Genomic DNA, 60,948 nt, shown 5'->3' with positions numbered 1-60,948 from the left:
GCCCCGTAAGCGTGGACTCATCTTTCCTGCAGCTATGGAAGATTAGATCCAGCAGAATGAAAGGTACTTTTATAACTATGTTCCTTAAAAATAGGAGACAGGGACTAGTGGTGTCTGCTAACCAGAACATGGCCAAGTGTTGTAGCCTATTGTTTTAAGCAAAGCAGCTTGATTTTGGTCTTGCTCAGTGTCTACTTCAAACTCTGAATTCGGTTGTGATTCCATTGGATCTCTCTGTGGATGAAACATGCACACCAACAACAGCATGTGTGTTGTTTGTTTCTTCTGTTTAAGTACATAAGGGACAAGTAGTTTAAAGTCTAAGATTTGGCTTCAGAAGAAAGGAGGGCATGGTCAGGCTTTGAAAAAGATTGCTTTTACCCAAACTATATACAGAACAGCTTTTGCTGTTGAATGTAGAACTGCTTTTCAGCATTCAATACAACAGTTCTAAATAATTAAGAACTACCATTTTGAAGGGGGAGAATCATTCAGGAAGAGCAGGTCTTAACAGATCTGTTGCTAATAATTCTCTTGCCTCAGATGCAGGGCTTGGACCAGTGACCTCTAGAGAGCCTTTCTAATTTAAATTCTGTAAAATAAATAAGCTTAAGACTTATGCAACAAATAGGTCAGCTGAAAGTCAGATCACCACATCACATTCAAAGATGACAGAAACTAATGGAGCATGCACAAACAATTTCCAGTCTTGAGGAAAAAATCCTTCATAAATCCAGAACTTGCAAATGTAAAACATTTAATACGCAAATGTAGTCCTTTAAAACTGCAGTGAACACTTTTAAGATAACCTTGAATTATGTTACAGAAGTTACAAACTGCAACATTGGCCCCTATTGACACATGCTCTTTTTCTTCCTTTTTAAAAGTGCCAGTAAGTTAGTGTAGCTTCTCTGCACTCCATGCTGAGGAAGAAAGCATCCTCCATTTAGGAATAAAGCTCTGCTATCAGTAACTGAGTACCTGGGATTGCAGGTACTCAGCAGGCACGGGCTGTGTGTGTCTTTACATAATCTAAAGCAACAGTGTTTTGCATTCTCCAAGTGATGGCATAAAGGCAACAGGCTGAAGCAGAGGCAACAATAAATCTGTGTGATCCTTGTTTCCCTTGAGAAAACGGCAGGGATTTAGTGAACAGCTAAGGATCTCTGCTCATAACCTCAGTCATGAAGAGGGGAAGTGAACCCAGCTGTGAAGGACCTACATTCCTCTCCTATTAAGTCAGTGACACTCATTCCTGAGAGATTTTTACAAGATAGTTAGATTAAATCCCATGGAAAAAAATGAACCCAAACTGCAACAGAACGGAGTTCTACATTGTCCTTAAAATAGGCAAAGGTGATGCTTATCTGGGAATAATGCTTATGACATCTAATCTCTAAGACTGGTAGAGTAACAAATGAGACAAGATCCTCTACATACCTTTAAGAAAAAAATATTTATTTATAAAAATACAATGGGATCAGTTTCAGAAGTGTGGCAATAAATACAGTTCAAGGAAGAAAAAAGCATTTCTACATGGATATATTATGGCACAATAAAAGGCAAATGCACCATCAATCATGGAACTTCTGTTGGCTCAAGACTTTGTACAAGCTCCCTTTTTAGTAAGACAACTATTTCTAAGTTTGGTCAGTGTTGATAATGGAATGAATACACAATCACGAATGCACACTTATGTCTAAATGCAGGACTTAACATTAGCAAACAATACCTTAAAACATAGCAATGATATTAAATCACTAATGAGATATCTTAAATTTAATTGGCAAAGACCACATGTAACTTGAAGCATGAGATTCTTTTATCTCCTCCGGAGAAAAGCTGTAAATATGTAAAATGAAGGCTTAATTTGGTATGTAAAAACCGACTTAGTAGAGATTGTGAGAATGCATAGCTCCTTACGAAACAACCTGGCTGTATCAGAGCACTCCCCCTTTCACAGTATTCCTTTTACTTCATATGCAGTTATTGTTTATGCTGTAGACTACAACTGTTACAGCACTAAAGGCAACTAGACAGGGAAAGGGCAGAGAAAGGAGAAAGGAATGTATGTAAGGCAGTATTTCTTTAGGTACATTAAGCGTAGTGTGTAGGAAAGACAGGTAACAATTCCACAAGGCTAGTTTCGTTCTTACTGAATAAAATAATCAACTAATACTGAACTTTTGATGCAAAGCTAGTAATCAATGCCCTGGTCACTGTACTGGCCATGGTAATCTCTCTGATAGTCATCTTGGTACTCCCCGTGGTAGTCATCCGGGTACTCTGCCTGGTAATCGCTGTCGCTGATTTCCGACCCGTTCGTCCCTGTCCCTTGGCTGCCGTTGTGGATGACAGGTTCTGTGGGTGCAGCACAGTACTTGGGGTCGTACACTTGCCGTCCAAGCCCATACACACTCATTCCCTTCTGTGAAGCCACTTTGTTGGTACCCATTTGTAACGAAATAGTTGAGTTATCCACAGGCTGTAATATGTGCTTCTGATCATAGATGTCTCTCCTGGTACCTGGGGCCAGCATACCAGCCTAATAAAACAGGATTGTAGAGGATCAGTAAGAAGGTCAAGAGCTGGGATTACTAGATTCATGATTTCAACTAGTATGCCTCATTGAAAGTGCTGAAAAGTAGGAATTAAAATACAACAAAACACAGCGCAGTAACACCTGTTCACTAGTAGGTGAGTCACAGAAGCAAGTCCTTGCAGAAAGGTCCAGTTTATGTTCCTCCTTGGAAAGAATATACTAAGCATTTTGATTAAGGTACTGCCAGTAAGCAATTTCTTTTTTGCCTCTGTCTAGTTAATACTTATAATGAAGTTACTGTTTTCTCCTGGTGTAACACTGCCAGCAGGAAATTCTAGAAGCAGTGGGATGTTTTTATCCCTTAAGACACTCAGCACAGAACACACTGGTTAAGATAAGAGATTCAAGTCCCTCAATTACTGCATAAGAGCACAGCTGAACTGTACCCACGCACTGCTGCCTGTTAAACTCTGCCATTGGGCAGCACTCCAGGCTGTCCCATCCCACTGGGCTGAGAGCTGTGTCCCTCCCTGTGTCCCTCCTGCACATCACACACAGGCCTGCTTACCTGACTGGCTCCTTTGTTAGTGCCCATCTGTAGGCTAATCGTTGTCTGGTCAAATGGCTTATCAGTTTGCATTTTTGGATCATAGAGGTGTCTTCTAGTTCCATAAGCAGTCATGCCTGCCTGACTGGCACACTTGTTGGTGCCCATCTTTATTGGGGGAGGGAAGAAGTGGACAGAAGAAATTATTTTTATTTGTACATTAAGCATAGTCTAAGGAAAAGAATATGGTTGGTAACTGTGATGGCTGACAAAAAAAGTCATTTCAGTGCTTGCTTTCCTCATGTAGTTTGATCACTACCTGTAATATATTACCCTTTCTCCTTTCAAAAGTTTCAAAGGGAAAAATAAAGGCAACTGTCATCCTAAGGCCCAACTGCATTGCAATTGGAATGGATGTATGCCTCAAAATGTAAAAAGTACCTTTTATCTTGGACAGTAATGATTCATTTACACTACCACAATTTTTCTACCACAGGAATTTTAAGATTTTTACTTTGGCTTTTATGATTACTAAGAAAAGAGGAAAGAAAAAACAAGTTTCATACAAAGAACTTTAACTATCCAAAGACTCCTACTTCAAAACCACCTTAAAAGACAGAGATGATGCTGCTAATATTAGCTGTTCCTTTCCTCCTTATCACTCTCACAGCAGATTTAAAACAAACAAACCAACCTTCCAGGCAGTGACTTGATCTTATAGAGCCAATCAACTGCTTACAAGAATTAAAACCTCATTCCTCCTTCCATGATAAGAATATATTGTTATTCTGTACCTGGTTTTGCATAAACAATGTCCCAGTTAATCAAAGCAAGAAAGTTGTTCTCAAATGTAACAAATTACTGCAAACTTGAATTTCATACTTACCTGCAGGCCAATTACACTTTGACCAGCTTTTAGTTTTCCTGCATCAAAACTTCGTGCTTGTTTCTCTGCATATTTGACACCAATATCAATTGTAGTATGAAAACCTTTAGTTTTTGCCTATTTTGGGAGAGGGAAAATAGAATATTCAGTGTTTGAAATGTATGTTCTGTCTCCAGTCTCTAAGCCTGGGCTCCACAAGCAGGTCTGTCTCCATGAGACTGTGTCAGGGCTCAGAGAAGGTACCAGTTCCCCACACCATTTGAAGGTGGCACTCCAAAGCTACCTGAGTCAAAAGGACATTCTGCAGGGATTAGTGCTCTCCTGTGAGCCTGCCCTGTTCTGTGTATGCACATGGAAGCAGTCAGGAACCCCCACTCTGACCTCTAAGCCCTCCCTGGGGCATGTGGGAGCACACAGCTCTCTGAAGTGCACCCTCTGCACTTCAGACTCTCAGCACTGTCTGTCCTCTCCTGACAGGCTGGATGCTGCTTTCTGTATTTACATGGGTTGTAGGTGCATCTGAACTGGCATGTGGATTTGGGCCAGCTCCAGAGGCATAAATACTTACCAGACCTGCCAGTGCCACTAGAGTAGTCTGTACTTGAGTCATATTTCCGTTCTCAAAAAGATCATTTGCTTCAAAAATGTCATGTGGCTTCATACCATAGACTTGGATGGCCTTGATAAAATTCCCAATGTTCTCCAGCTAAATAGAAACAAAAAAGCCAGTTTTCTACAGTGTTTCAGATCAGAAATTAAGTCATTTTAAAGCCTTCTGGCATTGGTTGGTAGGTTTGTTTGCTTGTTTTACTCAAGTTCTTTGCCTTGTGCAAACTGAACGAAACAGTTGGCATGGTTAAGAGTGACTGGTGAGAAGTTTTTGTTAGTTTTAATACTGATTTCAGAAATCAGACTGAGGTCATCCAGCCTGGCATACTTCCATCAGTGAGTACCATATACTTTGTTAGAGTGGGCTTTGATAAGACTTGTCTCAACTGTCCCTTCCAAGAGAAATTCTAATCTAAAACCTGCTTCAAAATTAGAAAATCTGACACAGTATCCATGCTATTTGACTTCAGCAACTGATAATTTTGAATAAAATAAAACTGTAACTATGTGGATGAGATCCTTGTATGGACTGAAGGCATTATCTTGCTCACCTCCTGGGACAAACAAGCCTTGGGACTTATTAGCACTTTTTAGCACTATGTGCTGTAGAAATTGGAAAGCAATGTAGAACACAAAGAGTAAGGACTGAATCTCTTCTTCCCTTCTGAAGTCTTAAGAGGTATTAAAACTTTAAAAACAAAAATCCTCACCCATATTTAGAAGTGTTCAATGCCAAGAAAACAAGGAGGCTGATGTAACAGTATTAGGCTAGACCCATTAACAGCAAAGGCAGCAACTCTAGGGAGCAATGCTTGTTCCAGACACCTTTTCAGGAGGATGCTTCATACAGAGATGTATAGGTACAGGCAGGCTGTTGACCTAATACCTTGCAGCACTGCCTGGATGGAAAACACAGTTGTGATTCAATAAAAAGATTTTTTTTTTTTTTTTTACTGGGCAAAGGCTTTGCTATAGGGCTCTAGATTGTTCTTCCATCTGACACTTCCTGAACAGCTAAAGCACTGCTATTAAATACAGGTGCTCAACTGGCATTGATGAACCACCTCAGCTGTAGCTGCCTTCTGTTAAACACTGTTCATGTCTGCAGCATCCTCAGCTCTTGGATATGTAGCATATCTAACTTGGTGCTACTAGGATTTAAGATGTACAACTTTCACAGCAAATTTGTTAATACAGACAAAAGTACTGTTTGGGGTTCAGGGGGTTAAAGGTGTAGTTCTGAGGTTGTTTTGTTTGTTTTACCTGGTGCCAATTTAGTTTTGATTGATTAATTTTCTTCACTGATCCTGGCTGCAGCTTATTTATAAGCCTGGGGAGGTGAAAAAGAGGGAAATGCTTAAACAATAAATCTCATCCTTATACCATCCGTGCAGGCATTATATAATACTTTCACTCATTCTTTATTAGTTGCATTAGTTTCATCAAAATGGTTAATTTCTTGGTTCATACAGTGGACTAGCTCAGTTCTCAGCTCTCACAACTCTAACAGACTGTAAGAGTTTTTGTGTGCCATTTGATTACTATAGAAATGAGCTACACCATTAAATTTAGAAATACTTAGAAATCTTAGCTGAAATATAAAGGAGATTTAAGTGTTCATTTTTCCAACAGTTTCCAAGAAGTTGTCTCCCACCCTACAGTCAGCTATCTTTGACTGTAATTGTTGACATATTTTCAAGGGGAATCTTCAGAAAGTCCCTTCTAAGTTCCTTTAAAGTAGACAACTCCTAAAAATAAGGTTACTTAATAAATGCTTACTCGCATAAGATAATGCCATCTTTTAATCCCAGTTGGAAGTTTGCACCAATACTCAGCCCTGTCACCTCTTCTATCCAGTTACGCAGATCTTCTTCTATCTGGGGGTCATATTTCAGGGCAATCTGTAACACAAGCAGTCATAAAGTTACTTCAGGAGAGAAATCTCCAACTCTTCCCCACCCCAACTCCATTTCACAGTATGCTGTAGCTGTCATCCAGTAATTTTATTGCTGGATTTTTAATCTGTATTTTATAAATCAGAGTACAGATGTAAGTACTTTATCCCTTTAACTATAATTTTCATGGCTTTACTAAAGGTCTGTTTGGAAAAAGCACTTTTAAGCATGTTGCAGTTTTTCTTTGAGTAAGAATTCCTGGAGCTCCTAGAAAAGTCTTTTGACAGCTACAGAGGAATGATTTTTGAAAAAATACAGGAGTCAAGTTATACTTTGGCAGGAAGTAAGGAAGGGAAATGGTATATTCTGAATTGCCATGCCACCAGTACTACTGCTCACGTGTAAATTTCTACATGAGAAATCTTAATATAATAGATTTGAAGTTATTCAGCTGAAGATGATAGTGGGTTTGCTTTTATAGCTAGTTTATGATTAATAGAGATGACCTAGTAAGTTTTTTCCTTGTTGCTACAACATTAAGTTATCTCGCTGGGGATTCTGGGGGCTGGTCTGTGTCTGGTTTATCGTTAACCTTTAGTATCCCTGCAATTTCTCTTCTCTTTGACCTTCCTGGAAGACCCTTCTGGAATAAATTGTGATCTCATATTTTAATTGCAAAGGAAGAAAACCTGCAAAAATCTTTGAAGTTTAAGGCATCAAGAAGAGGCCTAGAGTTGTTAGAAAGATTACTTAAAAATTCATTTTCCAGATGTTCAGACTTCCCTACTCTGCGTGTAAGTTTATGGTTCGGTCACTAGAAATCAATCCATGTGAAAGGAATGCTTCAAGCAGTGAACTTCAACACCACCAGCTGCCAACAGCATCCGTGTTCTTTCACTCTGCCCTTTGTTCCCCTCCCCTGAAAGCACCACAAAGCAGCTCCCACTTCCTTCAGGCTAAACCTGTCACCCTTGCAATCCTTTTCAATATTGGCAAGTTAGACAAAATGGATTCTATCCCTGAAATCATCCCTACGTTTTCTGCAAACAAAGTTATCTGAGCACCAGATTGTGTGAGATAAATAACCTGCAGTGGTGCAGAGGCTGGCAGTACTTCCAGCTTCATTAGCTGTCCTGCATGGGTCAGTGAGCAGGGTGGGAAGGGAGGGAGCCACTGTGAGAAACCTGACAGACAAGCACACAGTGTACCTGCACTATTTCTAACGTGCAGAAAGGCAGCTCAGCTACACCAGTTGCTTACAAACAAGAAACTCATGGACAGCCATTCACATTAGAGCAAAATGTACATCTGAGATTTTTTACATATAGTTTTAAGACTTCAGCCAAGAAAGGCCAGCTATTAGCAGCTATATATATACTGAAGATTATAATTCCAACGTATCTGAATGACTTGGATAGAGGCAATTGCTACATTTTGGCTAGCATTAATAATCCCTGGCTCCAAACTGACCAAACTACAATTTACAGTACTCTGTTCCCTATTTTTCTTCTAAGGGGAATGGAAAATTCTTGTATCTCTGGCTTTACTTCAAACCCTTGTCTGAGTAATACTTATTTTCCTTAGACTATTTGTTAGAGTAGTGCAATGGTGTCTTAGTTACAGATCAGGATAATGGACTAACCCATTCCTACATTCAGATCTTGACTGAGGTAAGAAATTCTGTGCAGCATTCTGTACAAGACGACAAGGAAAATGTCATTACTTTATTTTTTAATCACACCTTTTGGATATTAGCTAAGATGAGATGCAGACTAGAAAAGCTAACTGAGGATCACAGCTTGAAAGGACATGGCTGTGGTCTCGTCTCGAGGGTGGCAGGCAGTCCCCCTTCAATCCCTTTAGTTTAGCACAGCAGCAGCACAACCACGTTTATTTCCAGTGATGGTCATAACAGCAAGGGTTGGGAAACATCTTGAGAATGGTGCATATGAAGAAGTCAACTGTCATCTTTCTCCTTCCTAACCTGGTGATTAGCTTACAAATGACTTTTCAGGATATTTTTATTTCCCATGGAAGCAAAGCTTATGTGATCACAGCCTTAATTTTTCTCCCCACTAACATCTGGCAGAACCCAAATAGCTCACTCAACATGATAGAAAAGAAGCAGTCTTGGACAGAATTGAGCGAGTTACATGTTGTGTGAAAATAAATATATGTGCAAGGGAGAAGGATACCAAAACTTCTTCCCCAAAAGGCTGAATTGTAGCATCGGACTCTTCTTGCACATTAGAGAACCTGTTAAAATCTTGCAGAAGTCACCTCACCCACAAAACCTTAAGTTATGTGTACAGGCAAGACAGTGTATAATTTATTTCTGTACCCCAATTCAAGTGAAAAAACAGGGTTTATAGAAAGGCCAGAACTTTCTATTCTGATGCTCCAGTTGGAAGACAGCAGATAATTTGGGCTGGTCATTCATATGCTGACAGCTCATACTGTGATAAAATCACCATTCCAGCATGTGGGTACAAAGTGGGGCGTGAGCTAATGTCCCCCACAATTCTTTAGTTACAGACATAATGAACATTGTGCTTTCCGAAAATTTAGGCAGTTTCAGTGTAGCTTAAAGACAGTGTTAGCAATCCTGCAGTTGAAATCATCTGGAATAGAAATGGACTTGTGTTTCTACCACTTTTTGTGATCACACCACCAAGAGACACAGTTTAATCTTTTCCCTCCCAATAGTAAAAAAAAAAAGTAAATATGGAAGCCAGTAAGAGTGAGAACCCTAAAGACTTCTGCAAGTGTGACTATCTTAATCTTTCTTGGCAGGCAAAGAAGAAAAAGTCAGAAATTTTCCTCATTTAATAATAAGTGCATTCCATATGTGAGATTACAACTGAAGTGAATATTAAATTGCTGACCCCACTGCTTGGGGACCTTAGAAGTAATCAGGTGGAATTTTATCACTTCTGAAGGATATTTACTTTATGTTGGAGTATTTTACCATGTTTCAAATCTTGAGCTTTTCAAGAGGTTTTAAATTGCCTTGGGGTATCACTACAGTGGTTATCTAGAGACAGGAAGTAAAAAACACTTATACACATGAGGAGAGTTCTTAATGCCACTAAAAGCTTTATTTTTGTTCTGATTTTTGAGCTGGTGGGAAACTAAGTTACAAAAAGTAAAAATTGGTGCTAATTTCTCTGCAAATAATATTCAATCTACCTGAAAACCTAGAGATGTGGAATCTTTCAAATCAGGCTTTAAACATGTGAGAAAGGATTAAACAGGGAGAATGACAGGTCAGATACTACCAGAAATAAGGCATTATGCTTATTCTGAATTCTCAGCTCTTCTATTCCCAATGGCACAACCAGAGGTTATGTAATGCTCTTACTGAATATTTCATATTTTCCACATGTGGATATCAGAGATGTTCCAGTTTTCCTTTGATTGCTATCTATGAGGTGAAGCCAGAGGCTTTGATACGAATGTAAAAAAATTGTCTTTTTCCATTACAACTAATCAAAAATATGCCAACATTTGATCCTTTATAAATACTGAACCTTCATGGAAGATATTTAAGTCATACAAGTCTACAGCAAAAGAAAATACTGCCTACTGAAGATGAAAGCAGTAGCTAAGCAGCTTCATTCACAGTATCGTCAGTGCCACAAAAAAACCCTACAGTTCCAGAATACTGTAAAAATGATTCAATTGTAGCAATGGATATAAGATTTTGCAGAAGTTTAATACAAGATAGCAGGAAGCCAACTGTTCATTTCTTTCTTCTGACAAATGTCAAAAGATACATAAAGTTGTTGATGTTGCGTTTTCTATTAATGCTTCAGAGATACAGGTTTAACAGAAACATCTTTGGAAGGAAACTAATGTTTATAGAAGTGGTCAAAATTATGGGTGACCCAAGGTTGTGGCAGGAAAAGCCTGGGTGTTCCCTGCCTATGACAAACTGATACACATGTGTTTGTGCCAGTGTATGCTTCAGGCTGGAATCCTTGTGTTCAATTTGATTCCTCTGGCAACTTCACACCTGATCCTCACACCTACTTCTGTTCAGGTAGGACTTTTCTCCTTGGGAGATCTTAGAGTGTAAAAACCCTCCCTCCATGTGCAGGACAGAGACAGTAACAATCATCACTGTTTTTATCAAGCTCATGAATTCCTGGAAGCTAGCAAACTTCTGCTGGCCAACTTGAGCGATCTGTCTGTGTCCCTTGAAGTTACTCAGTGTGCCTGCAGCATGTTTAGTTTGAGTGATGATGTTAACCAGTACTTCACACCATAACTGATATCATATGGACTTTGAGCTGTCCTTTTATGCTAATCTTTTCCAAATTACACAGTACACACTGTACACTAAGGGCTCCGTGTATGCCAGATCTCCAGTTTGAGTTCAGCTGGCTGCATTGCTGCTACTCTGGAAAATTACTGTAACTGCATCTCAAGGAAGAGTTTAAGCACACTGCACTACTTTTTACACTGGGACTAGCAAACACAAATCTTACTAAGCTAAAAAGCAGGTATAAAAGATAAAACTTGAAGTTAAACATCATGTCATAACAGCTTGCACTTCTTAGTTCTGATGAAATTTCTGATTAAAGCTGCAGGCTTCCTGCCCTTCTGAGCAGGAGTCAAAGGTTTCATGTGCAGCACACTAAATTTAAAGTACTAGTAAGCATTTCAAAAAACTCCTCTCTAGTCATAAGTTTCAACCAAAAAAGCATGTGCTTGTCAAAGTACATCAACAACTCTATTATAGGAACTGTGTTTGTCAACAAAACTTTAAATGTATATACATATAAAACTGCAGCGAAGTCAGTTGAACATTTTGGATTTCCAAGGTAAATAAAGTACAGGGCCATGTACAGCAAGAGAAATAACCAGGACTTCACTCCAAGATAAGGTGGCATAGGAAGAGGTTACATAAATGCTTTTCACTAAATTGGACCGAAAAATAGATAGAGGCATAAGATTTGGATTTTAATGTTCTTCATAGGGAGAAATTTGATATGGCCCATATTCTTGCTTAGAGTAACACAAAGTTACTAACTTTTCAATTAAAAAACAAGATTGAGCAGGGAAAGCTTACTGAATTTTTAGTAAGTATAGGAGCATATTCATCTTGTACAGAATTTAATCCATGTTTAGCCAGGTGTTTTAATACTAATTTTACTTTTACACATTTAGATAATAAACTACTGAAAGCAAATATAAACAACAAATTAGAAACTCCAGGTTTTAAGACCTAAGCCTGTACAGTTTCAACTTTAAGTAGCAATTTGTTCCTGTATCAACTTTTCAATCTTTATTAATTCAGAACTGTCTGAGTGAAATTGAATTGCTGTGGTTTCAGTGTTGCCTTTGCAAACATCCTTTGCATTGAAATAAGCACTACCTTCAGCAGTGATTTGTCCTGCTGAGGCCAAAAATACCAATGCTCATACCTCTTTTTCATTTGCTTGGTACTAGTTTGTGATGAAGTATTTTTCCTCCCCCTTTTAAGCGTTTATGATGGCATGGGGAAAGATGAAAGCAAATTCTCTCCTGGTATCAAGGCAGAGGAGGCTCTTGACAGCCCTTACTGCTCAGAAGTGGGAGTCAGGCAGACCACAGCCAGTCCCAAATTGTCATCCAGAATTCCTGTTCATCACCTGCTGTTCTAGAACATGCTTCTGAATCGCCTGTCTAAAATTTACACAGGCAAATACCTGGGAGAAGAAAAGTGTTAAGAGCTTAGTGGCTATGTGAATAACCAAGAAAAAGGCACAAAGAGTAAATTCTTCCCATTAGAGGGACAAGGATTTTTAAAAAAATTTTAATGATACAAGCAAGCTAGAACTTTCTGGTTAAAATTCTATGGTGCAAACAGATTACATATCTAATCTTCAGCTTCAGAGGTGACACAGTGGCAAGGACAATCACTGATTATTTAGTCATAGTGTAAATAAAGAGCAGCACATTCTGTAAGTTGGGACAGGGAACCCATGACTGGAAAAATATAAAGTTTTGGTTTTTACTGAAAGTGGGTAAGAAGATGAAGTGACAGGGTACCAAGGCGATTGTCAAGGAAAGCTTGCCATTTGAAGTACCAACCCAATGAGCACTCATCATAACGACAAATTTAAATTTCCTGTTAATTTCACACATGTGGACCTGGATTGTGTGCAAAAGCAAAATGTGATAGGAGGCACATTTGTGCCCAAGAACCCCAAATGTAACAGGAATGTGACAATGCAGACGAAAGCCAAAGATGAAAGTACTTTAAAAACTCAAAGCCAGCACTCACTATGCCCTGGTATTTGAAGATGCATTTTTTTCTGTCATTATGGACTGTTGTACAGAAAGGCAGAGAACACTGCATTACCAATGGAAGATCTCACTACATCCCAAAATGCTACTTAGGATAAAAATTTTACAGCTGTATCCATTTTGCTTAATATTCAACCTTTTTTTTTTTTTTTATGTGTAGTGTAACTGATACCCTGCCAACATCTCACTGTTTTCTCTGTAAATCAAAATTTAGACTACAATCTTAAAAGAAGAGATGGATGAGCATTAATCCAAAATTCCTGGCACTATTCCCATAGACACCAGTTTAAACTCTGTGAAGTGAGAACAAACCATGCCTCAAAGTTTCCAAGTCATCTTACAAGTACAGATACCTGCAGTCATGCATGGTGCTTGCTGCCAGATCAGCTGGCTGGAAGAACTGAGTGTTCTATTCCCTGGCTGTCCAGCAGGATTTTATGACATTTTGCAATTTTTTTTTTTTTTTTGCATTTTTGCAGTGCTACCATCTCTTCCCCCAAAGTGCACCAACAACTCAGACACAGGCCTGCTCTTGGACTGAATGCTGCTTCCCTCTTGTACCCAGCAGGTCCTGCTACACCCTCACTTCCTCTAACATGTTCTCAGTTTTTCTTGCAATTTTGCTCTCATCATGTTTTGCCAAAATCAAATTTTCTGGCTTGTAACTCCAATTCTCCTTAGCCATCAGCTTCCACTGTCAACTGTAACACCTTCAGGTCATGCCACCATACTTTATACTCCTTGGTATGGAGTTCCTTTTCTCTGTTTATTTAGTCTGTATATTGCTGAACTATTTATATTCCTCCAGAGAACATGGTTCCAGTAGTATCCACTATCTATTATTTTAAACCACTGCTGATTTTTCCTTCAAAAATCCACAAGGATATGAAATTTGTTCTCAGCTAAGACACGGCTGATCCAACCCAATGGACAAAAGTCTGTTGGTCCCTGGTGGGAAGGGAATTCTCCTTGCTTGGAAACCCAGCCCCAGCATGACTGGTATGACACAGCAAATCTGGACAGGCTCTGACATCACGAGCAGTAATGTCTCCTGAGACAACACACTGAGTGCTGCATGGAAAATCCTGGTAACCTGACAGACCTCAGTGATGCCTAGTTTATGTTCTTTTGTGGGGGAAAGGAAAAAATCATAGAGAACAATCTGGTGCATAAACAGAAAAAAAATTCCAAAGCATCAGTAACCCAGGAAGCATCTCTTGGGACTGTTACTGTATTTCTGGTGGAGTTCTCAAACTACTACTACTCTGAGTAGTTCTCAAAGCCTAGAAGGAGCCTGCAAACATAAACAGTAACATCAGTGATCATTCAATCTTTTTCAGAACACTTTTCTAATCTATTGCTACTACAGAAGCCCAGGAAATTAGACATTCTTTTAAGTTGATTCCCTTTTCTCCCCAACAGAATGGCTTTCAAATATGTAATTTTACAAGCAAACTGTATTGTGACTCGGTAGCCCTTCCCCAAGGCCCAACTTTGTTGACAGGTCTTTCAAATTTTCCTCCCAAACAGGACTGCAGAGTCTGATTATTTCACCAAATTTTCCTCCCAAACAGGACTGCAGAGTCTGATTATTTCATTCTCTCTCCACACCTTTTTTCTTCTCTGCAAATCCTCTTCACTTACCCAAATCAGAGTAATTATGTTCTACAGCAGCAAGCAGGTAACTGGTAACTCAAACATACCTCCCACAAAACTTGGCTAAAGAAAGCTAAGTCTGTCACTTCAAGTGTTGCTTTAAAAGTTACTCAAAATGCACATTCCTTCTGCCTCTCCAGCGAAGAGGCAGTCCATGCTGCATTTTCTCAGTACTTTTTCCAAAGGCAAACCTCAAGACTCTCCTCTCACCACCCAGTAAGCTCAGGTACTCGATTCCTTGCTGCTGGCACAGCTGTGACAGGGACGTGCACAGATGACAGGGCAGCTGCTGAGGTACCAGCATTTCCAGTGAACTGGGCTCAGGGCTTTCACTCGGCTGCCTGTGAACCTGCACTGATTTAACTCCTTTAACTCACATTAGCTGAACAGGCTCACTGCGGTGTCTGTGATAGGTATTCATAAAGAAAACACTGATTCCTCTCATTCTTACCATCCTTGTACACAATAATTCAATCTGGCTTTTATTTTTGTAATTTAGGTGGAAGACATGATTTCTTGAGAACTTCTTTAGCTGCTTCAGCTACTAAGAGCTGCCTAGATTTATCTTTCATAAAGGTAATAGATCAAAGTCTTTCAATTAATGCATAGCATGTTTTTCTGGTTGAGGTAATTCTCCCCATTGGTAGTCTTCTTAGCAGAAGCACAAATAATGCAGATTTCACACCCTAAGCTTTAGAAGACCTTGTCTATCAACAGCTTCATACTCTTGTTTTGCTTTACTGCCAGCAAAAATATTACAAGAATGAACTTAGCAAAAAGAATGAAAGACAATGATAATCTGCTGCTCTGGCCCTTTACCTCACCTCCTCTCCTGGGTATATCTCTGACCAATTAAAGTTCAGTAGGTGATGCACAAGGTTGATTATAATCCAGGAAACATTTAAAAATATTTTGGATTTGGCCACCCAGACAAGTTGTGCTTTAACCACACAAAAAGTGTTATAACTATATATTTTTTTAAAGGTTAATGACCATAACACATTAGAAAATGTTTCTTTAATTTTCTAATAATATACATCTTAAGAAGAATTTCTAAGAAAAGTAAAAGTGAAAAAAATTACGATTACATGAACGTGTAGCTCAACCTTTTATGTAATGTAGTTTTAGTAATGTACAAATCAAGCCATACGCCTGTTATGCTGGAGTTTATGAGTAAAGAAGTACAAGAGAGAAAGCAGAAAAGACAGTCAAACTCCAAAGTAACAGACTGATTCAATACCCTGTAGAAACTTTTAAAACACTATTTTACAGCAATTCAACACAAGCAGAAAGAGCAGCTGGCACTGCTGGGGGTGGGTAGGAGATGCACCTACACACTGCATCCCAAACTCAGGATGCCAAGTTGTGGTGTCACTGTGCTGCACTCCTGAATTGAGAGTAGGTTTGAAATATCCACCCAGAAGAATGTGTGGGCAAGGCTGAGCTGCAAATGACTGTGAGAGGTCTCAATCCTCAATGATTTAAGGTTCCATTATTGTTCTGCAGAACAAAATGCTCAGGTGCACTGACTGAACTTTAACTTTGTTAGTTATATTTTGTTCCAATTCTGTTCCATCCATTCAAAGACCAGTGCTTTATTGCTCATGTTTAATCTCACAATTGTTGTTTACTTTTTTATTAAAACCAGCTAGGTTCTTTCAAATAGAAGTAGCTTTCCATATCAAAGACATTTTCATACCATCATTTATTAATGATAAAGGCTGTCATCAAGACAGACCATAGTAAAAAGGCATTAGTCTTAATTTTCTTCAAAAATTACTTGTACTTTTTATTTGTATAGGACATGATTAATACAACAGCATCAGCAAGGTAAGGGAACAGCTTCTTGCAAAATTAAGCAAAGAGCATTTAGTCTTAGCACACCAGATACATGCCTGAACTACACATGCTTCACTGACCTAACACAGTGTTGACTTGCACTTATGATATATAATGGAACTTCTAATTGATCCCCCACAGTGTTATGAAGTGAACCAAGGCAGTGGCAGCTCAGGCTGGTCACACAGTAGGAATCTCAAGAGCAGCTGCAGTACAGGTCCTGCTCCAGCACATCCTTCTGCTCAGTATGTACTGGCCTGAGCTCTGACTTGTGTTCTGCCCATGCTCAACACAGAAGGGAAATACTCTGCTGGGGTCCATGTCAGCAGCAAGGCAGGAGCTGCTTCTCACCATGAACATTTAACTATAACCAAATCCCTTCCAAAATGCATGTGGATTTGATGCCTTACCTTTTCCTGTGAAGGCTTCTAGTATATAGCCAACTGATTAGGGACAACAGAAAAATACTTTTAAATTAAATTATTCTTATTCAAGCAAAACCAGGGATACTAAGGTAATGCTGTCTATAAATAAGAGACTGTAGCAGTGGAAATATCTGCAGGAAAGCAATATAATGGCAGAGCTTTCTTAGCAGGAAAGCAAAGTACAGCTTTTGCAATAGTAATGTCCTGTTTTATCCTTGGGAAGAGCCATGGTAAAAACATGCAAACAGGGCAAGATTTGCTGAGAATCCATCTATAATTCAGACAGCTATGATTTTCAGTAGATCAGATTCCATCTTCATGCAAGCATTTCGGAATAGCAAGAAAGTGCAGAAATATTTAAGCAAATAATTGGTGTTCAGGTCCTGTGTGTATGCACAAGCCATATACTGATTCACTTCTCTGTACCCTTAAGGATTACTCAGTTACCAAAAGGTTGTCTAATGAAAGGTCTGCCTAAATAACATCCTCAAGAAAAATCCTGTGTTGACCCCAGAATACAGGGTTGAGTCTTGGAAGGGAAGCAGCACAGGCACTGAATGGTTGCAGCCCGGTTTCCTTGAGTATCAGTGACCAGGGTAAGCTCAGGCTCCCAAGGCTGACAGCCTGCTTGGCCCAGCTGCTGGGACAGTTGGGGACAGTCCAAGCAGGGCACTGGACCGTGGCTGTGACAGCAGCACTTCATCCTCGCTCCTGGCCTTCCTCTGCTGCCAGCTCCTCCAGGGGCACCGGCGCCTGCCAGCCTTTGCCAGTCACACATCCAGAACGGCACCACTTTGGGTAAGAGACACTTCTGTACAACTCTACAACAGCAAGTTTCATTATGTTTCCCCTCTAAGTATCTGCTAAAATCTGCACTGGTTTGAGGAGGGGAGGAAAAAAAAAGGGAGGAGGGGGGTGAGTGTGGGTGGGAGGAGGGAAGGGTTATTGCAGTTTGAAAAAAACAAGTCACGAACACAGAACCACCCGCCTGAAGAAAAGTCAAAACTGTTTTTGAGAAAATCACTGTCATTCAACCCCACTAAATAGAAACAATGACATAAGTTACTATGAGGCATTACTGCAGAACCAAATGTATTTACTCAAAAGAAAGTATTTGCTGCTGAACACAGCTTTACAAGCTAACAGTTGTTTAGAATCAGATACTTACAAAAAGCATTTTTAAGCAAGAGTCCCTCTTAAAGAAAAAAAGAAGGATTTTCACATGATCTCACTTACAAAAAATCTGTTTCAAATTGCTCTACGTGTCCTGGCCTGGAGCCCATTTTTACTGAAGGCCTTTCCTGTACAGTTCCATAGGGGATGGGAATCTCTACAAAGTTTGCCTTAAAAGGACGTGTCAGATGCCCAGTTATACCGTGCTAGGCAGCTACAGGAGCTGACAATTCTGGGTACAAAGAAGTTTCTATCCTTTATTCTCTGAGACAAATTATAAACTATTTGCAGGCAAGAAAAAGCATCCAAATTAATGTTCTGTCAAAAAAAGACAAGGTGAGACAAAAATCAGTGATGTGCTGCTGTCCCACAAGAATGTGTGCATCCATCCATCTATCTTTTATGGGTATTGACTCACCAACAGGACTATAAGTATTTTTCTCCAAATTTTAAAGTAAGTATAACTCTGAAACCACACAAAGAGCACATTCATTTGTAAATTTTAAACAAGCAAGCACTGCTGTAATGCAAATCATACTTTTTATTTTCTGAGGCTGCTAATCCCATTTAATTGTCATGACTGTCAAGCTCTATTTGCTTTCTTCAGAAGTGTTCTAGTACACTGTGAGCTTGCATTCAAAGGATACAAAATACTTATCTCATATCCTTAAAAATTACCCTTATCAAGTTTTATGATTTTCTAACACCAGTGTAAGATTTACTGAAAGTTTATTAATTCACCATAAACAAGGTCACTGTAATACATCCTATACATGGACAGAAAATGCTTTAAATCTGCAAGTGCAGACCCAGGGTGCTCACTAAGGTTAAACATACCAGGAGTTTCAGCAAACACCCTCACTGTTCATTTACTGGTGCCCATGCTGGTGCAGCACTGGCAGTTCTGTCTGTGCTGTCCCCACGCAGGAGCAGACCCCTGTGGGGACAGTAGCTAATCCTGGCTATGCTGTGCCATTCATCACCCTCCTCCAAGAGAGAAGGGTGCAGGTTGAGAGGCAGAGCTGGAACTCGCCCCCCTGAGCCAGGGCTGAGCAGGGGCAGTGACACCAGCCTGCAGTTCAGCACAGCCCGTGCTGCTCCACAGCTCAGGTGTGAGGAGCCCCAAAGACAAGAGTCAGCTCGGCAATCAAGAGTCAGAGTTTACTGGGACTGAAACCACGAGGCAGAGGCAGCAAACTCCTGTGCCAGTGGTTCACAGCAGCCACTGCCAGATGTCCCTGGGGCAGCTCCTTCCACACATCTGTCTGATCCACCCAGGGGCTCCCGAGCTGTGGCACCGGGGACAGGGCACATCTACCAGGTGGGGCTGTGCAAGGGCTCCTGAAGGCGAGTCCCGCTGTGTGTGGGCTCAGGCAAGTGTCCAGAGCAGGAATGGCTGCTAACATCCAAGCTGACGGCAAGAGAAGTGTTTCCATGGCAAATCACTTGCTTCTGCTCCTGGTAAGAGAGGTATCCTTGCTATGAATTCTCAACCCAATGCTACCAAGGTTGCACCACCATCAGTCTGTACCTCTCAGTAGGGTTACTTCTTACTGCTGTAATGTTAATACTTCTCCTGAAGTAGCCACAGAACTGGAAACTCATACTTGATCAGGGCAGAACAGACTTGTCCTGAGACTGTAACAGTGGAAGTGGTAAGTGGATTAGACACATCAAGGTAAACACACTGAGATAGACAGTAAAGGATGAAGCTTAGTGGAAACACTGTAGTTAAGATTCTCCACTGCTGGATTACCTTCTTCATTTAACAACGACAAAAAAAATCTAATTAATCTGTGTTAATACCAATTCTCAGCGAGTATGAGAACTCTTCACACACAGGACCTAACACTAGGAGAATACAAATTAATAGGTTACTACAGCTTAATAAAGCCAGTGATTCACTGGGTTCCCTTAAAAAAAATCCTTTGCAAAATTCCCAGCAGGAGGCTACAGTCACATTTCAGCACTGAGGTAACAGACTGATTGGCAAACACGTTCCCAAAAGCACAGGAGCACCTGCCCAGTAAAAAAATCAATTCCAGTGATTTGGAAGTGCAGAGCAGCAGGGCCACCTTCAAGCAAGTGCCGTCAGACACAATTAACTGACATTTAATCCTATCAGTCAAAGTGAAACTAAGCATCAGAAACAAGGAACCAGCAGAGAAACTGTAAACTAATTGGAGAATTCTCATAAATTGGTTGCGATGCATTAAAAAAATGCATCTTAAAACTAACTGACAAAAATAGATGGTTTCCTTTTTTGTATCACTAATGTGTTTTTAGTGGTGCATGTTTAATGTGCCAAACATCAACTGACTGCAAGTATAGCTATGGAATTATTCCATGGTCATATTTATGTTTCATAGACAGTTTTGCTATGGACTTAATTATCAAAACTGTACCATTAAATACAAAGTCAAGAAGTTCACTTGAACTGCAGATCTGTTACCAATGTCTGGATCCAGCTCGAAGAAATTCATAGTTCTTTGAAAAAAATACAAAATTTGGACACGAAGAGAAAAGTTTTAGTGTTTTCCACAGCGAAACTGATATTTAGCTAGGAAATGTAAACTTCAAGAGCCATGATCAACTATGAGAAACCATGAATTAACTGGAGCAAACTAAAGTTTAATGCTTGCTCCTATAAATTCTTCTGCTATTTCCTCTAAAATTCCCTTTTCAGTATATATTTCTATGACAATATTTCTAAGAGCACCAAAATATTAGATTTTTTATTTATTCCCCATGCAACAAAATGAAGATTTGTGTAATGCAAATAGTTACACAGGCTGATTTTATTTGAAACTAAACATCTGAATTTAATTCAAAGCTTGTAAATGAAAGATATTATTCCTTTAAAAGTTACACAGATGTCTACATATAAAAGAATAAGAATGCAGAGATCTTACACTGTCATTTATGATGACAGAAATCATTCTCCTCTGTTTTCAAAGCCTAAGTTTTCACTGCCTTTATCCAGTACAGTCTCAATTTTTATTGTATAATTTCAGACAACATTGATAGAAATGCACTTTTATCAGTGGCAAACATTCTTACCTAGGGTTCACAAAATTCAGTGAGCAAACCTAAAGGTCTGTTAAAGGAAAATAGTCTAGAGGAAACATAGAATGGTAAAGTAAATATATGGTAGGAAGAATTGTATTTTAAGAACGGAAAAGGGTATTATTTCTGTTTTGAAAGGAGGGCCTAACAGTTCAACCACAGTCAGCCAAAACTTATCTCACTATTAAATCACTAATTTAAAAATCTGAAATAATTATTTTAATCTGGTTCCCAGATAAAAATACTTATTTTAAAAAGAGTAATTTCTGGACTAAGCAATTAAATCTGTTTATTTGGCCTGTAGCAGGTAAAATAGATGACAAGAATTTTCTCCTCAGCAATTTCAAGAGGAACACAATAATCATACCTAGGACTGGTTTGCATTATTCACCACAGACTTCAATTCTTTTCCATTAATCTGTATTTGCCCTCAAGAAGGAAAGCAGGAAACACTATTGCCCTCCTGCACACTTGCAAAACAGGGAGATATTTTGTTTACAGGCTTCATTTGTCTAACAGCCTTCACTTTATAAAGTTTGTTTCCCTTCCTGTTCCATTTCGCTAGGGCTTGACCTTTCAGGGTGGCAGCTGCAGGGCGGGGATAACACCGCAGTCACTCTGCTGCCTCTAAAAGTTTGGAAAATGGAACTGCCCAGTGAAAGCTTCCTGCCACAGGGATGGCTCAGAGGGAAAGTCAGGGACGTGCAACAGCCAAACACTATGCAAATTTTAACTCCCCACACAAACCACACTCCTGCACACCCCCACTTTCTTATGAAGATGAAACTGGCACTGTATCAAAGGTAAGAGGAGGGGGAAGATAAATGCCTGCCTAATACAAATAACACTTCCATGGGAAGGGTGGAGGCACTAGGAAGCAGCTGAATGGACTGGAACCTCTCCTCCTGCTGCCCAATATTCCTGTTTGCTCCACACCTTCTGCAGCAAGACAATGGAGCATAAATCAGAGACAAACACAAAATCGAGTTTGCAGCTCTATCTAATTGCATCACCATCTCGTGCTATGTCAACCTCACGTACTGCACAAACTCCCCATTGCTCAAGAAGAAAATTATTTCTTGCCTGCAGAAGAAACCTTTCATTTCCATCAGTTTAAAGGGCTCCCCACTGAATATTTGTTTTGGATCAATTATCTTCTGTGATCTCAAGTAAACAGGGAATCGGCTTCAAAGGGATGACACTAGTTTGACTACTACACATTTCTCATGCAGACAAGTTTCCTTACAGCTGGGAACTAGTACACAAACTCCATGCTTTCTCTGCAGGAATGAGGAAAAGAGATCCCTAACAGACACCAAACACCATATTAGTGTGAACTAAGGTAAGGAGCAAAACAAGAGAAGGGTGGAGCCTCAAAGCAAAAAAAAAAAAAAAACCAAAACCAAAAAACCCCTAAAACAAAGGAAAAAACCAAAAACAACCTCGCCCCAAACTAGACAAAAATTTTAAGCTTAGAGACTGAATCCTGACCCCAATTAAATCCTTAAAAAGCATCAGGACACGTTGTATTCATCTATTCAAGTACCATAGCAAACAAAAGGTCTCTCTGATCACTAATACAATGTCAAATGAGCAAATAAAGAATAAAAACCAAAACCAAGGGATTTTTTTATCCAGCACAGCTGGACCCTCAGGCAGCATAGCCACGAAGCTGTCCATTTACAGAAAAACACTGCTTGGAGATCAGCACTGAAAATTTCAAACAAGGATATTTAACAGTAACTATCATTCAAGCAGGGAGGTTCTACAGCTACTTACAAACGTTACCCCAACAGCACATTAAAAAACCCGTAACACATAGTCTGCACAAAGGCCAGTATTTTAGAAAGTCTGATTATAACTGGCAGCAAAAACCAGCTCCAAGACTTGGAATTCTTCAAATTCTATTTCTTCATATCTTCATGAGACAGAAAAATCTGGGAAAAGGAATTTTTGCTCTTTACAGAGACATTATCTGCTGGTCCTCTGGGAATTATACAGATGAACAGACACACATCTAACCCACAAACCCATGCAAGATACTAGATTGGAGGTACACGATATACCTGTATATAACACAACTGCTTTGAAATTTGATCTCTTCCAATGAGAACAACATTCTAAAAGCTCAAAGCTACACCTCTTCTGGCGATTTTGTTGTTGATTGGAGGCTCTTTTTGTTTGCTTGGGTTTTTTGAAAGGAGATGTGTTAATTTGCCTTTGGTGCACTTGAATTGTTTTCTATGGCACTGCTGCACTGACATTTTCAAAGAACACAACAGAAACCTACAAACAAGTAAACTGGAGCTGCCCCAAAACATCCACCCCTCTGCAATACTTGCATTGAAGGCACAGAATGAGAACAAAACAAAACTCAGCAAGATGAAGTAGAAGGCCCTTTGCATAAAGGTGTGAATTACACCAGTTTCAAACCCTCTGCTGATGCACAGGCTTGGAAGAGTTCCTCAGGAGGCCCTAAGGAAGCCGATGGCAATGAGAAACTGAAAGAAAGAACAAAGAACTACTTCCCATCTTGTTCCCATTAAGGGATCACAGTTTAACCTACATCACTTTGTCAATAATCTTCAAAGTAGTAGAGTATCTACTTCCTTCCTAATTCACATGCAGTAATACACAACACGTTTTAGTCTTTTTTTAGGTTTGGGTTATTTGTTGGGGTTTTTTTTCCAGTGTGTAATGGTGTAGATAAATCACTAAGTTTAGATGCTGGAAGCAACCACTCTGGAAGACATTCGGTTACATGATGTCATCAAACTTTGCAGCAGAACCCACAACCATCCTGAGAAAGCCAATAAAGAAAAAAACCAAAGCAAAATGTTGTTTTGTAAAGCATAAATTACAACGTTTAAAGTAACGTCTTTCCTCCCTGCTCTCCTTTTCACTCAGCTACAAGTCAAACAGGATCTGGGGATCTGCTGAAGCCTGAAACCAGACATGAGTGTGAAACAACCGGTTATTAAAGACCACGTTTAGGTTTTAAGCCTGTGAATAAAGACACTGAGCACCAACTTATCCCCGCTTGTATAGCGGTGTAATTTTTATTGCAAAGCTTTTCCTTCTTATTAGGCAATTGTTCGCTGCAAGGCAGCAGCCAGTCTAACAGGACAACGCAAGAAACCTTTTGTTCCCAAGAGAAAAACCTCAGCAAAGCCGCGCACAACCGGCTCCGGCCGCGGGGCCCGGCTGCAGTCAGCGCTGCCGTTTGGGCCGCTCTCTAGCGGAGCCCCGGTGCCGCGGCGCGGCTGCTCCCGCTGGCGGAGCTCCCCAGGGGCGCGGGTCCCGCCCGCAGCCGCGGCCGCGCCGCCTTTGTGCGCCCCCGCGGGCGGGGCGGGGCGGGCCGGGCCGGGGCGGGGCGGGCGGACAATGCGCGTCTGTGCGGGCCCCGCGCCGATTGGCCGCGCGCCGCCCGTGCCCATGATGTCATGCGGATGGAATGCGCCGCGCGGGGGGCCGCGACCCGCGCAGCGCCCGCTCGGCGGCCCCGCCCGCGCCGTGCCCGGCTCTGCCCGCCGGGGCTCCCCTGCCCGCCGCTCCGCCGGCTCTGGGACGGCTGCGGGCCCCAGCGCCGCGCCCCGCCCGATCCCGGCGGGCGGAGAAGGCGCGAGCGGGATGTCCCGTGCCAAGGGCTGCCGGTACGGGCAGGTGCAGCCCGGGCCACGCTGCGAATCGCGGCTCCGCGCACGGGCCCGCCCTGCGCTGACAGCTCCTCGGCGCCCGCAAGTTTTCCGAGCGGTGCCGCGAAGGGCAGCGCTGTCCCGGGCCGGCGGTGGGCGCATCCTTGCGCGCCTCCACCGCGCGGGGCGGGCGGAATCCGCCGGCAGCCGGACGCAGCGGAGCCCCGCGTCCTGCAGCGCCTCGTCCCGTCCCGCCCCGCCGTCCCGGTGTAGACAAAGCCTGGCGAGCCCCGCGCCGCCCGTACCTTGTTCTTGACCTCGGCGGAGAGCCCGTAGGAGGGCCCCTTGTTGAAGTGGGTCATGTCGACGGGCTCCCGCGGTCTGGGGGCGCTGATCGCAGGCGCTGGCGGCTCCGGGCTGAGACGAGAGTCCGCCCGCGGCCGCGGAAAGTTCTAGTCCCTCCCCTCCGGCCGGAGCCACGAAGCGCCAATCGGGGCGCGGGCCGGGGCAGCCCCCCCGGCGGGCCGGGGAGGGGGCGCGGGGCCGCGGGGAGGAGCGCCCGCCCCGCCCGGGCCCGCCCCGCCACCGCCGCCGGGCGCCGCCCGGGGGTCCGGCCGGGGCGGGGAGCGCGGCGGAGCGGGGGGACGTCAGCGGGAAGGAATCCGCCGGCACCGAGGGCTGCCGCCGCGGAATGCGCCGCGCGGATTACTACGGCCCGCGGTGGCCCCGGGGAAGGGGAGGGGGATCTCGGCGAGCGACCGGCGGCCGCGGTCCGGCGCTGCCGGGCTGCTCACGGGGGCCTCCCGCCCCGCAGCGAAGTGCCGCACGCGGTGGGCAGCCCCCGCCGCACCGGGATGGCGGCACTGAGCACCGGGAAGGCGGGAGCACGGCGGTGGCTCTGCCTGCCTTCGGGGCGATGCTTCCCGCGGGCCTTTCCCGGGCGGAGCGGGACCGGCCGCCGGAGAGGAGGGCTCGGGAGCCCGGGCGTAGTGGGACCGGCCGCGGGCAGGGCTGGATGCTGGGGAAACCCTCGGCCGCTCATGCAAGCCGCTCTCGCGCTGTGCAGGGCTGAGCTACTTGTGGAATTCCTTTAAAAGTTAGAGTATGCGAAACTTGGAACAACTGTGGGAGACGGAGTAAGAGGGAGGAAAGAGGCGCGCAATTGTCGCAGTGAGATGTAGCAGGACGACGGGCTCATGCTCGTCTCGATCTCTGCTCCTCTGCATCTCCATGTGCACCTGGGCGCGGATCCCGCGGGAGGCAGCATCTCCGGAGTTTGTTCGGGTCCCCCCCTTCCTTCCTTCCCGCGGCGTTCAGGCACTGAAGGACGGGCTGCGCTGTGTTAGTGGCTGCCGGGAGCCGTGGGAGTCCTGTCCCTCTGTGGAAAGCACAGGGCACACGCGAGGTTTGCGTGCTGGGCATACCAGCGGGATTACACCGGATCCAGCCCGTTCCTGGGAGCCAGCGGTGCACCGCGGCTGGCATCGGCGCTGAAGCCACTCTGGAAAGCGAGTACACAGTGAACACATGGTCCGTTGAGTGAAGTCCTGACCCGAAAATACAGCACTGTTTCCTTCAGTGTTAGAGTAACCCTAGGCACGCAAACTAACCCTTCAAATACCGTTAAATTTTAACATATTTGAAAATAAAAATCATAAGACGATCCATTGGTAGGACTGGTTGTATAAGGCACAGCAGGCTATAAGGCTGGAGCTGTGGCCCACTTAGCCCCGCACTTGGTATCCCACGGAGAGAACAGGTCTGTGCCTCCATGTCATAGCAAAATATCCGGACTAAACAGTCTTATCTTTGGCTGAAGCCAACGGGGCTCTTTGAAAAGTCTTGTGGTGGGGCTGTAACAGTGCTGAGGGGCGGGCAGGGCAGCCCGCAGGTTGTTTTGTACTGCGGTGCTGTGCATCAGCTCAGCTCAAACCGCTTCTCCACTGCGCTGCCTCTAAGGAAAACAGCCAGGGCTGTTCCTAATTAAAGGAAGCAGAACTGCCTAAAGAACCCACTGGGAAAAGGAAACTGTGCAAGAGAAGCAGGAAACTGAAGAATGGGGTGAGGGAATGGCAGTTCACATAAACATAATGAAAGTTCATTAGTTTTTAGACATTCATGTTGGGATAAACCCATCTTTCATAGCCTCAGAGAACATGTGATTTTGGGCTAGATTCAACATCCTCCAAAGTCCTTGGAAATGTTTCCATTGACTTAAATTATGTTGGATCAGGACATACTTTGTTAATGCTCTCAATCATTTTTGCTGCAATACACAGTGGCTTGGGAAGTTTGAGACATTTACAGTTGGTATGATTTCCTCAGCTCCATAAATTATATGTTTCATCAATTTTGGAATAAAATGGTCCTGATTAGTAGCAGACAAAAATATGGCTTACCGTTTCCTTGCTGTACAATTAGGTTTAAGTTATCCTCAAACAAATCCTGTAGTTTGTGGGGGTTTTACCTCATCTGAGCAGGGCACAAATACAACTTGTTGGTTTTTCTGTTGATACTGAATATCTGATTAGAAAATAACCAGTGTTTTGGGGTGATGGCTGCCGTTTATTCTGTGACCAGGAATATGCTCACACCCTGAGGGAAGAGGCTGTACAAGAAATATTTGAGTGTAGTTAAAATCACATTCTGTTTTGCATCACTCTGACAACACAAAGCAAATTTAAGCCTGTCAATGCACTACAAAGCAGCTGGAGCATACTGGGCAAGCTGGCTCATTACGGGTAAATCTCTTATCTTTGTCCTATTTTTCCACATTTCTTATTACTAAGGCTGTTTGTATGGAAAGAGGATTTGTAGAAGAATTATTCCCCACCTGAAATCATGATCCTCTTTGTGACATTGTAATAACTTCTTCAGCCACCACACGTAATGCCATAAACATGCACTGATGACTTAGTTGGAAACTAGAGAAAAAGAGCTCTGAAGAGACTAAGTCTGTTTTCTTGGAAACATGGACCATAATCTTAGAAATATTCTTGCACATGAATTATTATAAGCATATGTGTAGTCCTGTTAAACTCCCTGAGTTTAAATTATCGTGTGTGTAATTCCACCATAATCTATGGAATTAATGTGGCTCAATCAAACTTCTAAAACACATTTGATTTCTGTGTTCTGCTCAATGACTGAAGATGTGCAAGGGGGTGACTAGTGAGTCCTAGCGGTGGGGGTGAGCCCAGCCATCTCTGAGGTGGAGCATTGTCTCCTTCCTACCCATCTGATCCTTATAAAGGGCCTTGGTTTAATCAGCTGGCTCAGCTGAGGAGTGGGATGATTTCCCTAAAGGATAAAGGAGATGGTTTGGGAGAGCTAAGCTGTATACAGGAAGATAATTTGCCAGAGTGAGCTCTGAAGGGTGATCCATAAGGGAAGGAGGAATGTGCTGCTGGGTGCTGTGGCTGGTGTGAGGGAGAGGAATGGGGTTCTGAACTGGGGAGAATGGTGGTGCCAGCCACGGGGCTGGGTGGAAGCTGATGAGGAAATATACCACCATGGGTGTGATTTTTGCCTGGAGCACAGGAGTAGGTTCCTGGGTGGGAGCCACAGAGCTTGGAAGCACAGGAGTGCAGGGAGAAGGAAAGCAGGAGTGGCACGGCCCCGGCAGGGCAGGAGGTGGCTGAGGGGAGCAGGGGCTCGGCGGGGCAGGAGGTGCCTGAGGGCGGGAGAGGCTCGGTAGGGCAGGAGGTGCCCGAGGGGAGCAGCAGGGGCTTGGCGAGGCAGGAGGCGGCTGAGGGGAGCAGGGGCTTGGCGAGGCAGGAGGCGGCTGAGGGGAGCAGGGCCCACTGTGCTCTGCCGCCGTCCATGGAGCTCGCTGGCCTGCAGGTAACGGGAGGCTGGCTAAAGATGGGGCTGGCCACCAGCCTGGGCCTTGAGGAAGGGGAAAGATACTCTGGAATTTCTGAGTTACAACTGTGCTGTCTCGTAAGGATTAAGGAAAAAAATACCAGTGAGCGAGCTGACCTGGTGAGGCCAAAGCAAGGCTGGGCTGCGGTCCTCCCCTCTGATGTGCCTCAGCTGAGACAAGGAGCTAACCAAGGCCTTTTGCAATTCTCTTGTGTTTGGGGGGTTTTTCTCAGGCTGCCATGTCAGTGTGCTGACTACTCCCAGTGTTGTGAAATAGCCCATCCCAGGTAGGCAGGGACACTGACACTCAGAAATGTTTTAGCCTAATTAACTTACGTGACTAAAGTTATTAAAATTGCTGTAGGATAAATACAACTTGTGACTCCAGTAAGACTTGAATCTTACTGATGGTCAAGGCCAAACATTGGCAGTAGCAATGAAACTGCAAAGAGAGAACTCTACAGAACAGCCTTAGTACTACACAAAACTGTTCCTAATCTTTCATTTATTAGGATTCCTTTTCAAAACAATGCATGTCCTAGGTAAGCTGTTTATTCATATGTTACCTCAAATATCTCCTTTAAAACCTTGCTGTGCTCATACTGCTACTTACTCTGGAACATTCTGGGGATATGCAGCACTGCCTTTGGTACTTTGGTTAGATGTGGTGTGCTGTATTGCCTCTCAACTACTTTACCAGACCATTCTCATCCCATGAGAGATCCTCTTGCCTTGTAGAACAATTGCAGACAGTAAGAGGTGTTCATAGCCCACTCCTCTTTCCTCTGTACCAGACTACAGAAGACAGCATTTTCTCAACAGTCATTAATTCTACCTAAAAGTATTTTGCAAGTGTCTTAAAATCAACATCTGGAAAAACTAAGCACAGAGACTTATTTCAAATACCACAAACTGAATCATGGGGCCAAATTCAGCCTTGATGGAATTATTATCTGATATCTGTGTCCTGTGTTTTCCCTACGTTGCTTGAGTAAATTCCCTTATATGGAGATGTTTTCTGAGATGCACATGATGCCAAAATGCTCAGAGAATCGCATAGGACGAAGCCTAAAATACTGAAGTAGAAAAAAAAAATTCAAACACAGACTTTTCTTGAAAGTGTGTTGTTCAAATCCCTCTTTTGAGAAGGGAACTTAAGTATCAGTTCTGGCAGTATAATACTGGAGCCCAGGTCTTAACTTTGGGAAGACTGCCCTTTGGGATTAATTCTTAAGGACATAAATGTTACTCATGATAAAATAACTTGCTGAAGAGAAAGACTTATCTACATGTTTGTGTTTTTAGAGATTAAGCTGTATTTTAACAAAAACAATATATTTAGTTTGTTAGAATATCTAAATGTTTTCTTCTTAATCCATCACTTTTTCATTGATTCCAGCAGTGATGTCAGCTTCTGTCCCCCATACTTTTATGAGGATGGGGGGGTTGTTACCTGCTCGTGCTAGCTGTTCATAAATAAGCTTAAGGCAGACTTTTCTGCTTTTTTAAAATCTTATTTTAGGCTCGTGACCTCCTCTTAAAATGAGATAGCTGCATTCTTATCAGTGGGGGTATAGCTCAAGAATAGTTGAATGCTGAAGCACATTCCATAGTAATATAGGGGAAAAAATCAAATATAATTTATGTGCAAGCTTATTACTGTTGGGGGTCCTGTGTTGTCATGTGCCCCTCCCTGCCCTGGTGAAAGGTGAAAGGCTTGTTGCTGGTGTGGGTTTTTAACTTGCAAAATCCACTGCACAAGCAGAAGGCAACAAAGGACTTCAGATTGCTTGCTGTGCAACCCGAATGCCTGGCATACTTTACAGTTCTGTTCCTGGAGCAGGGGAGCAGCAGCGTGCTGGCTTGCAGCAGGTGGGTCAGAGTGCCCGTTCTCCCTCCCATTTGCTGCCTTCACTTCCCCATCCCCACCAGTGGGACCTAACCCCTCGCAGCCAGGCTGTGTCCCCAGCACGCAGGTGCTGGAGTGCTTGACTTCCATCAGTTTTATTCACAGCAGTATTTACCTACAGCTAAAGGAAATGCCTGCAGGGACAGCATGTGCTACCAGAACCCTCCTTGTGAGGAAGACAAGACTTTGTGTGTTTTCCTTCTTTGTTGGATCTCGTGTGTATGAAGAAAAAAACCAACTCAGCTCTTGTATCTCAACTTGAGGCAGACTTTGGTAGGAAAATAACTTGGCACTGTATCTTTGTGCCGCTTTTAATCACTAGACCTAAGTGTGTGCCCTTTTCCTTCTTAATTATTTTGCTTCTGCTGGCTCTTCTTGAACTTCCCCTCAGTCACACTGTAGCTCCTGAGGTTCACCAGGCCTCTTCCTTGGGAGCCTGGATGAGCCAAGGCTGGGACCAAGCAAGCAGCACACCCCAGGATTTCTGCTCCCCACAGCAGTGAGCCAGAGGAGGGGCACACACACCCCTCCTGCCACAGCTGTACTGAGCTGCAGTCCTGTGAGGACAGAGGGAAAGGCCAAGTGGTGTCACACGAGCTGCTCTGTTGGCAGCTGCCTGGGAACTGCTGCCCCGGAGTGCCCTGAGCCACAGGCACCTCTGAGAAGGGGCTGCTGCCTCAAAATTATAAACACTGAGCATTAAGGACATGTTCCACTCTTAAACTCTGAATGGATGCAAAAGTTAATGATATAACAGGTTAATTCTAATGCACAATGACTTTGAAGCCTGAAACTCCTTATTTTTCTGTGAAACTTCACAAGTCAGCCCTCTCCTTCGGGGGGATGACTGCATGAGGAAATCAAAGAAAGGGAGAAAATTCTAACTTTGGTATTTTGTGCTTCTGTAATTCTTGGCTTCCAGCTACCACTTTAACTTTCCACGTATACATACGAAATATAGATTTTTCACATATATATTTTGAAGAAGCAATTTCTGTCTCTCCAGGATGCAGAAGTTATTACATTTACTATTTGGCTGAAGCCTGCTCAGCATGATCTGAGATTGATTTCAACACTTTATCTCCTTTCCTGAACCTCCAAACTTGATTTTTATGCCACTTGAGCACGTTCTCCTTCCTTTTATTTCCTTAACAGGTCTGGACAAATTCACATCTTTCAAGGTCTGGTGTGTTAACACCAATTCTTTTCTTCATTCTCCATTGTGTTCCCAATAATAACCTCACAGTAGGATTGATTCAAGGTAGTACATGGTAACTTTTTTCAGGCAACTTCATGTTGCATTATTCAAATTTATACATGTGAATGAGAAACACAAAATAATTACAATTGGCCTGTGAACAGAACAGTTATTTGATGGTTAATGGCTTCATGCACACTTATTGGGACAAAACTATTCTTGAACAGTGCTGATATTTTAAAAGGTTGGTTAATTATCCAGTAATAGTAATCTTAATCCAGTCTTAATAATCAAAATGTTAATATAGGTAAAAGGAATAAAACCCTTATCCTTGCTGCCTAATTCCATTACTTCTTCCAATTTTAATTATCTCAGCAGTATTTTCTAAATGAGACTAATTCCTTGTCAGAAACATTTTCCACCTCTGACAAGGGATTCTCACAAGCTCAAGAAAATGTACTGGTTTTTGCCTGTTAACTTTAGTTCATTATCCTTCTGTGAAATCTCACATTAAAGTTACACTTAGAAATTAAGATAATTTCAAGAGCAAAACAATACATAGCAAGTGATTGTGAGAGTGCTTTACAGGGTTCTTTGGGACTGGAATGGTGCAGTGGAGCAGAGTGCTGAGTGCTGCACATGAGTGACTGGCTGAGGCACAGTGGCATTTAGCCAGAGGCTGGCTACCATGGCATGGAAACTCAGTTATTACAATAGTTTGGATCCCACATCTGTTTGAATAAGAGAGGTTTCAAATAATCCATGTCACTGTTAATGTACTTCAGTACATGTCAGAGGATGTGATTCAGACTTGGGGGAGAGAAGGGAATTAGGAATAGCTGATGCTCAGATAACTGAGACGGTACCAGAGCACAGAATGCTGAGGTTTTTAGCCACTTTATCCCAGATCATTAATCTTGTCTATTTTATGCTCACATTGCATCCCACAAAACTTCACAATTTCCAGAAGATGTTGAGTGTGGGTTTTTTTTGATGGTTTGGGTGTTTTTTGCTTGTTTATTTTGGCTTTGTGCTTTTTTGGTGCTATGGAAAAAGTACTTTTTCCCCTTCTTTTTCTTTTTTTCCCCCTCCCAAACTGAAACAAAGATTTAATATTTTAAATATTTATTTGCTCAAGTTTTAGTGCAAGCAATACCTATTTTTTGAATCTCAGTGGTATCAATGTGATGTACTTAGTGCCTGCTAGGTGTGCTTGCTCAGTAGTAAATGCAGTGTTGGGATGGTTCAGTTCTGTATCTGCAGTTCCCACGTGTGTTGGCCCATCTCCAGAAGGGGCTGTGGGATGGAGTAGAAAGTGCTGGTAAAGATTACTTGTAGAAATAAAGGAAAATCCTGGTCATGGGGGTTAAAGCTGCAAGTGAACAGGTAAAAAATAAAGTTAAATCCGTGGTCAATAATAAACTTTCTTCAGAGGAAAAGCTTGGCAAAGGAGCATATAGAAATGTTCATTACATCACAGCACAGTGCTGCACTGGGTAAATTCAGTCTAACCAGTATAAAACCTTAATTGCTTTGGCATAGATTCTGATTCTTCAATAAACCTGGAAGGATTGATGGGGATGGGAGGTGTGTTAGGGCAGCAAGGCAGCAGTAACAACTGCTTTCCTCTCAGAATTACCTGTTCAGCCTTTCCAAAGTAATACTTTACATGGAAGCAGCTCTCTCTGTATTTCCTCAGCCTTCCTATTCTACCCTCAGTGTTATTCAAAGAAAAAGTTAGATGAAGATTTTCAGGAATTATCTCTAGTCTGGAATTTAATGAAGAATTTGTTTAGAATTGTGATGTGCTCTGCTTTGCTTGTCAGTGGTCATCTTCTATCTGCAAGTGACAGAAGAGTGGAGATCCACCAAGAATTTTCCAAGGTATTTATTTTGTATCTAACTGCACTGAAAAATCTTAGTATGCCTTCTTATGAAGTTACTTTTTAAAGGAATTATTCCAAGTGTTAATGCAGAGCTGCTAAGATATCACTTAACTGTTTCTTTACAAATACAGCTACATTACTTTTAATGTTCTGCTTTTCAGTGTGGATATGAAAAGCACATTTAACAGTAATTCCCAGCTGTCATGCTTGCTTTTTTACAAATGGGTGCCTGCAAAAACAGGCCCTGTTTACTGCTGCTGAATAATAATTTCTGGATTTCATCTTGGCAGTGAATGTTGGGGAGATATCCTTTAAGCCACTGAATTGGAGGTTAGGACATTCATTTCAGTGTCAGCTGACATCCCAAGCTGGATCACAAATGAAAAGCAGCAGAGTTCAATTGCAGTGTTTAACAATAAAGCAGGAAACTCTAATTGCCAAGCTCCTGGCAGCTGAAAGTTGAATTTACTGTAATGCTAACGGAGCAGATCTGACTGTTGATGCAGCATCACAAATGTCCACTCCTCCTTAAACCAAGGAGAGGGCTTCTTCGTTTTCAGAAGCTACTGTGCACTGATGCATAGAAGGGGTAGGATTATGCACAGCAACTTCACTGTAGGGTCTAAAATACTTCCTAAGTCACAATATTTAAAAAAATACTAGAACCTTTTTTGGACTCCTTTAAAAATTATTTGCTGCATAGTACAAGGCCAATTTAATCAATCCAAAAATATTTTCTTTCTCTTCCTCTGAAGTTTATACAAGATCTCTTTGAGCAGTTTCCTAAATCCAGTACTGTCCAGGTCATCTCAGTGCATAGTCATCAATATCTGACTTTTGTATTAAAAAACCCCACACCCCCAACACACTTCCTCAAAAAAACAGAAGGGAATAAAAGGCACTCCAAACTGCAAATGAAACATTCTGGGTGGAACAGTGGGCTAATGTCTGTGCTACTGTTCATTAATTTATCAATTTACAATACACATATGCATAATATCTTAACTGATAAAGTGTTAAAAGTTTTTTTTAAACATTAAACATTCCTCAGAGAGACCCTCATTTTCCCCATTTTTGCCTGTTAAATATTATTACTCCTGTTCTGTCCCTTGTTAGAGAATAACAAATACATGAAACACCTTGTTTAGCTTTGTTCCTCAGGTATATGTGAAAATAACATGTGTAAAACTCACATTATCAATCAACAAATGCATTTTTTTATAGATGCGTGCATGGTTAAAGCCAATCCTTGACACAGCTAAATGTGAGATTGCTTATTTCTGTTGCAGGCATACTTATGTCTGACTAGTTAATGAACTGGATTATAAAACATGTTAAAAAATTTTGGGCAAGGGAGTGAAATAGATACAAGAAATTCTAAATGGGAAATGTTATACTCTGCAGAAAGCGACCTGAGCTGAAATAAGTATGTCAACAAAGGTCCATCTTCACGTATCATATGTCACTTTCATTTCCTTCTCCTTTACCACTGCAGCATGAAACAGCAATGAGAGGAAAAGTGTCTAAAGCTCTTACTGTGAGAGCTACTGGTTTTCCTGAATTCTTGTGCAAAATTCTGGTTCTTACCAAGCAGCTTATGCAAGATGACCTCTGCCTCTGAGTACTTCCTATTGATTTCAACAATACTAGTCATGAGACTACCATTATGCTATCAGGAAGTATGGTCTTTGGAAAAAGTCAAATTCAAGTTTCAGCAAGGTCTAGGGCTCAGTTTGTGCTGTGAGCAGCCTGAGGGCTCAGTGCTTGCTTTGCTAGATCCTCACCCAGCTCTGGAACAAGCAGGAGTTTGCTGGCACAGCCCGTGGGGCCAGCCAAGGAGAGGCTTATCAGAGTACTGAGAGCCAGGCAGCTCCCTCAGCCCTGCAAAGGCAGCACAAACGTGCTGTGAAGGAGACACGAGCACTGTGTGTGCAGTGTGTTTGAACAGCCATGGAACATCTACCCAGAACCCTTCATTTCCCCTGGGGAGATGTGAGAGACACAGTGGCTAGAGAGAAATGGTGACAGCGAGTCTTTTGTGCTTTTTCCTTGAAGTGTGGGGCAAAAATGTCTTCAATTGGATGGTGGCTCTTGGCACTAAACAAAGTAAAGTAACTCTGAATATTTAATATTTGTCAGCTAATGCATATCTAGATAAAGCAATCTGATAAAGAAAATTCATTTAGAATTTGGCTTCCATGCTAGGACCCAGAGAACGAGTTTCTGGATGCCTTTTGTTCTCCTTGAAAATATTTGCTAATTTTGATGATGATATTTCCATAAAGTCATATTTGTTTTCTTTAAGAATATATTTCTTCCTCATTTTGCTTCAAATCTAAAAGGTATTACTGTTTCCTCTTTTGGAGATAGAGAAAAAGAGGTAATGTATTTCGCATCAAACATTCCTTGTATGTAATGCAAATGTGTTTGCCATAATATTAATGTTTAAGGGAAAAAAAATGAGACATAGCAAACCCCAAGAATCTAAACTTAAGGAATCCAGTCAGTGACCTTTAAGTCTTTAGCTAGACCCTGGGAGAGCTGTTTTCTGTTCTGTTCTGGGAGAGGAAGAATGCAGTTTTCCCCTAGAACAATAGACTGTTTGGTTGTACCCACCTTCTAAAAACAAAAGATAAGAAAGAGCTTCTCAATAACAAAATGCTAGTTTACTTCAGCTCCCCTGTGCTTTTGGAGAGAACTAGCAGTTATTTGAGATAATCTTCTCAAGGAAAAGTCACTCTGGTTGATAGCAAAACTTCCTTTAGGAGAATCTGAGCCAAAGTCTTTTTTTCTGAACTATCTCCTATGACTGTGATGCAGTGTTCTGTTGAAGGCTTTGGTCAGTCAGGCTGTGATCTTCCCATTTTGGTTCTAACTGCTTCAACTCTAGAGACTCCTGGGTCATTTCTAATCCAAGTTTTTACTTGCTAGAACTAATTATAAACTGCTCAAAAGTAAATGCCCTTAACTCAAGTAGGCACTTGAGCCAGTTAGGAAAATAGCAGTCCCAGGGAATGGGTGCCATCCCACACCCTCATAGCCAACAATCTGCATTAAAAACCACTTCATATGTGCTATTTTAACCTGTGTTTCCCAGAGTAAATAACATGCTGTGGGGGGACATAGACTGAGATATTCTTGACTTTGCTCCCCCAGAAAGCAGCCAGTGAGGAAAAGTGGGAAAAGTCTTCCCAAATCCTTGAAAATGAGACTACTCCTCATCAGATGGCCTGGAGCAATTCAGTTTTTCAGTATAGCCTCCTGTGAAGAAATCTACTGTTACCTTCAGAGTGTTTACATGGGAGGTGACAAGTCTGAACAGGCAAGTTCTTTCTTTTAGCAGTAGTCATTGCCATGCTGGTGACAGGTGAAAAAAATTCCTGGAACTCCACAGTGTTCAAAGGCAGACTCAAAAGTTTATGAACCTGCAGTTGGGAAGCACACCAAAACCCCAAACCCTGCCCTGGGCAGGGCTCTGAGGGAGTAACGGAGCAGCCAGGGATGATTTTGCTGAGGTGAAAACCCCGCGCGGGACGAGGCCTCCGGGGCCGCTCCTGCTCTGCTCAGATCGGGGGCAGCGCGGCCCGGCTGTGCTGGGGCAGGGCAGGCCTGGCCTCACTGCTGGGCCTGGGCTGCAGCAATGGCAGCTGCACTGCCCTGCTCCTGCCAGCCTTCTCTAAACCCCAGCACACTGCACCTGGGCTGCAGCAATGGCAGCTGCACTGCCCTGCTCTTCTCAGGCTTCTCTAAACCCCTGCACACTGAGCCTGTACTGTTGCCCCTTACCCAGAGCAGAGGAAGAGGCTGCCTCTGTCCCCTTCCCCTCTACTCTAGTTCCCTTGTAAAACAGAAAGCACTGATCTAAAATAAACTACCATTAGCCATAATAGAGTCCAGTGTATCTCCAGCTTATCAAACTATCTGCAACCGTGCAGAAAGTCATGATAAGATAGTCCTCACTTCGGTTCAGGGGAAAAAAGCCCTTGGACACATCAGATTTACTTCAACCAAGTCATTTTCAAGGACCTCAGTATGTGCTACACCAAGTCCTTCTCACATAGCCTTAACCTATTAACTGCTCTTTAATTTCAGACATAATCTTGGTTAAAACCCACAAAACTCCCTGTTCTCACATGTGACCACATCAAGGGACTCTGCTTACGCTGAGGATTATTAAGCCTGTTGGACAGGTTGTAACAGCTGGCTTCCCCACAGGGCCCTGCAATATCATGACAGCAGTTTTCTGCACAATCTTTTCTGATGATTTCTAATGGTTTTCTGCATGAAGCAGCCTATGCCTCTGGACCCTTGTTTCCTAACAGCAGGAACTATTGTTTCTGTTGAGGTAAATTCCACCCAGTTCCCTACCAGAAGAACTGCTGCAATGTTTTGACATCTGATGCTGAGGAAAAGCCCTCCCTGAGCCTCCTAATGAGGAGCTGCTTGGGCTCCACCAGAGCCAGGCTGTGCTCTCTGGAGGGCGTTTCTCCTCTTCTTTGAGCTTTTCTCTTTGTTTATGTTTCTGTAGCCAGCCACAGAGCTCTCTGTGTGTACAGATGACAGATGTGTTTACATTGCCTTATAGGTGGGATAGTTGTAGAATCACACTTTGCCAGATAAATGTGAAATGCTGGAGTATGCTTTCAAACGTTTACTGCCAACAAGATTCCTTTTAAAAGCTGTTCCAATGTACAGGATACCATTTTTCATGGCAAAGTCTTAAGTATAAATTGTACTGTTCAAAGTAAGGTGCTTAAAATGAGAAAACAGGATATACTGGAAGTCAAATTCACTGTATCAGGAAAAGAGGGAAACTCTGTTCTTTCTCTATTTCAGAGCTTGAACCAGTTCAATTTCCCCAACTGACAGTTTTGCTCTGTTTGATGTAGATTTGGTAAGGCTTTTTGCACATAAGCTTTGAAGAAAGTCTTCTTAAATGGGTAAGTATTGTGCCTGTAGCATGACACTTGTCACCTTTTTATTCATCTTAAGAAGTGAGCAACAATTTTCAAAAGGTGCACAACAGATTATAAGGACAGCCTTGACAAGACCAGAGGGAAAAATGATACTTGTTTAATGCTCTGGGGGTTTTGGAAGACTTGTAAAGTACAAACTGTCATGAAGCCAACTTAATATAACTGTTTCCTTTATTCTCTAAGGATTCACAAGGGACTTCACCACTAGCATGAAGGAAATAAAATCTGTTGTGCTAGAAAAAGACCTTGTTGCCTGCAATTTTAAAAATGACACAAAGTTTCCTTACAGGAAATGTTACATTCATACAAATTCCCATATTTATTTGTAGACAAGAATTACCATTCACATAGCAGAAAAACTAGATGAAAACAGAGACAGGATAGACTTAGAGCCACTATAAGTTATTGGCAAACAGACCTAAATGATAGCAATAAACACAAATGCACACAAATTTTACTTAAATGTAGAGAAATCTTTATTGTCTTATTTTAAGTACCAGCCTAATTTAGTAACAGGAATTCTGGAAAATAAATTACTACAGGAATGCAAGTGAGGAGCTTGTAGAATCTAGTTCAGGTAAAGTTTATCTTGTCTTCTGTTGTTACACTATTCGACCAAGATACACTGACTTGGGATATTTTTTCTTTAGATCAGGCCACTGAACAATGAAATAATCTGAAAAGTAGTAAAGAATCTTTCCAGACAAGGATAAAGTTTCCACACGGCAGATGCTCTCTACATACACAATAATTGTTCTCTTTATTCGTAGAAGGCCAAGAAGAAAAGCAGATAAACAGACAGGAACACATGTTCCTGGTCCATTGCACAATATCTAAAAGAGATGAAACACATTACAAAAGAAAGTAATGAGTTTTTTCATACAGCAAAGAATTAAGTGTATATTTATTTAGCATTACATTTACACAAAAAATATATTTCAAAAAATATATTTAAAAACCCAGAAAAGGCAGGTGAATATAAAAAAATAGGAGGGGCAAACAAAACACATTACTTCAAAGTACCAAATAATACAATATGCAAAATACCATAATTTTTTACATGTTATGAAGGAGGAAAAGACCTCTGAGATGGCACAGTTATTTCTCTGAAGGAAAAGTTTACAATTCCTTGATTCATGGGTCTATAACCAAAACAACTTCCACTCTCACTCACAGCTTTGTGTTGTGTCAGTCATTAAATCTGTGCACATAATAAAGCCAAAGAAGTTTAATTAGGATTAAACCTGGGATCCAGTTATAAACCTCTTGAACCTTGGCTTAAGTCAGCTAAACACTTAAGAGTTCATCAAAAATGTGCTGATGAATTAGGACCTTCACAAGAATCTATTAGCTGATATGTGTGACTAGATTTTATTTTTTATTTTTAATAAACATTGGGAGACAGTTAAAAGCATACACAAGGAAGGAGTTGTGGTAAAAACATGTCATGTCCTTCGAGCAGAGATCTCAAATTCACTTATAAATGTTAACAATAAAAGAAAGTACTCTTTTAATTTTAGACATTCAACTGAAAAACAGATTGCTTAAAAGTAAAAAGTTTAAACCAGGGTATATTAGGCACTCCACTTGGTATCCAAATTGATTTCAGGCAAGAAATTTCTTACTAAACTTAAATAATACCATGTAATCAGCACTTTTCTGCACAGCTGGGTTACATGGAAATAAAGAGTTCTTTTATAAAATTATGGCCCTATACCCCATAAACTCACATTTTTTTTGTTCCAAGTTCACCAGCTTGTGAAAGATATTACACTGGTGGGGGGAAAAAGTCTGAATTTCTGCTTCAAGGCTGTTCTGAACTGACAATTAGTTCAGAACATTTCTTTTCTGCTTGATGGCAAGATCCCACTGATAATCTGGTTAGCAGCACCTTGCCTCAGCAAAAAGCAGCAACAGATTTGGAGTTCCAAATTCTCTCAACTATTCTCTGCCTTTATTATAGCCCCAGAAATACAGCTTGGGGATGTGATGACTGTAATGCTGTGTTTTCTGACCAGAATCAACAGACTGTAATACTGTTTCTAAAAATGTTCTGATTTTATTGTTGATCTCAATTGAACTATTTATTAATGCAAGACTTTGCTGATGTTTTCTCAGAGTCCCTTACAAGTAACGTGCTGTATGCAGTTGTAATCTGGAAATTTTAGGGTATCAACAGCCACAGCTACTTGAATTTGAAACTTGCAACTATGTACTTATTTTGTATTATTTTTGTATTATATAGGTCAGAAGCTGAACACATCATCTTTACATCCTAGAGTTTTGAAATCAGAGAAGAATACTGTGGTTTCAAACCTCCTGCTGAACCTGATTAAAGCACATCCACACTGGGACCTTATATCCTACTCTACAATCTACTGAAAATGCAGATCTGTTTTTTGTACATTTGGCTTGGTAAGGACAAACCAACTACACATGCTGCCTTTTTGCATTTCAAAGAAACTTTTCCATATCTGTAAACTAAATAATGCATTTTGCCATATTTCCTGGGAAGTTTGATTAATTTGCATGAATGTTGGCTGTGATGCTGGTACATGGCTACTGACATGTAACTTAAGGCATGTTTAGGTATCTCTGTTTGTAATAACACTTGTTTCTGTAGTGTAAATGTAGGTAGGCATAGGAAACAATTTGTTCTCCTGTGTCTGCAGGCAAAACCCACCAGTATCCCTGCAGAAGCTGGCCTGTTCCAGATAAGTGCATAATAAACACCCAAAGCCCCAAAAAATGATTTACTGGTTATTATTTTTGTGAGTTAAATATACAGTCTAACTACTGATTTCCTATTCAAAATCTGGTTTTAAGGGAACAGACCAAAATGTGCACCACTGCTGAACAGAAACTCCACTTTCCCCTTCCTTAGCAGAGCTACCTGGAGTACACATATTGTTCTATCTTCACTGCTCCCTGGCCCTTTCTCCATTCTATTGCCATCCTTTTCCACCAATTTGTCTGTACTCTACCCAATCCTCTGAGATGTCTCCCACCCATCCTCTCTTTCCTTTTGTTTTGTGATCACTGGTGTTCATCTCTCTTTGCATCCCTGTTCTCAGGCACCCTTCCAGCTGTCTTCCTTCTTGAATAGCTCTGCACTCTTTTAGCCTCCATTGGTCCCTTACTTTCCACAGTGTGACAGAAAATATACCAATACACAATATATAGTTGAGGATATGACTTAGGTCAGGTAGCCATCCTAACATTCTACTGGGCCCAGAAGTTGAGAACTGTAGAACTGGTTTTAGAAAAAGTTGAATTTTTATAATCATTGTCTTTATCAAGCCATAGACTTCATCCTACTCGTCCCCTTTATTAAGCCTGGCCAGCAGCTCCATTCCTTTTGGTATTTTGGTATTCTTGTGTCTAGATGCACACATAGAGGTAAATGCCACAGTGAATTCCAAACTAAGTGTACTCACAAAAGATGTAATGAAATAAGAATAAATTTGTGAATCTCTGTGTAGCTCTGAAGGCCACAGTGAGCTCCTGTTATTACTTTGCTGAGGTACAAAACAGAAAGACAGCTATCAAAATTAAAATAGTAATAAAATACCTCTCCTTTATTCAGGTTTTGATATGATGTATTCAGTTTTTATTTTCTAATGACTGTTTATAATTTGTAAGCTGCCTCTCAGATGCCCTTTGATACACAGAAAAGTACTTGTATGCAGGAAAAATGATCAGGAAAATGATGGACTTGGCATCTTAAAAAAAAACATGGTCTGATCATAACTCATGTCCTCTGCTCTTTCCCTTTCCACACATATGAGTTCAAAGAGGGCAAAGCAGATGTGGCTCTATAGGATTTCTATATGCAAAATGCTCATATAATACTCTGGTATATAACTCTAGATGTTCCTATCCCAAAATGCTTGGATTTAGGAACTGGCCATGAAAAAGATTGTTATAAACCTGCTGAAACCCACAAACAGATCCCTATCTGAACTGGTGGCTGTGTTCTGTAAGTCAGAACTAAAAAGTGACCTTCAGTTAACCTTCAGTACGTGTCTACAGGCATGTCCTGCTTAGAACTGGTGTAGTTGCAATTGCAGTAGCAATTCCTCTCAAAAAATCTGGTCAGACCAGTCCAATTTACTCTCTCTCACACTGCCAGCAGGAAGGGAGACCAGTGGTCCTTCTGCTTGGAGTCCAACATCATAAACTCTTCAAGTGTCATCATACACTCTTCAAGTGTTTGATGTACAGGGAAAACTTCAGAGAAAACAAATATGTACATTATAAAGACAAGGAACCATTGCAGAAGGTGTAAGGTAGAAATGTTCAGCTCCTGCTGTACACAAACTGGAAAGGATGATGGAAAGGAACTGAATCACCTACAGCCTTCCTCAAAGATGAGAAGATGAGCAGTCCTACTAGTGAATTTCAAAGCACTATTCAAAAGTAAATTTTGGAGAATGATTGATATCTTACACCTTGAAAAGACCAAGGCTTTTGTTTTTCCCCACCAGCAGAATGCCAGTATCTCCCATGGCAATCACCAGTATGCTCTGGGGAGGAGGCAGGCATCTATTGGACAAGGGACCAGGCCCTCTACAAGGTCAAGCAGCTATTGAGGGTGTTTCCCTCAAGCATCTATTTACAAACAGCATTTGCAAATGTTGTTTCCCTCAGAAATCTCGTTCCCTTTATCAGTTTCCCTCAGAATCTATTTACTTTAGCTACAAAGCTGCCTGTAGAATATTTGTATTGCATGAGATATGTCTCTGAAAATCTCTGGGTGCAGCCTTGCTTAATGAGGCAGCAGAAAGGGGGGAAAAGGGGGCCCAAGACAATTTTTGTGTCACTTTTTGACCTCTTGAGTTGCAATTGTCCAAGGACTTTCCTGGTCACTGGGGGTTCCTGCTTTGTTGCCAAGAAGCTGTAAAGGATTGTTCCAGAAGCCAGTGCTACAGGTCTCTCTACACCATTCATATGCACCTCTGATGCAAGGAAATGCCCAGCTCTCTGTTAAATTGGCTCACTGGCTGCCTGGGCTCACAGCTAGGTCTATAAACTAAGTCCTACATACTAAAATTCACTGCCAATTCAACCTAACCAAATTCTAAACAGTAAAAGAAACATCTAAAAGAAACAAATCAAGCTGTATATTAATGGAGGTTTAAAAGTAAAGGATCAGAATACAACATTTACCTTCAGCAACTCTGTGAACCTAATTTCCTATTAACCACTTTTATATAAAAATGGAATAGTTCTTGCCTTTGTGCTTCAGATATTTTCCACAGCTGTTGAAAGAAAATAAGCTAAGCCAGCAGTCTGGGAACACCAGGAACACTGGCACATGGCACCACTGCTGATAAAAGCTACTTTAGAGTTGGTGAATGCAGCACTGTAGCAGAGTGACATTTACCAGGGAAAACACTGAAAGCAGAGCTTGCAGCTTCACTGGGATTAAATGTCACTGGCCAAAGCAAAAATGAGTAAAGAAGTAAACTTGTAGTTTCTCTCATAAGTACATAAACATACAATTGCTGCATATCTTTTAAAGAACAAGTGTTTACTTATGTTCCCAAAGTACAACAATCAAAAGGAGGACAATGTAGTCCCCCTGAATTTAGTAGAAAGTGGAAAACTAATTTGAAATTTGCTTTGCATAGGGAACTGGCAACACCTGCTGCTCTCCTTAATGACTCTGCAGAGATTGGCCTTTTGTCATCTGGTCAAGAGCAGAAAAGCTGCCCTGCTTGCTGGGGCTGATGGTGGTGTGGGGATGTGCATGTGTGAGCTGAAGGTTGTGCTGCTTACCAGGCATGGAGCCACCTCCTGGAGCCCCTGTAGGACACTGCCTGGCCTCCTTTGTTCTGGGAATGCTCCCTGCTCCTCAGTGCTGAGCGCCTGGAGTCAGACTGAGGGAATAGGAGGTGGTGGTGATAGGCAACTAAAAGGGGCAAAGGCAAGTGGAGTGATACAAAATGGACCAAAGCTGGGTTAACTGAATGATCCAAATCTATGCAAGTGCTACCTTTTAACTGCTATGCAATACCTACTTTTTAACAATGTAGGAAAAACCTATTAGATATTCCTATGTTAGAGCAATAATGAATTCTTTTGTTTGTGTGGTTTTTGTTTTGATGGGGGGAGGTGGTTGTTTTTGTGGCACAAGAAGAGAGAAGCTGCAATGAATTAATTTGTATTCTGCTATGTAAATTACAGCATTTCATGAACTCATCAGTCCTTGCTTGGTTTTAATATTATATTACTATTTCAAAAACTTCACACTCAAATACTTAAGCATGTTGAGAGGGAGTGCTTATGGAAGCTTTTGCTCTTTAGTATGTCTGAAAATTCAAGTTTTGAACATTGAGAAAAATTAGCTTAGAATTGTTAATACTTTTTACAGTTTAAAAAAGGCAGGAACCTTATTATTGTTATTGATGGGGAGAAAGAAGAATTTCAGGTTCTGTTTGCACAATAGGAAGGTCATTAAACTACCTACTGGTTTATTCTTTTTGAAGAGTGAAGATGAGTGAAGATCTTATCCAGTTCACTTTCCTCCACCACCTGCATATAAAACCAGGTAAAGCTTCACACCCTATTTTCTGTTTGAACTTACCTACAGAATGCAAGGCAGGACAAAAAAAAAAAGCTGAAACTAGCTGGGTAGTCTGATGTAAATCAGGTAATTAAGGTAGAACTGAATTATACCTGGGTACACTTTTATCTTCTGCTGTTTAAATCACTTCAATCATCAGGGGTGCAAGAAGTTGGTTCCAGTGTCCTACAGGAACAGCTTGTGTTTGGGCTGTAGCACTGCCATGGAAACCTTTCTTGTTCCCCTCTGGATCTCACTGGTACAGTAGCTGTTATTATTATCATACAATACAGCAGTAAGTGAGGTGCTCTTCAAAACAAGTGGAGACATGTGTGGTCCTACAGGCAGATTACCTAACCAGGATAAATAAGATTAGTGAATGCCAGAGTGGGGAAGAGAGAAGTGGAAGAGCAAGGACTCTACATTAGTACACTACAAAGCTCCTCTTTGTTTCTGAGTGTTACTTTCATCATAGAATGAAATAGATTGGGAAGCATCACCTTTGATGCAGCTCTCACTTTCTAAAGGTTTGGGGAGAGACAGAAAAAATCCTACCTAGTGGATTTTTCTATGGAGGAAAGGGAGAGCTTCTGCAAACTCACTAGGAACTGGATGTAAGGTTTTAATTGTAACAGCGTTAGGCATTATCACTTCTGCCTTCTAGGCCTGACCCAGGCTACCAACCCACTGTCCTCAGGGGCAAGAGACAAGGGAAGAGGCCCAGCTGATGTGATTTGCATCAGCCTCTGAATACAAAGCAGTGAGGGAAGCTCCCAGCCCCTGGATTTCAGCAGAGCTTAGCTATGCATGTGGCTATTTGACACTGTAAAGACTTAAAACAGCTCAGGCCTGCTTGTGGGTATGCCCAAGGGCTTTACTGATGAAAAGAGAAGATATGATTGGGGTCATTAAGAGTGTCAGAAGTTAGGCAACAGCTTAGTGAGGAAGGTTCATTTGGATGCCTAAAGAAACATGCAGGCTTTAATTTTTTCTAAGTAACCTAACCTAAGGCACCATACCTAACTGCCCCTGTATGCCAGCTGACAGGTCTGTCATTGGGATTAAAAGGTCTTTAGAGTGGTAGTTTCCATCAGCAAACTTCCCAGCCTAGTTGCCAAATGTAAAATGAGAAGCATAGAATGATCAATTAAAAATAATAATAAATGACAGCTGTGAGACTGGTACTAAGGCTCAAGTCTGTGAAATTGTTACTGTTGGTTATTAAAACATTACATCAACACCCAGGCTGTCAGTGGGACCAACAAAACAACAACTGAGTCTTTTGAGACACTGTGGGAGATGGGTTGGTTAAAAAAGAACAAGATTACCAAAGCAGACACTATGTGGAGAATAAACTAACTCCCTACCTATGTTACTATGGAGTGGGTATGTGGTTTATTGCTGCTGACAAATTAGTAGGAAGTAGAGGAAATTTGACTTAGTGTAGATGAAAAAGTTGGTCATAAAATAATTCAGTAAAAAACTTGTGCCAAGTAAGTTAAATGGTAGTTACTGAACTACATCTTTAGCTACAACACTAGGAACTATCTGGCTTTCAGCAATGTCACCTTGGCTGAATGTGAACCTGACCACAGTCTCTTGGTCACCATGAGAAATCCCATCCAACCTTTTAGAGCCTCTTTACAAATAATTTTTATATCTCCTCATATAGAAAGTACTGCTTGTTCTAGTAGCCTGCTTCTACTCAAAAGGAGAAATTAAATTCAAGGACTTTCAAATATACTCATATATGTTACTACTAGTGGTCTAAGTTGAGCCTTTAATTGCAAATCTCAGTGTGTCTTTCATTAATCAGATATTTGTTTAACTTCAACTTAAAAGCAGTGTTTTAGGTTAACTAAGCATGATATTTAAATGTTCATAAAACATCTCTTGGGCTACTGCCTAATCACTGAAGTTGGTATAGCGAGAATGTGCATCAAATACCTGCCTGAAATACCTTCACAGTGTAAGACCTAGAGGTGTTGGCACTCTGTCTCTACATACCAGTGGTTAGATTTAGCAAGACTGTTATGCTTTATAACATACATGAAGTGTGACCAGGGTGTGCATTAGGTTCATAATGACCCTGATACCTGATGAGTTAAGACTTTTACGTCTAAAACTGCCTCCTTAAATCTAAACTAAGATCTCAGTTCATCTTTACTGCTGCTCCTGTCCTCCCTGTGAAAAGCAGTGTCTATAGGCAGTTAATTAGCAGTCACAAAAGGGCAGAGCTACAACAAAGCTTTGAACCAGCTGACTGGAATAGCTCCAGATGTTTATCTGTGCTCAGCACAGGGTAATTCTGCACTGGGGCTGCAGGGAAGCTGTACACAAGGTAGGAGGGGTGAATAAGACTCATTTTCATCAACACTGACAAGTTAAACAAATTTTGCTGCCTTCATTTTGTTTTCTTTTTGGATGAAAAAAATTGTATTGCTGAAGTTCTTAATCCAATGTTCTCACTCTTGCTTATTTTGACTGTTTTGATCAGAGAAGAACATTAGTAGATCAGACATACAGTCTGGTCCAAAGAATTATAAACACTGTGGAAAGATGCAGTGTACAAAAGAATACAGCAGATAGTTCTAATATTGCATTATACAAAGATCACTTGTTATAAAATGAATGAAGAAAAAAATGCCACCACCCAGATTTTGTAGCTTTCCACAAAGTTCCAATTAGAACCATGATATAAGGGACAATAACTTACTATTTGTCACAGTAATTTGTGAGAGTGTTATGAACTTAAGGCATTTTGGGCAGAGCACAAAGAATGGAAAATCTTAGCTAAATGAAATAATGATCTCCTTTCATTTAGCTTACTGTGCAAACACTTCTGTAACCAGAAGCTGCCTCGGTCAGATTAACCAGTCAGGGGGTCAGGCGTGTGTGATGGGATGTGCAGTCATAAAAGAAGAGGTGATTGCTCCAAGCATGATCAGCTGTGCAGGTTTCAGGCTCCTAGAAAGAAGTTTCATTCTCATTCTCTGACAGCAGAACATGTACTTGCTGTGCAAACTTACTACAGACTTCCCACAGGAAGGAGGCCCTAATGTGGTAGCACTGCCTTGTTAGCCTGATTTAACCCAGGTTTTCCCAAATAGCAGTCATCTGAAAATATCTGCTTATTTCAGGCTCTGTAGAGCCCCGAGGCAGTGGGAACTGTTCAGAAGAGTCCCCAGAAAAGGAAAAAAATTCTGGTCCTAAGGGTCCAGGATGTGCAATCTGCTAATGAATGGAGCTTTATGCAGCATTTCTGCACAACTGTAGGTGAAATTTAATTATATTAAAGGATGGCAAATCACTGACCCAATTACATAACCCATCTATGGCTGAAAACAAGGACTGGATACAATATTTTGCAGCTTCTGCTGTATGGTAGGGGCACATTCTTAATTTTCAGTTTGGATTTCAGGTATGCCAGAATGAGCAGGGTAATCATGATCTAGACAAAAGGCTAGATCACCTGAAAACTTAGTTGCAGGCTTGGCAAACTGGCCCAAAGACAATGGTTCTGTAACCAGCAAGAGAACTGAAGACCAGTTTCCTTTGAACTTGTATCTACTGACTGACTTCAAGCATATTAAAGGAAAGATGTAACTTTAGTTTAGTCCTTCTTGTATATCAAATCATCTATGTAGGATGCAGTAATTTTCTTTATCCTTGGAAAAAATCTCTGTGCAGCTTGTTTAATCTTCTATAAATAAGAAGGATTTGCATCCTTTTCTAGATAATAGATCTTATCTTATTCTAGTTTTATGTTTCTTTTTAGCCTTTCTCTCAAATGAAGACAACAGAAGTCTCTCTTCTCTGACCAGCTGCCTGTTTTCATGGTAGGAATTTGCAATCTCTGAGGCTGCATGCTAAATCTGGCTGCAGCTGATGAATGGTTTTAAAAGCTTTTCTGGGGGAAGGTGGGTGTAAGCAGTGTGTGCTGGCACAAGCCTTTCCGTCCCTGGAATTTTAGACCTTTGTATAGGAAACCTATCTAAGGCAGATAGATGTTATAAAAACTGCTCACCATACATTCACCTGCAAAACACACTGATATTTACATTTCTGTAATTCTTGGCTATAGAAACACAAGCCAATCATCACTTCTGACATCTTAATTGTTACTTGGCTTAATATCTCTAAAGGGACTTAAGCTGCAGAATGCAGATGCTCATAACTCAGAAATGGCCCTCCTGAAGATGATCTCAACCTGAACAACTCAACTGACTTTCACATTTCTTAAACTCTCTGAAGGCCCACTTCAAGTGTGGGTAAAGTCCTGCAAGACAGCAAAGATGTCCTGGGAGTTGTTCAGCTCTTTCTGAACTTACTATCTTGATGAAGGGCCAGATGGAACTGATTGCTCAGGAAAACTGATGCAAGAAGCTTTGCCAGATCAGTGTGAGATACAAAAGAGACCCAGTGCTCATCAAGTAAAGCACACATCAAGTGCTCATCAAGTAACTCCAGTGCAGCTGGGTTTGCTGTTTCCCTTTTGCAGCTATTTGCACTCCACAGACAAGCTTAGGTTGGCATAACTACCATACCTGTACCAAATCTTGCCTTTGTGCACCCAATGGTTTTGGGCTCCCTTTGCAGTACCTTTCTTGTCCTGCATTTCTTGACCACTGCAACACTTCTGTGTTTCTCTAGCTTTAGGCTGCCTACAGAAGACTTCAGTCATTGCTTAATATGTACACATATTTCTGACAAGCCTGAAAGCAAGTGTAAGGATTTGGGGATCACTCATACACACAAATGACTTAGAAGCAAGGTTGTCTTTCCCTCCTGCAGTTAAACAAGACCAGAGTCTAGGCTGAAAATGTACAGTGCCCATGAGCTCTCCTGTTTAAAAATATGAAGCTCTCAGCATGATGTAATACAGTGCTTGTTTCTAAACTCAGTTGTTGATTTCCATGCCAAAAGTTATAGATGAACCTGTGAGTGCCAGCATTTATCCCAGCCTAGTTCTAGTTCTTTGCATTACTAAGCATTACATTTTGCTTAGTGAGTGAGTAGAGTGAGTTTCAATTCACTGCAAACATTTTTGTGGAAAGGCAATTAAATACTACCAGTTGCCTCACATACCATACAGTCTTTTCACTGGCAATGTGAGGTATTTTAATCCCTGAAACAGTCTCCTTGGCTAAGTGTTTTAAAATCTTTGCAGCTCTCTATTATTATTAGAGTTATTATATTTTAGAGAATTCTTAAACTAAGATATACATACAAGTAGTAGTATGTAAGCAGATTTCAAGTGGTACATGATTTGTCATAACGCCAGAGATGCTTCTGCCAGCTGCTATTTTCATTGATAATAGCACCTGACAAAAAGTAATTGGGGTTTGCCTTCCCCTCCAGCTCTTTAACCATGGATAAAGACTCTTTGGGTCTCATTTTGAGATAGGGGTTACTTTAAACACTGCAGTGGGCTTAAAGGCCTTGCTAAAACCTATCCTTAATTTTACAAGCACAAGTGTTTTCCAAAATGTTAGTTTGATAGCTTATCACAGTTATCAGCTCCAACACCATTTCTAATAACTCTGTGTGTAAATCTCTCTGTCACTTTAAATTCCTTTGGTAAACAGAAAACATAGAATTAGATTAGTAACTTCCTGCTTCCTTTATTAAGCTACACAGTGAGATTTTTCCAGTCAATTTCTTTTGCAATATGTAAAAAAATACATTAACAATACAGTGGTGTAGCAAAGTTATTACTAAATAGTTGCTCACATTTTTCTGTCAGCTCATGTCAACAAGTGTGACTATTACCACTGCCCCAATCAAAACCACTGTAGAAAGAATAGCATGCCACCTTCTCCCCTCTCTGTTTTATCTCCAGTTTTCAGAATAGGTTTGAAAAACAGCAACTACAAAAAAACCCTACTTCTGTTGCCTTGCACACTAAACTGTTTGAAAAGTCCAGCAAGTGAGATGCTTTTGATCTGACAGGAACTGACCAGTACTATTGAAGCAAATGAGATCACGTTACTCACAGCAGCCTCTCTAAACATTCAATATACCACAAACTTTTAAAAGCCTCTTTAGAATTAGCCATGCAGTTCACAGAGGGGTTTAAAAAGTCTCCTTACAAATATGTGTGTGTATAGATGCTACTACTAAATTATGAAAAATACTTTGTAACTGCACTAGTTTTTACATGTTTCATTTAAGCATTTTAAACCTCATAAAGTATTAATTTGAAATTCTGCTGAACTAATACTTTTTAAAAAATCCTCAAGTTTAGATTACTGACTCCTTAAGATGACAACAACTCTAGCAAGAAGTCAGCTGACTTAAGTGTGTGGAATATTTTAAAATAAATGTAATTCGCGTGAGAGTGCAGTTTTCGGAACAGCTTGAAAAAGCTACTGAAGTGCTGAGGAGTTGCTACTTCAGCAGTGATGCTTTTTGACATTAGATGAGATAATTAATGTCAGCCAAAGACTAAATAAATATGCATTGTAGCTCAGAAGTCCATGTAAGCACAAGAACTGAATCTGTATATATTTGTGCTGGTCAGAACCTGTCTGTGCCAGACTGGTCATACCATTTTAGAAGCAAGTCCAGCCAACAGGATAACCAGGCTTTCAGGCATAGTTTGTGCTGCTGCAATCCTGAAGAGATACTATCAGGAAGCAGCAATCTTGTTTTTGCTGGCTCTACCAGCATAACAAGGGAGTGACTTTGTGAAGGTACTTGCAAACTTTGTGAGGGAAAACTGGTATTTGCTATTCTAATTCACCAGCAGTGCAACCTGTTCTTGCTTTCTTGATGTATTGCTGCTATATTTAATTTAAAATTAAAAATAGTTTTCCTGTGAATTATAAACCTAAGCATACATATGAGATGCAGTCTGCATATGCCAAGTGCTTTTATAATGTGGATTAGCAAGTTCTCAATAAATTAAAATTTTCTTTACCTACCAAATCTGGTTTCCGTTTGTAGGTCAGAGGGAGAGAGTAAAGTATGGAGTACAGTGTTGTTAGCACAGAGGAGACCCAGGACTGTCTGACCTCCCGGCTCCTGGGAATGCGATCCAGGCTGAACTGGAAAAGAGCACGAGGAATGGAGCTGTTACTTTCCTGACAATGTTGTGGCTCCTTCTTGTTAAATCTATCTGTGCCAGCCTTTTTCCCCCTTTCCTTAGTCTAGTTTGGGCAGGTTTGTGTATAAAAAGTCCACAGTGCAGCACAGAGACACACCAGAACTGGTGGCTGCTGTTCGGTGCCGTCTCGGCTTCCCCGAGCCCCGGCAAGCCGCAGCAGCAGCAGCAGCGCCGGGCGAGGGCGGCACCTCGTGGGCACCGGCGGCGCTCGGAGCGCTCCGCAGCTGCCGGGCGTTCATTGGCACTGCGGGAAACGCGCGGCTCTGCTCCGCTGCTGCCCGCCCAGAACCAGCTAACGTGTACAAGCCAATATCACCACCCTTTAAATGAGTACTCAGCGAGTATTTAAAAGATATGCGCAACACATATTCAAAATGCAAAATATCTGCGTAAAGAAACAGGAAAGAACATCTTATCCTTAAGTAAAAAATAGGTAAAGAAGTAACTTTCTTTGTTCTTTCCCTAAAGGAAGATTATTCATGGTGTGTAAAAGGTATCAAATCAATGAAGCAAGGATGATTCCTTTTGTCTTGAAGGCCCAGGAGCAGGGAGCAGTTGTTAGGCTGCCTCCCTCCTTGCAGGTGCCCTTACCTCAATGGAGAGGAGCTGCACCTAAGAATTATTGCTGTGGCAGAAGGCACTCCTGATGCCAATGACATTTTGGCCTGTGTAAATGAAAGGCAAATGTAGTGGCTGCAGTGCAGGGTTCAGTGATGCTGACATGTGGATAGTGGTGGTTGCCTCACTTCACATGGGGGTAAGAAACTCTAAACTCTGAAAATTGCCCAGTTACTTCATGTGCACATTGCTAATTGTCATAGCTTAGTCCTGGCGATTTGTGCCCCTGAAACAGGATGTTAACAAAACCTGTATGGTAAATACAAACTACAAATCTGTCTTGAATAGCAGTAACTGGGACTGTTTTTGATATATTAAGTGGAAAGAATTAAAAAAACCCCAATATTTGTAAACGCAGAATGTTAATTTTCTCATCTGAGATTATCCTGTTTCATTGTGATATCTTTCTTCAATAGCTGTGACACTGGAAGGCATTAACAGATGTTACAAACTGATTTTTTAATGTTTTATTTGCAGGTGTTAAAACTCTGATTGCATTACTCTGACAACAGAATATGGAAAGATGAACATACCCCCTGCTCCCTATTCAACAGGTTTCTGGTTATCACTGCCTCTGTTTCTCAAAGCTTTGGATGAGTTCAGATGATAAAAAGAAATGCTCTAAGTGGAGTTTAGACCCTTGCATAGTACTCAGCCCTGCAAGAAATATGGGTATGATAAAGTGGTTTTAGGCAATCAGCGTCCAGTGGAACTATTCAGATGAACCTTCACTGTAAGAATGGTGTTAAAGAGCATTTGACAAAAAAAACTGTAGGTGATTTTCATCATCATTAAATAACCCAAATAATTTCAGCAGAGCTTGGGAGGAACTCCAAACAGTATCAAAGTAGGAATTTACTTGGAGAGTTCAAGCAAAGATCAAGATGATTTTATCTATACTTTTCAAAAAATATGGTGGAAACTCTGTACATCAGTGTCTATGTCATGTTATGACTTCAGTCCACACATCAAACAACTCCTAGGTATAAGAATTAGAAACCAGAACTGGGGGGTGTTGTTTTTGTTTGTTCATTTAGAAGCCACTGCCAGATGCTTCTGTAATCCCAGCCTCTCCTCTCATTAAGTGCTGTCAATGTTCCAAAGGTACATCCTGTATATTTTGCTGGAACACTGCATAGTATGTCTGACACCAGAAAAAGATTTCTCCCCTATCTACTATGGTGTCATATTGTTGCATCTTTTTTTCTTTACATCTTTAGTGCACTCAGAATCTTTTTTCTAATTTGAAAACAAATGTTCCAAACTGGCAAATCTGTAATGTAATTTCAAAACCAGTGATGTTGTCCTTTACCTAGTTAATGTTGCTTTGCAAGGATGTAAGGAAAAGCTAGTGGAAAACTGCAACTGCTGTGAATTATTATAATATTCTCAGCTGAATATTGCAAAGAAATTGAGTTTACATAATGCTTTTTCATTATGAGAAATAAAATTTCTTAGCATAGTACCTCTCATGAAATGGAAAAGAACATATGGTCAGAAGAGGTTTATGTAAAGGTTAGTTAATCTGGTTGCTCATCTCCTATACCATGGGGGGGTATAGGAATTCATGCTCTTCAATAAGTTGTCTCTCTGCTGCTGGAGTATGTTGCCAGCAGCCGAAACAGGTTCTCTATGAGCATAGAAGGTTCCTGAGTACCAGCTCTGGGGGCATCCACGTGGAATAGTTGTGGTTACAGGTGGGGAGTGATAGAGAACAAAGAGGCCAGTGAATGCAGGAACAGAGACTTTTCATAGGTGGCACATTTTTTAGTTCTTTTTTAAGAGGCTTAGTGGGTTGAGGTGCAGCATTTTTCTTCTTGTAAGCAAGATGCTCATTCTGGCTTCCTTCTCCCTGAATTGCTTTTAGAACAGAGCTAGACCACCGATCAAAAAGAGAATTATTTGGAGGGGTGGGGAGGTGTGTGTGTTTAATTTTCTCTTACATCACTGGTATTCTGTTACATCATTATTTTAATTTGTCTTCCATCTGGTCCCTAGTTCTGGAAAAATCTACTTCCTTAGCAGGATGAGGAAGGGAATGACCAGGTGTTGAAGCATTCAGACAGCATTCAGACTTCTCCCTTTCACTTATGCAAAGCTTTAAGAAGTTACTAAGGCATAATTTTAAAATTCATGATTTCCAGTGCCCCCAATTACAAAACACACCGTGTGTGTGTGTGAAAGCACACTCTGAAATTCATCAAATATATGTTACAGGCATGTGATGTTTACTTTCCAAAATTTATCTTTCATTTTCACTCTAAATACTTTTGTTTAGTAGAAAGAGAATGGACAAAGAAAATGAGCATCTGTTATCCAGACATCAACTCACATGCAGCCAAAAACGCTCCTCTGGCTTTCAGTGTTGAGAAAAAATATAACTACAGGATCTGTTAGTAGTTGGAGAGGTTATAAAAGAGAAGCTTAGCAAAAATAAGTGATCTATGAAAACCACATAACCTCTTAATGCTGAAAATATGTGTCTTTAGGAAATCTAATAATTTAGGGTTGGATATTCTTCAGGTAAGTGAATATGACTGTGTGAATGGCTATTTACCCAATCTGAACAGGAAGCACCTCTGGTCACTTTAATAAACATTCATCCTTGGTGCACAATGAGATGTGAAAGTTGCAGTAAACAAACTTAAAAATATCATTCCTTAGTGAGCCTTAGCAGCAGTTGCCTAAATTAACAGGGTTTATTCTGAAAGTCATTGCTACTGAGTCCTACAGTCTTTTCTCCCAACAGCACTGCTGAAAACAGTGGAAGTGCACCATATGGAATCAACACCATGCAAATAATTAATTTACTGTGTGTTGTACTATTTGCTCAAAAGGACCTAAATTTTTTGTAGCCAGAACATTCATTTCCATTGTACTTATTCCACTAAAACTTTCTACTAATTTCACTGGATGTCAGATCACACTTTAAGTCAGCAGTTATGCTGCTGTCTGTTAATCATACAGCAAACAAGCTGAAAGCCAGCAAGCATCTGAGAAAGAAATAAACAAGATATTTTAATTATTTTTTCATGAGTTTTAGGAGTTCAGCATTTGCTCAGGTCATCAGCCAGAAAACTGACATTCAGAGGTCTTGCATCCCTTTTAAACAAACAATTAATACTTTATTTTAAAAATGCAACCAAGACACAGTCTAGAAACATACAGAGCCAATACAATTTAAATTAAGGTTTTCTTAGATAAAATATTTTCATATATAATTTCTTTCAAAAAAATATTATGTGTCTGAGGGAAATGCCAAACTAAAAAAAAAATCCCCTCTTCAATATTTTTGCCCCAATATTTTACAGCTACAAGTAACACTTCAGTGGCTAGCTGGTATAAATATCTTTTCAAAGAATCATTTCCAAATTGCCTTCAATTAGAATGTCAAGATAATTTTTCTTACATGAGTATTTAACAAGTTACCTGGGACTCGGAGAAGGTTTCAGCCCTTTTTTGTTCAAAAGAACGAATTTTAGCTTCACTCATCTTATCTGAGTCTGCCAAAACATAATGTCTAGGAGAGTATGACTCTGACAAACAGCTGAGTAATCTCAGGATTTCTGTTGTGTGCCCACCTGTAAAACAAAGCAAACTGCAATTAGTGTGTGAAAAATGTCATAACTTTCCATTTCTTCAGCTGAATCAGCCACTTTTCATTTTGAAGCACATGAGTATTACTACTGCCAGTGAGAAAGTATTTTCTGAGAGTAAAGATTCCATCAGAGGATGGCTGAGACTGTTTACATAACATGGAGGGAACTCAGCTCCCAGGGAAGTGGTATTGATGGATGTTTTCCAGTGAAATGGGATTGAACCAGGGTCACACAGGAGTCTGATGTTTGTGTTTAATGTCCCGTACACGGTGCAGAACAACCAGGCACAGAGTGACACTGCTCTCTACTCAAAGGCCACCCCATGGGCCATGGCCAAATTGCAGCTGGACAGGATCTGGCTCAGGGCTGCACCTTGGAGGCAGAACTGCCACTGACCCTGCCCTGTGCCCAGTGCTGTGCCCTGCCAGGGCAGGGGTGTGCTAGCCCAGCTCATCACACTGAAACCAGCCAGGCAGCCAGAGCAGTGACAGCCAGAGCAGTGACAGCCACAGCAGTGTCCCCCTGCAGCCACAGCAGTGTAGCTGCTGGCTGCTGACAGAACAAACAGTGCTGCTTCAGGCACTGCTCTGAGCACTGCCCTTGAAGAGGCCTTCAGAACCTTCTAACTGCAGGGTCACTCTGTCCCAGAGCTGAACTGGCACCAAACCAGAGAGCGGGGGAGGCTGTACATACTGGGCTTTTTGGCAGCTGGGTAAATTTTTGGTTTTTTTGCCATTTGAGTTCCCTGAAAAGCAGATAGAGGGATATTGTTAGAGTGGAAGGGGGGGGAGAAGGAAGATTGTGTGTGTAGGTGAAGTGGAGCAATCTCACCTTTTATCTGCTGGACTGCATCAGACCAACATGAAACCAGACCCACAAATACATCATGTGTTGACTGGATGTGGTGCTTTTGTGGTGCTTTTTTGCAGACCAAAACCAGTAAACTGCACGTATTCCTACTACCTCCTGGTGTTCAGGGTCACTGGGCTCCCAAGAGACCTTTGCTGCACAGGTTAAACACTCACAGCTGGTGAACAACTGACAACAAGGAGAATTTGCACTAGCAGTGCAGCATTGTACTAGACTTTGCCACCTTTCCATACAATTTCGTGTGGTATTTTTCAGATATGTTTGGAGATGTTTTCTCCTGAGCGGTGTTTGTTAAGGTTTCACAAATTTTAATGCAATCAGCTGAGCACTCACAGAAGAGCAGGAGATTTCTACTTACAAGCCTTAAAGAATAGGCTTGAACATTACGTGGATCTTAACTGACATGTATTATTTCATCTGGTAAGCTTATGTACAGTGGAACTATTCTTTTATTACAGATGAACTAAATGCCAAAGGACTGAAGGAAAAAACACACATCTCCAGCCCTAGTGGATGTAAAGATGACCTGAAGAATTATAAACCTGCCAGTCAAACTAAGATGCAGAGAGATCTCAAGATTATTACTCAGTTGGTGTGCAAAAACCAAAGGGATACTGAAGTGCTGAAATCACAGCTGACCTGTATTTGTCAACTGCAAATTTTCAAATAAACTTCTTGGAGGTAAATTAATTGCCCATCAACTCTGATAACAAGGTAACAAGGAGTAGCAGATGTGTATATCCCCTTTAGCGAGGGGTGGCATTCTTGTCTCTGAGGGATCCACGTGTGACTCTTGTAAGCAGATCACAGCACCGCGGTTTGGGTAGATTGCAAATGCCACGTGTGTGAGGGGCACGCCGGGGCTTCGGAGCGCCGTGCCCGGCACCGCCTCAGCAACCTGCAGTCAGGCCGAGCAGCTCAGTCCTGCACCGGTGCTCTCGGTGCCTCCACCGTGACCTCGGTGAAACGCGCAACAATGACTCAAATGGAGAACCAAAACACCCAAGAGCAGGCGGCAGCCCCGAGGACACCGGCCCGCGCGGGGGCACCACAGGAACTGCCGAGGCGGGGCCCCGGCACCGGCCTCTGACACGCGTAACGCGACTACAACTCCCGGCATGCATCACGGCATATGGCAGCGTTACGCTAGCCGGTCATCGCGCTGCATGTCGGGACTCGTAGTTCCAGGAATCTGGAGCGGCGACTCTAGGGTGCCGCTCGCTCCCGCTGGCGGCAACCGCCACTCACCAGAGCCGGCCACCACCAGGAGACTGAACGGAGGCGTCCGCCGACCGCGGCGCCTCCTATCCAGGAGCACCAGCGGGACAAGCAGTGAGGAGAGGAGGAGGAGCAGGACCACGACGACGGGCAGCTCCTCCATGCCCGTCGGAGGCCACCTCTCGCGGAAGCGGCCGTGGCACCTCCCCCGTACGGCGGCCGGCGCGGTTCAAACCTCCGCGCGCTCTGAGCGCGGTGGTGGCTCCGGGGGTGGCAGGGGCCGCGGGCGGACAGGCGGGCGGGGCTCTGCGGGTCGGGGCGCGGTGATGCGGCGTGAGGGGCTCCCCGTGTGCCCGCCCGGTGCTCCCCGCGCCTCCGAGCACGCGCTGCGCCCCAGCCGGCGTTTCGGAGCTGTGAAATACCGCCATAAGCACGGGGGGAATGAGGGCCCGCAGGCCGAGCCTGTCGACTTTAGCACAGGCTGCAGGAGCCCAGAGAGCCTTGCCGGCTTTCACGGGGGCTGCAGCGGGAGCCGAGAGGGGCCTGCCGGCTGTGCACGGGCCGCGGCGGGGGCCGGGGGCTGCGGCGGGGGCTGCTGCAGGGTGCGAGGCTTGCGGCGGGGGCCGGGCGCTCCGTGACGCGCATGGATGGATGGATGGATGGATGGATGGATGGATGGATGGATGGATTCCTGCGGGAGCATGACTGCTGTATGCACTGATACCGATGCAGGTATGTCTGCTTACATGCAGCTGTAATGTTACACAGCCTACAGTAACGCGTACAATAAAGAATATTAACGTTTCACTGCCTGTCGTGGTTCTAGTCTTCATTCATGGTAATACTTCAGCTTTTCATTTCACTAAGAAGCGTGGAGCAGCAGATCAGCGCTCTTTCTGCCTCCGTCAGCATCCAGCCTTTGTTAGGAGAAAGCGGTGATTCAGCCCCTGGGCTAATCTCAGATGCGACGTGTGTTTGCTAGAAAGAGTAATATTCTGCATGTTATGATTAGGAAAGAGTTTGTTCATCACTGTCCATAAATTATCTGCCAGGGAGCAAGTCCCTCCTCTTGGCCAGTGAATCAGGAGCTGTGAACTCTGGAGCTTTATGGAGAGGTTTGATGCTACTGCGTTATGGGGTGAGTTGTCAAATACATGAAACGTGAGAGCTGTGCATTGTATCTCAAGTGTACAACCACAATAGATCAAACACATTGCAATTCTGCATCTCCCTGCCATTGTTTCTCTGGCTGTTTTTTTTCCCTCTTACTCGTCCTGAAAGAATTGCACTTTTTGTGTCCCTACCAGCCTTGGAAGCTTAATGTTTCTTTCTCATTTTTAACAAAGGTGTTCCAGTTGTGGATTCCAATGGTTATTATATATCTTAAAAGTAAAAGATACAAGCTCCACCAATCCTTTGCCACCTTAGGATCTGAAGTGAGTCTTTGTGATTCATGCTTCACAGCTCTACAGATTGTTTTTTTCTTTATGTCACTGTGACATATAATTTTGCAGTTGCTTTAAGCAGAAGGTATTAAAAACAGTATTACTATGGTGAGCTTGTCTTCCACCCAAATGAGTAACCTCACAAAAAGTATTTCACTGCCTAGTCATTATTGACATTTGGAAGCAACAAGGTTTTAATTAAAAGTTCTGTTGATGGTGCATAAATTTCCAAAATTCATTTTGATTTCCATTTAATTAGCTACATAAAACTAATAAGTAGGGACAATAGAGGTGCAAGTCAATGACAGAACAAAGTACCACAATACCTTTTCACGACATAAACTACTAGGTTAAAACGAGACAGTAAGTTCTATAGACAATTTCAATACTAATTTTATCTATGGTCATCTTTTCCCCACTTGTAGTCTCTTCAATGAAAATAAATATCATTGATGTAGAATTTATCCCAGTTGCCACAGGAGGGGTAGCTAGCAATTGTTTTATTTAAGGTGGGTTTTTTTCAAGATTTCTCAAGATTTTTGCTCTTATTTTTTCCTACCATAAATGTTGAAGAACTGCTTTATATGAGGCATTTGATTCCAAGAAACAGTCCTGGAAACTCAGCAGTAGAGATTGATATAAAAATCTTCAACTTTTGTCCTTTTCATGGTATTTCTTCTGTATGTACACACTTCCCTTTCTAATACAGAATCCTTCTGTAAATGTATCAGGTGAAATTAATGAGAAATTGACCTACAACCAGGGAAGCTGGAAGGCATTTAAAAATAAGAGGAAAAAATTAGAGTGATGCAGACTTGTTCTTTGGAGTGGACAGTTTTTGGATGCAAAACAAAGATTTTGACTTTCAAGGAGTCTAAAAATCTGAGCAGTGACTTTGCCTCATAAACTTCTACAGCTAGTAAGTCTGCTTACTCATTGTTAAATTTGCAAGAGTAGGGGATATAGTTTTCAAGTAGTATCCACAGAAGATTGCAAGGCTTTAGGGAGGATTCAGAATTTGGTAAGAGTGGTTGAAATAACTAAAGACTGAGGCAACAGTCTGATACCTAGTTGCCATAAAGTTTTGTGGATTTTTTTTTTCCTTTGTGAAGACTGAGCAGA

The 60,948-nt window shown here is 41.8% G+C and overlaps 2 protein-coding genes and 1 long non-coding RNA gene across 6 annotated transcripts; 1 reads left to right on the top strand and 2 right to left on the bottom strand.

Moving 5' to 3' along the window:
• Nucleotides 1–1,437: 1,437 nt before the first annotated feature.
• On the bottom strand, nt 1,438–25,092 carry CNN3 (calponin 3). The gene is made up of 7 exons (XM_059477692.1): nt 24,873–25,092; nt 6,364–6,485; nt 5,848–5,914; nt 4,544–4,681; nt 3,976–4,092; nt 3,111–3,257; nt 1,438–2,545 (listed from the first exon to the last, which is right to left on the bottom strand). The coding sequence occupies exons 1-7, from the start codon at nt 24,927–24,929 to the stop codon at nt 2,198–2,200; spliced, it is 996 nt and encodes a 331-aa protein (XP_059333675.1). The 5' UTR covers nt 24,930–25,092; the 3' UTR covers nt 1,438–2,197.
• Nucleotides 25,093–38,852: 13,760 nt separating this feature from the next.
• On the bottom strand, nt 38,853–58,595 carry ALG14 (ALG14 UDP-N-acetylglucosaminyltransferase subunit). 2 transcript variants are annotated; one of them, XM_059478461.1, is made up of 4 exons: nt 58,412–58,595; nt 56,124–56,275; nt 51,895–52,017; nt 38,853–39,233 (listed from the first exon to the last, which is right to left on the bottom strand). In XM_059478461.1, the coding sequence occupies exons 1-4, from the start codon at nt 58,542–58,544 to the stop codon at nt 39,003–39,005; spliced, it is 639 nt and encodes a 212-aa protein (XP_059334444.1). In that variant the 5' UTR covers nt 58,545–58,595; the 3' UTR covers nt 38,853–39,002. The 2 variants fall into 2 exon arrangements, with proteins under 2 accessions (XP_059334444.1, XP_059334445.1); XM_059478462.1 differs by having other exon boundaries at nt 38,996–39,233; nt 51,891–52,017.
• On the top strand, nt 44,889–53,870 carry LOC132077020 (uncharacterized). 3 transcript variants are annotated; one of them, XR_009418986.1, is made up of 3 exons: nt 44,889–44,953; nt 48,747–48,807; nt 51,917–52,040. It is a non-coding gene; the product is annotated as an uncharacterized LOC132077020 (long non-coding RNA). The 3 variants fall into 3 exon arrangements; XR_009418984.1 differs by lacking the exon at nt 51,917–52,040 and adding an exon at nt 53,172–53,870 and having other exon boundaries at nt 44,893–44,953; XR_009418985.1 differs by lacking the exons at nt 48,747–48,807; nt 51,917–52,040 and adding an exon at nt 53,172–53,870 and having other exon boundaries at nt 44,911–44,953.
• Nucleotides 58,596–60,948: the final 2,353 nt, after the last annotated feature.

This window comes from Ammospiza nelsoni, chromosome 9, assembly GCF_027579445.1.
Source record: "Ammospiza nelsoni isolate bAmmNel1 chromosome 9, bAmmNel1.pri, whole genome shotgun sequence".
Lineage (NCBI taxonomy): Eukaryota > Metazoa > Chordata > Aves > Passeriformes > Passerellidae > Ammospiza > Ammospiza nelsoni.
This window is presented reverse-complemented; position numbering and strand designations above follow the sequence as displayed.

Bases quoted from the DNA above. Each gene is read 5' to 3' on its own strand.
- CNN3 (XM_059477692.1), bottom strand. From the start codon at position 24,929: ATGACCCACTTCAACAAGGGGCCCTCCTACGGGCTCTCCGCCGAGGTC. The intron at 5,915-6,363 runs GTAAGCATTTAT...TCACCTCCCCAG, and splicing joins GATGGCATTATCTTATGCGA to GCTTATAAATAAGCTGCAGC. The intron at 2,546-3,110 runs GTAAGCAGGCCT...CTGTTTTATTAG, and splicing joins CTAACAAAGGAGCCAGTCAG to GCTGGTATGCTGGCCCCAGG.
- ALG14 (XM_059478461.1), bottom strand. From the start codon at position 58,544: ATGGAGGAGCTGCCCGTCGTCGTGGTCCTGCTCCTCCTCCTCTCCTCA. The intron at 56,276-58,411 runs GTGAGTGGCGGT...TTTGTTTTACAG, and splicing joins CCTGGTGGTGGCCGGCTCTG to GTGGGCACACAACAGAAATC. The intron at 39,234-51,894 runs GTAGGTAAAGAA...CATCTCTTTTAG, and splicing joins ACAAACGGAAACCAGATTTG to ATATTGTGCAATGGACCAGG.